Source organism: Setaria viridis, chromosome 9, assembly GCF_005286985.2.
Source record: "Setaria viridis chromosome 9, Setaria_viridis_v4.0, whole genome shotgun sequence".
NCBI lineage: Eukaryota > Viridiplantae > Streptophyta > Magnoliopsida > Poales > Poaceae > Setaria > Setaria viridis.
The window spans coordinates 41,550,372-41,613,259 of NC_048271.2; the positions used below are offsets into that span (position 1 = coordinate 41,550,372).

General features: G+C 46.4%; 4 protein-coding genes across 4 annotated transcripts; 2 read left to right on the forward strand and 2 right to left on the reverse strand.

Moving 5' to 3' along the window:
- The first annotated feature begins 25,579 nt into the window (after nt 1–25,579).
- On the forward strand, nt 25,580–27,582 carry LOC117835673 (uncharacterized). Its single transcript, XM_034715019.1, has 2 exons — nt 25,580–25,622; nt 26,735–27,582. The coding sequence occupies exons 1-2, from the start codon at nt 25,580–25,582 to the stop codon at nt 27,580–27,582; spliced, it is 891 nt and encodes a 296-aa protein (XP_034570910.1).
- Nucleotides 27,583–35,578: 7,996 nt separating this feature from the next.
- LOC117835674 (dirigent protein 21) lies at nt 35,579–36,512 on the forward strand. Its single transcript, XM_034715020.2, has one exon. The coding sequence runs from the start codon at nt 35,866–35,868 to the stop codon at nt 36,382–36,384; it is 519 nt and encodes a 172-aa protein (XP_034570911.1). The 5' UTR covers nt 35,579–35,865; the 3' UTR covers nt 36,385–36,512.
- A 10,908-nt stretch (nt 36,513–47,420) lies between these two features.
- LOC117839602 (uncharacterized) lies at nt 47,421–51,465 on the reverse strand. Its single transcript, XM_034719982.2, has 4 exons — nt 51,071–51,465; nt 50,443–50,601; nt 48,361–48,845; nt 47,421–47,822 (listed from the first exon to the last, which is right to left on the reverse strand). The coding sequence occupies exons 1-4, from the start codon at nt 51,390–51,392 to the stop codon at nt 47,451–47,453; spliced, it is 1,338 nt and encodes a 445-aa protein (XP_034575873.1). The 5' UTR covers nt 51,393–51,465; the 3' UTR covers nt 47,421–47,450.
- A 3,860-nt stretch (nt 51,466–55,325) lies between these two features.
- LOC117839603 (mannose/glucose-specific lectin) lies at nt 55,326–59,403 on the reverse strand. Its single transcript, XM_034719984.2, has 5 exons — nt 59,245–59,403; nt 58,705–59,154; nt 56,434–56,439; nt 56,124–56,327; nt 55,326–56,022 (listed from the first exon to the last, which is right to left on the reverse strand). Exons 1-5 carry the CDS (start codon nt 59,245–59,247, stop codon nt 55,768–55,770), a joined length of 918 nt encoding a protein of 305 aa, XP_034575875.2. The 5' UTR covers nt 59,248–59,403; the 3' UTR covers nt 55,326–55,767.
- Between the last annotated feature and the right edge of the window lie 3,485 nt (nt 59,404–62,888).

Consider the following 62,888-nt stretch of genomic DNA (forward strand, 5'->3'; position numbering starts at 1 on the left):
TTGTGTTAGCTTCTGTTGCCCACCACGGGCGACACGGATAGACGGACAGTTCTCCTCAAAAGTCAAAAGACCGTCGGATCTCCACAGCTTTTTTTTATACTTAACTAGCTAGCAAGATGCCCGTACATTGCTACGGTTAAATTGTATTTGTATTCACTTTTATTATTTTTTATTCTATACCCTAGTTTTTGTTACACTCAATGAATTCTTTACTCTTTTTTTAATAAAAATTTGAATTAACATGTTTCCTTCTATTTGAATACTCATTATGTTTCTATAATTATTCATTTAACCAAGAAGTTGCTATAGGCAAAAAAAATAGATATGACCGTATTGCACCACATAAGATAATCTAACACAGTTCAAACCGGTCAGCGGTCATAGACCTCCTTCCTGGGTAGTTGAAAGATTGAGTTGGAAATCCACCCGGGCTCCTCTTTTTTTAAGGATTTGTACTCGCTTTTTTTTTCCTTTCTGCGGGTGAGGATTTTTACTCACTTTTTTCCCGAGGGCGGTTCACAGGTGGGGTCGTGGTTTTCCTCTGGTTCAGGGGTAGTACAGCTAGGGGATGCGGTTATTCTTTCGATTCCGGGTTACAGAGGCTGATTTTTCCGGTTTTGCACTCCGTGATCTGGTTCACGTGGTGGGAGTCGATTTTTCTTCATTTTTTTACCAATTCTATGTGATGGACGAAAATTGGTGGCAAAATGCTTTAACATTAAATAGAGATATAGAAAAGAGGTGAAATATCAATATAGTAAAAAAGAAGCCCTTCTAGTCCTGCCATGTTTATGAAAAGAAAAATAAAAATCAGTTCGGAGGCCAATACTAACAAAACAATTCTCTCTAGAAAACACTCCTTAGCCTTTGGGGCGAGGCGGGCCATGAGAGCGGCAGCGGCATTGCCGGCATTGTTCTCCTCGATGAAACTGATAGTGGAGTTGATGATGAGCAGAGTGATGATCCCTACGAAGTCCGGCCAGTCCGGTGGCTTGCCCTGAAAAATCAGCAAAACACATCAAACCCTCTGAACCCACGGCTCCAACAAGACACCCGCTATGAGAATCATCACTTACTCCTCCGTTGGCGAGCGCGATGGCCATGATGGCGGCTGCCTCCATGACCCAGGACATCGGGTTCCACATGAAGCCCAGGAACTTGAGCACCTTGCTCTCTTACACAGGCACACGCACACAAATCCATCATGTAACTTCACATCACACCATTTGCCAGATCGAGTAACAGACCGAGTAACAGGAACAGAAAGGCATGGGGCAAAGGCCGTGGATTCACTCACTCACCTGCTTCTCCTCCAGCTTGTTGGGCCCGAAGATGGATCATAGTTGCAATCAAGTGCACGGCAAAGAGGTTTCACAAAGGCGGCAGTAGCACAAGCTATCGAACTGAAAATTGAACAATCTTGTAACATAAGCAACCGGTTAGCAAACCAAATGAGCCTTTGCACAAAACACAGTGTGTCCTTCGGAAGCCTTTAGTGTCTAGGCAACACATGATGGCAACACCAAGTACACCCAAGAGAAAACATGGTGGCAATCATATGAAGAAAGAATAGTGTACCTCAAGCTCATCCCATCAAGACTTTAGAGCAGCAGCATCATTCATCCATACCATTGTGCATGCATAATTTGGAAAGTTGCAGGCAAGATGGCCCGTGCGTCGGCTGCACCAGGGTGTTCTCATTCCCTGCAGCAGCCGCCCTCGCAGGCGAGTTCGACCTCAGCGTCGACAGAACTCAAGAAGTGGACTGATTCTTTCATCTGTTGGAGCTATCAGAACCGCAGTGCCGGCAACAGATGGAGCAAGGGGCTCTTAACACCACCAAGATAATAGGAACAATAAGACAGAGGTAAATGCAATTGGCACTAATAGAACTGTTTGTCTGCATCCAGTTGCATCCAAGCTCACACTCACTGCTACTTTCAGTATTCTGCGTTCCGCTGCACTAAGAGCGAACTAACGGTCTGTAACCAGGACCGGAATGGGAGCGGATCAAAGATGATAAATCAAGATAAATTGGGTGGGTGAATTTCGCTGCATCAAAGTTTTTTTTTAAAAAAAATTGGTCGAATTCGCATGGAGCTGGAATTGACCTCTAAACCAAGGCAGGGAACGGAGCGGAGGTGAAACTGATGAGGAAGATAGCAGGCAATACCTTGCGACGGGTGCGTGCTCGGAAGGACGCGACGGGGATGTCCTCGAAGCAGGAGTTGAGCTTCTCGGACGGCGAGAGCTGCGACTCCGCCACCTCCCACAGGTCCTCCACCCGGAGCCCGATGTCCGCCTCGGGGCTCCGCGGGCTCTCCATCTCCATCGATCCCCTACCCCACTCCCAGCTCCAAACGATGGTTGCTCCCTCCCCTGCTTCCTTGTCCCCTCTGGACTTCTTGGATGGATTCGTCCAAGAACTCTCTCTCTCTCTCTCTCTCTCTCTCTCTCTCTCTCTCTCTCAATTGCTGCTCCCGTATTCCACCTCCAACTTCTAGAGATACCGCTTCCGCTCCGGCGTCCGGCGGCGCGGGAGGGCGTGGACACTGCGGCCCCCTCCCTGCCCCAATTGCATTCGTCGGCGCCGCCCCCGCCCCTCCTCTCGTGTTCGAAGTCGTAGCTCTGCTTGGATCCGGCGTGCCTCCAGTGCCCGCAGCCATGCTCCCCTGACGGCGCCTTCCTAAACGCCGACGAGCTCCGGCTGAGGCCGCGCGCAGGGGCAGCACGGGGGAGCGTCGGGCGCCCTGCTCCGGCCGCCGCCCGCCAGTCCACTGTCGGGCGGCGCCGGGCCCGGAGCCGGACGGCCGGACGGAGTGCGGCGAATCTCGATCCCCCGAGGGAGGGGAGGGGAACGAGGGAGCTGAGCTCTTTCCACTTTAATCCCTCACTTTCCTATTTTTTTCCACTCGAGCCCCCCTATACTCAGAATTGGACTGCGGGTTCGTCAGGGTTTTTTTTGCAAAATGACCACAACGTACGAAAATTCGGGCAGAGACGTTACTTGCTTTAATAATAGATAAAGATAAAGATGACTCAATTATATTAATATAATAAAAACTGAGTGCCCATCCCAAATGAAGGTGTAGCTTCAAGCTACTACAAAGGAGTCAAACAGATGACTCAAGTAAAAGCACTTAATCACATGGCTACTTGATGGTCTAAAGAATCGAATTCTGCACTTCTGATGGAGCTAAGCATAGGTGATATCTCTAATGGAGTCGCTAGGCCGAGAGACGGCCACACCAGAGACATCAAGGGTCCTCTATATTGCACTCCGATAGTACAATCAACACTCCTTTTGGCTGTCTGACGGGCATGTGTCGTCGAGGATTTAGGATCTTGAGCCGTGGATATTGGTTGTGCTTCACCGGACTCAGGCAGGGCCGTACAGTCGCCGGTGCAAGGTGTGCGATGGTTCAGGGCCTCCAAAAATCAAGGGCCACCAAATCTTCAATTAGTACTAATTGATAAAGCTTAATTAAATAGAAAAAAGGCTGCCTATGCACGTATGAAAGTCCAGCAACTTCAAAGCCCAATACACATGCATGAATGCTCTTGAGGCCCAGACGCTAGCTGATTGATTTTGCCGGTTTGGCTTGGTTCGTTGCACACCATATCAATAGAGAAATGAGGCCAGTTATTTGTTGAAGTACTATCCTTACTGTTTTTGCATTAATATTTGATATGTTCCTAAGTATTGTAAGAAATACATTTTGTATATGTTTTATACATTTTGTATATGTTTTTGCATTAATATCTGATATGTTTTATACATTTTGTATATGTTCCTAGAGTCGGAGGTCAGCCCGAACGTCGAGAGGAGCATTGCCACTTCCATGTTTGCTGCCAAATAAAGTGCAGAGCCTGTAATATTTGTAGATTGTATCATTTCCCACCTTGAGGCTTTGTAGCTGCAGAGTGCTTGCGCTTGACTTGTGCAACTCACAGCAGAACGCGGGCCAGAGAATCTCGATGACCAACGGCCACCGCCCACCAGAAAAGATTTCAAGAAGTCTGCGCCGCATAACTTGACTTGGCCAGCGTACGCCCCTCATTAAGCGGGCACCAGTTCAGTCATCAGGAAAGGACCTTATATATTACATTCTGGATTTCCTGCAACAGATGCTACATGCAATACGAGTGCTACAGACAATATCTGAATCTCAACCTTCACTGCGCTGGATGCAATCAGGCGTTCCTAGCAACAGAGATAGTGATTCCAGCAACTGAGCGTGCAAAGACATCTGTTGGAACTACAAAGAAGATGAAGAAAACTATGGCTGAAGATGCTGCCGGTTCATCATCCTCCGCATAGCCACCCAAGACACATCGAGAGTTTGTTCGTTGCAGATGAAACATGTACAAGCTATTTTGTTAGAAAGGAAAGGTTGCTGCGGTAAGAAGGCTCAATGAGATAAAAGAAACATGTACGGGAACAACATGGGCTAGACCCAGCTTCGCTTTCCAAATAAGTTCTTCAGCAGGTCATAGAAACAACGGACTATAATCATGTGAATGCAAGTATTTTATTCCAGTATTAAACTTTTATGTGAATTTAAATGGATATGATGTAGTATGGTGTACTGTAGTTTCTCAGTGATAGCTTTTAATTAAAGTGTTTATTAGGGTTTTATCTCTCTCTCTCTCTCTCTCTCTCACACACACACACACACACACACACGCACGCACGCACGCACGCACACACACGCGCGCGCGCGCGCGCACACACACACACAGAGTTACCGCTTATCACCCTCTGAACAATTTTATGCAATCAGTGCTTCTTCAGGTTCTACCGAAAAGGTCTACAATTTTGCAGCTAATGCTTGGTGCTTCGGCTGTAGAATTAAGCAAGCAAATGGCAGGACCAGCAACATCTGGAGCCCAGCAGGTCCAGCCTCAGCCCACACACCTTAAGCTCCACTGTAAGTATGGAGCTCTCTGCATCCTTCACTTCATCCCGTTCTGCACTTCTCTCATGAATCTGAGATATATAGTTCTTTTTATGGTTTCAGCAAGTTCCAGGGAGCCCCCAAAAATCCCTGGATCTAGATCTCTCTCTCCGTCACCTCTGGTACACACCTTCTCTGATTCTTGCACTCTCAACTCTATACAACATCTCCTTTCTTTTACTTCGCACATATGGTAATAATATAATACATCGTCTTCTGTCTCTGCAGAGTATTCGCAAGTTGAGATTTGGGGCTTTCCCCATTGCCAGTCGTCACTGTTGCCTGCCACTTCGCTACCCTGACGAAGCACTTGGGTAAGCTCCATATCCTCAAGTTTAGTGATTGCCCTTTGGTTCTCTCTTTAGTTTTCCTTGCTGTTGTGTCTGCTGCGGCATCAAGCCGTCAATACCGCCGCCTGTGCCCATCACTTGCTACAAAACCATTGCACTAGAGCCCCGCTCAGCCTCTTGTTACATGATTCCACTCTTCCAAGCACTGCTGTCACTATTAGGGTTTCGTAGTTAGCAAGCGTATGCGGAGGTCCCCCAATTGTTGATCTCTGACAGCTCCTCAATTTTATTTGGAAGGCCTCATTTTCTAAGTTTTGTACAAAAATTTTCGAAAAGTGCTCCTGTAAGTTGACACTAATCTCAAATCAGGCACGTAATTAAGTTAAAACAGTTATTATTAGATTCAATTGTGTGAGCCCAGACCAGCCCAGCCCACCCTTCTAATTCCCGTTCCACGCCGACCCATCACACACTCGTGTCACCGGCACTTCATCAGCGAGAGCCTAGAGTTGGAGATGGCCGGCGACACGCTTCGCCATGAAGAGGGCACCGCCGACGGTGAGGTTTTCCAGGTGCCACACGTCACCGTCCGTGATAGCACTTGGCCGGGTAAGCTCCTGAAGCCCTCACCCGATCGATCCTCCTCTATGTGTAGAGCTTTCTGTTCAATCTTGTTCAGCCCTACCTTTGTGTCCGCTGCACCACAGCAACTTCCCCATCGACGGCCAGCCACAAAATTGCCACATCTATCAAAGGACTTCCTTGTTCCGTGATTCCACTTGCCCTATCAGCGCTGCCACGTTTGCTGCGAGCTTCCTTGGACACTCAGCAGGTGTTTGGTACCACGTGCTAAAGTATTAGCACCTGCTAAAGTTTAGCACCTATCACATCGGATGTTTAAATACTAATTAGGAGTATTAAACATAGGTTAATTATAAAACTAATTGCACAGATGGAGTCTAATTTGCGAGATGAATCTATTAAGCCTAATTAGTCCATGATTTGACAATGTGGTGCTACAGTAACCATTTGCTAATGATGGGTTAATTAGGCTTAATAGATTGGTCTCGCGAATTAGCTTGGGGTTCTGCAATTAGTTTTATAATTAGCTCATATTTAATCCTCCTAATTAGTATCTGAACATTTGATGTGACACTGCTAAAGTTTAGCACATAGTATCCAAACACCCCCTCATATCAATGACCGTCCGTTACTTCTCTGCACGCCCCAGGAAGAAGAAAGATACCCCCCTCTTTCTCTTGATTTGTGGACCCTGCTAAACAGATAATAGTTCTTTAATTACTATCTCCTTCGTCAAGCCCCTATGCGCAGGACACATGGGTCCCAACAGAGGATTGCACCATTAAAACGTTTTGGAATGCAAATATAACAATATATGGATTAAATTTCACCGTTTTAGGTTTTAAAATGGCATTGGTTTTGGGCTCAGGTGCAGTTGCACAAGTTCAAATTTTGTTTACAAGTAGGACTTAAATATTGTGGCCTACTTATCAGTGAGATATAGGCTAGGTCGTGTCAGGGGAACCTCACCGGTGAAGTTCAGAGATAGTTTTCTGTTTGATCTGACAATGTGATCTAACAATAAGGTGTACTATACCTTAAAAGTGTCAAACTTATGATTTTTTGTTCACTGCTTTAATTCTATGTGGTGTTTATTTGCGCTCATTTGTATTTCCACAGAAGATACGAAGTTAGAAAGCAACATCGCTTTACTCAAGGCCCCCAAAAATCAAACAAGGCAAGTGACTTCCCAGTTCCATCATACCGAGCCTACAATTTTCACACTGATCTTCTTTATATATGCACTATTACGCATGCCTTACTTGATAAGTGGTCTAGAGCCAGCTGCACGGGACACTATGAACTTGTGCTCCGGAACTTTAGATAGAATTGCATATTGGTTAAAATGTGGTTATTGAGAGGAACTTTTTTTTTCCTGATGGCTTATGCATACAAACTATGTTTCGGCACTGTATATTTCTTGGAGTCCAAAGTATATTAGGCACATATTTATCGTTGCATAATATGTGCTCTACAAATTCACGCTTATCAACTGTGTCATTGGCTAACTTTCAGTCAAAAAGCACTTAGTCCAGATAATTTGGGTCTAAGTTTGGTGGCATTTGGTTCTGTTGATTTTTCATCATGAAGTGAACTAACATTTTTTAATTAAGTTTAGGGTTTCACAAAAATCCTAATGATCTAGGTAAGACTTCACTAGAATAGATGTAATCCACACCTTACATCTTATATACTCACAAGGAACACGAAGACTATTTAAAGAAAATCATCGGAAAACACTTGGAGTAAATTGATGGAAGCGCTCGAATAGAGAATCCTAGAAACACTGCCACAACGGGGGGAGGGGGCTCCTATACCTCACCCTTTACTCTCTACACTGCCCTCAACTTCCCTAGAGCTGTCGTTCATTTCAGTGGTGACGCTCTCTGCCTCCTAGGTGACTCCTTGCCAGGGCGAAGCTAGGTAGAGTTTGCCTGATGCACATGCACCAGCGAAAGAAATTTTTACCACTAGCTAGACTAATATTTACCATGTATTGCCATATATTTTTGTACGCTCCTTGAGCGGTGCACCACCGTAAATTTAGAGCTAGCTTCGCCCTAACTCCTTGCTACATGCTTTTGTGAGGCTCCCTAGGTTTGGATCTTCCCCTCCTCAACCGTCTTTGGATGCACGTATCTTTCCCATCAATATGATAGGGAACAATGGTCATGGATGGAGACTTACAAGATACGGTTACATTGCTGCTTTGAGATTATTCATGTCAACTTTCAAAAAGGAGTACCGATGGAGCAGTTTGCAAATTTAGGGCACCTACAAAGGTATAATAAGTTTGCTCTCTACAAGAGAGTGCATGTCACCTATAGATCGCATAATAGATGATTCCATACAACGATCTAGCTATTGGTGTAGCTATTGGTGCACTGTACGAGGTTTGGTGGGGTCCACCACATTAGATTTTTTTTAATGTTTCTCTCTCCTCCCAATCCCCACGAACACACGTTCTTCTTTCCATGGGCCACGGACGCTGCAGCGGTGCCGCCATTCCGTGTCAGCTGCGCTCCACCCACAGCGTCGGCTGCGCCGCCGGCCCCGTCTCACCCGGCCTCGGATGCGCCGCTTCCGCGTCTTCGACCAAGTTCATCCCGACCACGGCGGCGCCGAGGCTTACCTGCGTCCTAGCCCACACACCATCAAACCAGATCCGCCCGTCTGCGGCCCTGCCCGCTCGCCGCCAGCTGATCTTCTCCCGCCTAGACTATACATATGTTGTAGTTCTTGAGCACGAAAGCAAGGTAAACATTTTTCTCATTTAGAGCATATTTAAATCATCACCTCCGATCTGACTTTCGAATACTAACCCCCTACTAGAGACCCTGTCACGATCCTACCATTCGGCGCAGGATGTTCTAAGAGCATGAAAACAAGGTACTCAACATACTACTCAATAAGGCATGCAATTATAGTCATCACGACCACAAGAACATCCTAAGCAACCTATCGTTGATCATAGATTGAATAAGAAAAACTGAGATAATATGAAAACATATAAGGAGGCACATGGATCGCTAAAGAATTAGAACTCCTGTATTACATCACCATGAAATATTGTTCATCACTAGATCAACACCAAGATCATACCTTCGATCTCTTGGTCCTATCTCCAGAACTCCAACGTGGTAACTTGTTGCAGGGTGACCACATCGGCTAGGGGTTAAGCCTTGGCTAACACAACTGCATGACTCACGGCTCTCTAGAACGATGTCCCTTAGTAGGCTCCTTTGCTTCTCTGTTGCAAATATGATCAATGAATGCCATGGCTGATGGACGATGTAGGTATTTATTCCCTAGAGAGGACGTGGCTAAAACAGGAAGTCGAGGGGGCATAGGAATAGCTAGGCTGATCAGCTTGTACTGACCCTTCCTTTGTTGTGACTTGCATGTGAACCTAACTCATCGATATCCTTGAATGGATCTGACGGGTTCCTGTACCAGGGGTACCCCCGAGAAAGGGATTTAAGATGACCGCACGTGAAAAGGCCAAAGGCCCAATCGTGAGAAGCATACTGAAGGCAGCCCGTGCGACGTCGCGACCCACCTCCCGACCTCCCTTGGTTAGGAGTTGAAGATAATGACTCGCCACACCAGCCGGCTTGGAGGGGCCCATAGCACCCTGCCTACCCCTTTGACTAAGGGTGACCCCCGGATCATTAAATGCAAGATGTGGCCCTCTTGACCGCCCCACACCGGAACGTGACACGACGGAGGGAGCCAACCTTTAGCCAGGGGGTCCAAGGGTGAGGCTACACCCTTCGAACTGCCCAGGACGACCTGCAGGATAAGGCCATGTGGTTTGTACTCGCTCACGCACCCCGAAGTCATCATCACCCACCCCGCCATAGTGATCCATCATGGTCAAGGCTAGACCACCATGCCAGATCTGGTACGGTCCCGCAGGCGAAGCAGGACCCGAGGTCAGGTGTCACGACATTGAGTGGCCGTGAGCATGTTGTAGAGGTTAGGGAAAGCCAGGGAAGGTGGCACGCCATGCCCCAGCTGATGACCTAAGGCTCACCTACTCACCCTAGATACAGACGTCAGCAACAACATCCATCCCATTCACTACCATGGGGTTGGCGGATGGGATGGAGGCCCATCATGGAAGTGTCCAGGCCATGCGTAGGCAACCCACGCCGCATAGGGGGGCTCGTACAAGGCGTGTGGGGCCTATGAAAAATGAAGGGGATCTGACAAGGAGGCCCTACCACGCTAAGGAAGGCTAGGCCGCCCCAACCCCAGAGGTCGGGGAACCCCCTCCTTTCTCCAAATGTTGTCTCCCGGTCCCTGGTCTATATAAAGGGAACCAAGTCTTCTTTCTCTGTCTCTCAAATCCACATTCACACACACACACGCATCGCACGAACGCTTGCTTGCAAGCACCCCGTTGTAAGCCCAGTGCACTCGATCCAAGCAACACGACTCCTGCTGAAACTGGACGTAGGGATCTTCCCGAACCAGTATAATTCCTTGTCTCTTGTGTGCTAGCCATCGAAAGTGAGGAGAACGCCGCATACAATCACTAATCGGCGTTACGAACCACCGATAGGATCTTTATAACCTTCCAAAGTGCTGCTCACTTCATCTTGATCCCATCATGATCAACTTGCCAAATCTTCTAAAACTTAGCTACCAAGTCTTCTAGAATGGATGTTCGTCGAAGCTGAGCATGAATAGGCGACGAAATGCCTTGAGCCAAATGGCTTTAGGTCATCGGGCTGATCGGCTCATGCCCTTTTTGGGTGCCCTGGTCATCATCTTTTCTGGGCTTGACGTTGGTTCTGGGTCTTGTCCATTTATGTTCCAAAAAAGTCAAATTTCCTTTGTAAATAGAGCGTTCTCCAAGACATAAGGTATAAGCAGATACGGCATGATTATATATTTGACATAATCAATAGTAATGATATTAATTTTATAGTATTATTTAAGACAAACATGTGTGAAAAGGTGTTGTTAACGAGGGTCAACAATCGGGCACGCTGCCCATAACTGAAAGAATAGCATTATTAATTTTAAATAAATTCTGGAAAATATGAGCACACATGTCGAGTCAAGAGCTTAAACTCGAATGAGCCTGTGCTGAACTTAATTGTAGCTCACTTTATTTGACAAAACAATTAGCGTGACTTAGAATTCATATGCTTGACTCCCTATCTACACAAAGGGCAAACATGAGAGATTTTCCATCAGAGATGAGACCATTTTTTCCTCATAGATAGTTAGCCATGATAGAAAAAAGCCACCTCCCAATCTTTATACATTATTGTGTATCACGTACCACACATTTTTTACTCAAAACATCCTCTCCTCTCATACAACCCCTACCGAGGTCGTACATAGCAATGTGGAGTTCTATTCAATTTTTACACTACGTAGTTGAATCTTTATGTGATTGTTTTAGGCTCTAAATAACTTCAATAACAAAAGTTAAGAACCGCAAAGTTGTAGATCCTGTCAAGAGCTACAGTTTTCTTATAAAAATCTTCATCCAAGGTAGTTTGAATTTCTTATGAACTTTCAAAACACTTGTTTTTATCATTTCATCGAGAACTATCTTAACCATACCGTATAATTAATGGAATGGAACATGTGCCTATGAACGTCTACTAGCTTAGCTAGGCCGGTTTGTACAAAGCTCTAGATGCTGGTTGTGATGCATAATGTGCGCGTTGATGGTACAAAATCACTCGCATCTACTATAACTATTTTAATACTAAAATATACCATAATTAAAGATTAAACCCTAGATTCTTCAATTTATAGAAATGTACCGCTAGATTCGTGGACAACACGATATCACTCGCTGCTACTATTGACAATAATCAATCAAATTTCCCTCCCTCCAACTTTTAAATTGGGTAAACCCCTATCCGTAACAGTCCAAGGCCCTAACCTCAATCGGCGATGCCTTCTATTTGTTGAGGTGATAATGCATTTTTTGGAATGTGCAACTACGTACCATTTGGATTTCCTTTTAGGGAATTGGAAGAAGAAAGTATATTAGTTTCATAGAATATATATGCATTGTGCTACTGCAATTAATATTTTGCTTTCATGGTTATTAGTATGTTGAACCAGATCCACCTTATAGTTTAATTTGGCATGCCCACATAGATGAAGAATTTGAATCTTTTCAAAATTTATGGTTGATAGAAAACCAGGACTTTTTAAAGCTTGCAACCCCCCTCACCCACAGTTTTGCACAGTAAACCAGGTGAAGCAGGCCTCTTCTATGCACGGCACCTATGGCATTTCGTCAGCGGTGATGCAGCCAAACAATAGTAGTCATGCATATTTGGCAATTGGCATATCCATGGTGTTTTCAACAATAAATGTTTGCTTGCATATTTGGCATATTAACATCTAATTTCAATAAAAGCTTCCTTGCATCCATTCAGATTTTGCATATCTTTTTAGAGGGAAGATTTTGCATATTTGGCTGATTTCTAAGCCTGGAGTCCAACTAGTAGTCTTTGGGAAGAATGGCACGTTAACCTTTTTTTTTTTGAACCTTCTGAAAAAAAAATGAACGACTGAAACATTCATCATTGTCTGTCCAAAATTTATTTTAAATGTTTAGCGCTGCTTCAAGCTGTCGTCCAACATTGCATCAACTGACATCCTACCACATTGAATGAGTAGAGCAATGTAGTAACGTATTGGCCAGAAAGATACGGCTCCAAGCTACGGTGGCCAACCCAATCGGCTGTCCGAGTTGTCGTCAAGCTCCCTCTCCATTGGCTGCAGGCGCATTGGGAGTGTAGCCTGAGGTCGCTTGGATTGGTAGGTGAAAAAAATCAGCAATGGTCATGATTGTTCACTCCATAAAAGAATAATACAGATACTCTTGCCCTTGCACCTAATGCACAGGCCTAGTGAGAGGTTGCATGCTGGATGGGGCATGGGTATCTAAAGAAGATTGCAAACACTATAGTAATATACACGAATGACATGTTTTTTACTCGAAATACTTCACTAGAAATGGCAGTGGCACGAGTAGTAACATGGAAGTGTTTTTTTCTAGTTTTACATACCCATGCCTTATCTTCGCTTGTACACGTTATTGAGTCACCGTATAAGATCCAGCTGTCATATACAGCAAACCAGGTGATGCAGGCCCCTCCTATGGGCGGCACCTTTGCCATTTCGTCAGCGATGACACAACAAAACGATAGTTGTCATGCATATTTGGCATATCCAGGCTGATCTCAATAATAAATATTTGCTTGCATATTTGGCATATTACATCTAAATTCAATAAAGGCTTTGTTGCTGCCAAAGTAAGCTACAACAGTTTTTGGCAAGTATTAACAACACGAGAAGATGCCTGGCCAATATCACATGCAAATCACACCGTCCAGCCCCACAGAGAGGCGGTAGTCTCACACTGCTGTTTTTCACACCTCCTCCATCTCCCTCTTCCAGTCGACTCTTCATTTGCAAGAGGCCGAACCAGGCTCGTCTCCCTCAGAGTCGTCGAGCACTCGTGAAGGCGTTGAGGAGAGGCTGCTGCCCCGGCTGACACTGTCGATCCGTCTCTACCGACGGCCGGTATGCCTTCCCTGAACCCTGATTCGTGTCTCCACCCTTCCTTTCCTTCCCTTCGCAACGGCGATTATTTTTTCTGATCTCTTCTCTCGCAGCAAGCCAAGAGCACAGCCGACGGTGAGGTTTTCCAGGTGCCGCACGTACGTCACCGTCCGTAAGAGCACTTGGCCGGGTAAGCTCCTGAAGCCCTCACCCGATCGATCCTCCTCTGTACTGTAGAGCTTTCTGTTCAATCTTTTTCAGCCCTACCTTTATGTGCCCGCACTTTCTGTGCTCGCTGCGTGCTCCTCCCGCCGCACTGGCTGCCGTGCCGCGCACCGCGCCCTGTTCTTCCACCTCGCGCTGTGCCATCTGCCGCTCGCTGTGTAGTCCGCCGGAGATGAGAGAAGCGACGAGGAAATCTCTAGATTTTTTTCCCTTGCATTATTTCTGTAAAGCCCTTTCCACACATATGTTTCAAATAAAGATCCTTTAGAAGGCAAAAAGGGTCTGAAGTAAAATAAAAAATTACAGTGCGGTCCTTCTCATAGTACTATAATGTACAATGCATTCCCTCAAACAAACCATAAAATAAGCTACAAAGATCAAATTATGTTTAATCACCATGATTTATGGGTCCATATATGAGTCTGCAGATAGCTTAACAAACGAGTCATTGTACAACTTGTCTGCGTCGCTGTTTTTAACTCATCTGCATTGCTGTTTTTGTGTCACGTGACGTTTTTTACAGACAACAGCAACTGTTGTACATGCCCTTAGAACAAAACAAGTGAATGAAGTTTTCGTCCCCAGGCCTAGCCCTAGGAGTCATCGATCGGTCTTGCGCCCACCGTTTGGCCCCACTCCGAACTCCTCCCTCCTCCTCCCGTCCGTACTTTTCATGTGAAAGAGGCCACGCCGGGCTCGTCGTCTCCCTCGAAATCGACGAGCAGCTGTGCGCGGCGCGCCCGATCTCCGCTGGACGCTGGTGGTGTCCAGCACTCCAGCTCCTCTCTAATTCGTTCACGTCACGCCAGCCCGCTCTTTTCTTGAGAAACTGACGCATCCCCTAGCCTGTCCGCGCGTTTCTCGTCCTGGCCGGTGAGGAGAGGCTGCTGCCCTGGCTGACACTGTCGATCGATCCGTCTCCACTGCCTGCCGGTATGCTTAGGCTATGCCTTCCCTGAACCCTGATTCATGTCTTCAACCCTTCCTTTCCTTCCCTTCAAAACGGCGGCGATTATCTTCTCTCTCTTCTCTCGCAGCAAGCCGAGAGCACCGCCGACGGTGAGGTTTTCCAGGTGCCACACACGTCACCGTCCGTGAGAGCACTTGCCGGGTAAGCTCCTGAAGCCCTCACCCGATCGATCCTCCTCTATGTGTAGAGCTTTCTGTTCCATTTCTGTCAGCCCTACGCCCCTACCTTTGTGTCCGCTGCATCGCAGCAACCTCCCTATCGACGGCCAGCCACAAAATTGCCACATCAAAGGACCTCCTTGTTCCGTGATTCCACTTGCCCTATCAGCGCGGCTACGTTTGCTGCAAGCTTCCTTACACTCATCAAAGGCCGTACGTTACTTCTCTTCTCTGCATGCCCCAGGAAGAAGAAAGACCCCCCCCCCTCTCTTGGCATGTGGGCCCTGCAAAAAAAATAGTTCTTTAATAGGGATTACTATATTACACTCGACTTGAAAATCAACTCATCCACACCTGAATTTTTCCTTATCCATCACCTCCCCTTCTCCTTCACCTTCGGCAAGGTCTGGCAAGCTTTTTAGGGTTCGGGGGTTTGGGTTACCTGGGTCTGGCGGTCCTAGAGGGAGGTCTGAGGTGGCAGGGAAGCGGGCGGTGGTGGCGGTCAAGACGGCGGCAAGGTAGGGTGGCGGCGGTGGATACCCGAAAGGGCGGTGGACGGGCAGGGGCGAGCACCGCTGCACCGGAATCGAGTTGTGTGAAGGGGTGGTTGAGATGGCGGCGGCAACCACTAGAGATGAGCAGGATGGTGACGACGGCGGGGGCGAACGGTGCTTCTGGAGAGAACGGCGAGGAGGGGGGAGGGAGGAGGGAGGAGGGAGGGGCGGTGGAGGAAGGCGGGCCACACCGGTGCCGGGGATGGTGCCGGTGAGGCGGAGGGCAGCGGCGGTGGGGTGGAGGGTCGGCGGGGGTCAGGAGGAGGACAATGGGCCGTGAGCATGCCGAGTGGATAAGGAAGGGGTCTTGGGGAGGTAAAAGGATTGTTGGTTGATCTGAGCCGTTCGTTTGAGATCTAAGGTCCAGAAATTCGAGTGTGAGAGAAGAAAAAATATGCTACACAGTAGACAACCCCTCTTTAATTGGAATCTCCTTCGTCGAACCCCTATGCGCAGGACAGATGGGTCCCAACAGAGAATTGCACCATTAAGAAAACGTTTTGGAATGCAAATATAATAATATATGGATTAAATTTCATCGTTTTAGGTTATAAAATGGCATTGGTTTTGGGCTCCGGTGCAGTTGCACAAGTTCAAATTTTGTTTACAAGTAGAACTTAATTAAGTATTGCCTACTTATCAGTGAGATATAGGCTAGGTCGTGTCAGGGGAGCCTCATCGGTGAACTTATTATGTTGTTTTTTGTTCACTGCTTTAATTCTATGTGGTGTTTATTTGTGCTCGTTTGTATTTCTGCAGAAGATACGCATTCTCAAGGAAGTTAGAAAGCAACTGCGCTTTACTCAAGGCCCCAAAAAATCAAGCAAGGCAAGTGACTTGAACTTGTGCTCCGGAACTTTAGATAGAATTGCATATTGCTTGGTTAAAATGTGGTTATTGAGGGACTTTTTTCTGATGGCTTATGCATACAAACTATGTTTCGGCAATGTATATTTCTTGAGTCCAAAGTATATTAGGCACTTATTTATCATTGCATAACGAGCTCTATACAAATTCATGCTTATCAACTGTGTCATTGTGTAACTTTCAGTCAAAAAGGAGTTAGTCCAGATAATTTGGGTCTAAGTTTTGCTGGCACTTGGTTCCGTTGATTTTTCATCAAGAAGTGAACTAACATTTTTTACTTAAGTTTAGGGTTTCACAAAAATCCTAATGATCTAGGTAGGACTTCACTAGAATATATGTAATCCACACCTTACATCTTCTATATTCACAAGGAACACGGAGACTATTTAAAGAAAATCATCGAAAAACACTTGGAGTATATTGATGGAAGCGCTCGAATAGGAAATCCTAGAAACACCGCCACAATGGGAGGCGGGGGCTCCTATACCTCACCCTTTCCTCTCTACACTGCCTTCAACTTCCCTAGAGCCGTCATTCATTTCAGTGGTGACGCTCTCTGCCTCCTAGGTCACTCCTTGCTACATGCTTTTGTGAGGCTCCCAAGCTTCATGATCTCCCCCTCCTCAACCGTCTTTGGATGCACATATCTTTCCCATCAATATAATGGGGAACAATGGTCATGGAAGGAGACTTACAAGATAAGGTTACCCCTATCAAGGCCAACAGCTCCATTGCCTCTAGCTTTGGCATGGGCATCCCTAGTAATGGCTCTCTAGAACTAATCTTCACCCTAATAATGCCACTCTCCTTCCATTCTATTCCAATCCTCCCTCTCTCTCCCCCTCCTATCCTAGATCTAGACCCAGGTGGCCATGGGATACTGGACTCTTTGCCAGCTCTGGTCATGTGGTCGCTGAGGAGGTGGCTGCACTCGGTTCGGGGTGGGATTCCAAGGTATGTGGCCTTGGCATGGCGTCATATGGTGGCATGTGCTCTCTGCTCCTCGTCACGGCTCCTAGTGCTGGTGGCCACATGGTAGGCGGTGGGCTACCTAGGCCATGGCTTCCCATGGGTGGGGACTACATTCCCCACGCCAGTGACCAGCATCTCACCGTTGGTGCCTTTGCCGGTCCAGTGGCTCCTCACCATGGGAGGCTGATATGCTTGGAGGCTCCCCTCCCTATCGTGATGAGCAACTCCACTCGAAAGTGGCCGACTTCTCTATCTTTAGTGGATGGCGCATTCACAAGTAGGAATCACCACTTGTTTGAGTTGCATGAACTGCATGAGCTGCATGAATCTTACTTGTTTAAGCTGCATGAGCTGCAAAGGCTCCTTTGACACCAACATCATCATCAGGACTTGGTATCCACCAATCATTCATGGTCCACCACCAGCTCGTCGACATCGGTGATAGATGGTGGGTGGCTGCTTCAATCCCCACATGAGCATTATGTTGGTGAACAAGGTACGTGGATGCATCTCTAACATGCCAAGTTGAAGGAAGCCCCAAATGAAGGTGAATAGGGTTGCTTAGCTTGTGAGCTATTCTAGGGCCATGAAAGCATCTATGCCGAAAGAGGATCGATGCCTCAATAGTCATTGTTTAGATTTTATTGAGTTTGAGGTTGTTACCTATTGTTGTAATAGGATCATAAAGTTTCATGTGCCTCTTGAAGCAATCTAGAATGGCATATATTTGTATCTGTTGTAACAAACTTAATGTCTTTCTGAATGAAATTTGTGCATTATCTGTTCTTGAAAAAAGGAAAGTTCCCCACTCACCAAAGTTACATAATTCAATGTATCATCAGGTGAGATGGATTTAGAGGGTGAAACTCGTTCCTAGGGACTTGATCACGTGCAAGATTTTTTTTTTACCATGTTTAGGCCCTCGGATCGTGTACCATCTCTAAATCCTAGCTGAGCTTGGAGCTCATGGCTCCTTCTTTCTTCTTGGAGAAGGAAAAGTTGGAACCCTTTAGAGCAACTCCAGCAATGGCCCCTACTTCAGAGTCCCTACTCTTTGAGTAGGGGCTGTTCCAACTTTCTGGGGATTTAGTTTTTGTGCTCAACTCTAGCAACAACCCCTACATCTTGGCCCCTACTTTTATTATGACATGTGGGGTTCACCCGTCGGTGTCCCATATTTCTTTTTATCTTTTATGACATGTGGGTCCTGCTATTCAGTGGCTCAAGCTCTCCTCTCTCTCAGCTCGAGCTCTCTTCACCGGCGTGCCCCTAGCAGTGCATGTCGAAGTGCCCCTGGCAAGCACAAGCGGTAGATCTCCCGGACGTCAGACATGCAGGTTGCAAGCTTCAATTTTGCTTGCTTCTTTGCTTTCGTACCTCTTGCAGGACAGGACCAGGAGTACATGGCGGTCATTCCCTCCCGTGCAGCACGTTGAGGCAGTGAATCACATCTGTAGCAGCAGCAACTCCATTAATGTGAATCGCTCGTGCAGATGGGCTTCGGCGCTCGATCTAGACCTGCAGCACAATGGAGCCAACCTCAGTGCGCCGATTTGACTAGCGGTGGTGGGAATCAAGTCGGGAATTGAGCTAGGGGCGGCATCGGCAAATCCGCCCGAGCTTGGATGCCGGCGGGGCTTCGGGTGGTGGGGTTGGGGGAGGTGGCCGGGCCTCAGTGCGGCATTGATTCAAGCAGTAGTATCCCATCTGCCTGGTTTGTCTGTCTCTCTTTCCTCAATATGGACCACATTCTACTCGATTTGCTGATGGCCGGGTGTGGTGCGTTGGAGGCAGCAGGTTGGCACGACGCTCGAGCCCGTGAAGGAAGAGGAGAACGGGGAGGCGCGCACAGTCCAACAAACTAACCGTCGAGTAAGGGCCTCCCTAGAGACCCGTAGGGGAAGGGGCTTGAAGGGGGAAAGTAGGGGCCTCCCTAGAGTAAGGACCCGAGTAGGGACCCTGCTGGAGTCCATTTGTTTCTCTCGGTCCCTACTTTTTGAGTAGGGGCTTGAGTAGGGACCTTGCTGGAGTTGCTCTTACATGGACCTAGAGCTGGCCTTTTATACCCAAGATCGAGTTCTTGCTCAGCCAACCAGACACTCACACGCTATAGTTTTTCTATAGTAATGTGTCCCCAATGCCATCACATTACTTCTGTCAATGCTACTATGTGCTACCAGCGATAGTAGCAACTGACCCATGCTACATGTAATGGCATGGGTCATCCAAGTCTACTTCTCCCTAACACACTTTGCACATGTGCTGATACACCGTACCTTAGAAGACAGGCAGCGTTAGAATGGGTTATATAGCAATGTGCATATGGATTCCACAACGCAGCCACATTACTTCTGTCAATGCTACTATGTGCTGCCAGCGATAGTAGCAGTTGTCCCATGTTGCATGCAATTGCGCGGGTCATCCAAGTCCGCTTCTCCCTAACGCATACTTCACGGGTGCCGATACACCTTAGGATGAATAGCAGAATGGGGGTAGTTAATGTTGGTGACGTGCTTGCCATGAGGTGTTCCTTCTCCGTCCATTTGCATTTAGGGCTTGTTTGCTTCGAATCTTGAGAAAGCTGCCTACACCAAGAAGAATCCTCAGGCATTGGATTTTGCTTGCCTGAGGCCTAATGCTACTGCCTAGTCCATGCAGGTTTCCTAAGGCAGCAACCAAACATGCCCATAATGCACATGACCACGCCTCATGAGCTAGGCGGGCGGTATGCAGCTATGGGCTTGGCCTCAGCTTGTAAAGCGAAGTCAAGGAATGACGAGTGGCTATAGACAACGCCCTAGGACCCATGTCATGATTAACCATTGGCTCGGCCAAGCAACTCTAGCCGGTGCTCTGGGTATGGTCTACACGGCTGAGAAGCACTGCTCGGCACTCTAGGCCCACAACGCGCTCACCCATGGACGAGAGCAAGCAGCATAGGCCAATGCCCTAGGGACCACATGTTCCCACCCATGGACACGTATGAGCAGTGTTGGTTGGTGCTCTAGGCCCTCATTGAGTTCGTCCATAGACACAAACCAGAAGCCCCGCTCGGTGCCTTGGGCCTACACATCATTTTGGCTACCCGCCACCGGCCTCGTGTCAAGTACACAATCCATGCTTTCGTTCCCTGGCCCAATCTATCATATGGGCAAAGGAGAACCAATGGCCACGTGTCCTAAAAAACCCGCAGGAGTTTAAGGAATGCCATAGGGAATCCCTAGACCTAATTAATGAATTCGTGCACCATGCTTGGACACCACCTCTTCACTACAAAGATCAACACCATTACTACGCTTGAACATTACTTTTTTTTCGTTTACTACTACTCATTTCCACACCAAGGTGAAAAACTCACAATGAAAAGAGTGGTAGAATTGGATCATATCACTCTCCGTGCTTTCGTTGAACTCATGGTATTCACCTAATGCTTTCCTATCATACACGTCACAACAAAATGGTAAGGAATAGTGCATTCTACATACTATAGACAATATTATGCGTTTTCTCAAGATCTAAGATGGCTCACTTCAAGTACTACACTGCAGCGGTTTGGGTTGCTACCCATCATCGCTTAATGTGTATTTTCCTAGAAAAGTATTCCATAACAACACACACCAACAAGTGTTGTTTGTCATACTTCCAACCTACAATGACCTATTGGACTTGGATGCAAATGATATGCAAATCTACCCTCCATCAAACCAAACATTCTCCTTGATCCATGACACAATTTATTCTTGATGTTGTTTGTAGGATATCCTACAAACCCCCATGGCTTCGATACGTTGACACAATTTATTCTTGATGGTGCTTCCATTTTGTCAAAGCTTATCGTTCATCCTTATGCTCCTACACATTCCTTAAAATGAGTCGAGCATTGTTAATTTTTTATCCAAAAAGCTAACATAACCCTTACTGCTCATCAATGTTGTGACACCTGCCTCTTCTATGATGCTCGCACCTTTGCCTTGTTCATCTCTAGCATAAGGCAACACACTTCATTTGGAACAACTATATCATTGTGCTCGCGCTACTTGTTGGATAGTCAATGCTCACTACAACATGGAGTGCACCAACAACACCATATGCATCAACTATTGTAACATCTTTCTGTGATACAGTTGTCCTAGTGTCCCTACCACTCTTGTTAGATCTCTCTATGATGTCTTGGTTAGCTGTGTTTGTCACACCTCCACAGCACTACCACCAATGCTAACAGCCTACTATGTCTACTCAGGTGATGCCCTTGCTATGGCCACTCATAGCACTAAGAGCCTATGTATTTCTCCATAAGTGTCCTTGACCTCATTATCTCCAGCATCTATGCCCTATCCAAAACATTCTGGTGAACCCGGAATGAGTAGGATTTATTTGGTGAAAACATTGTGACTATTAAATGGTTTTATACCACAACAAATACCACTTATATGGTTCTTTCTCTTGTTACAAAGCTCTCTCTAGGTGTTTGTGCTTTACTAGGATCGTGCCCGTGCGTTGCTACAGGTAAAAAAAATGCTATCGTGAGCATAGATAGTTTAGAATGGTACATAATGCACACAATAAAAATCAGTTTAGAATGGTACATAATGTCACACAACAGTTTACAATTGGATTTTTCTAAATGGAGTTTTCATGCTACACATAAGTCAAGCTACACATAAGTCAAGAACTACAATGATATTTTCAATAGGTTAACAGTTCTCGAGTATCTCAACCGTATAGTCTTCCAGGCAGTATCATGGTTCACCACTAAAGTAACCTAAAATTCAACTAAAGTCCTGACTTTGCCAGTACCCATGCCATACATGGAGCTGCAAAACAGAGGATCATCTAAAAATTAGAGACATGTATATTTCCTTGAGATCTCATCTTTTTAGTCTAATGGAGATTAAGCTTAGTCTGATGGTCTGAAACTTAATACTTAAAAGGGTTTCACATGACGGAAAGCGTAGATTAAAAATGCAAAACACTAAGCTTCAAAGTCCATGATTGCCAAGAGCTGAAACACACTACATTGTGTTTACCATGTAACTTTCCCGTGTGCATCCATTGGATTACTACAAAGAAAGTTTGAAAAATGGTATGTTAAGCAATGAACAAATCTTGATTGCAGCTATTATAACACTATGTCCATTGAGGAAACAATGTTGTAATATTCAGCTGTTGAAATTTGTATGCATTGATTAGAAGGGAATGAATGAAATGGACATGATTAAGAAATGAAAATAAGAAGATAAAAACCTTGACTTACCTCTACCAGTGCAACAATAGTAATGTCTGAATGAGTGAAACAAGCAGTTGGGTTGCTTAATGAATCTAGGATGTGGTCCCTTCCAGAGATTTGCTCAGCAACTATATTTGAACAGTCAACTGAAAAATAAGCACAAACTAGAGACAGATAGATGCAACACTAGCTAACCAAACTTGCTTTGCTACGGGCTGAGATCGTAGTCAAATAAAATAACATCAACTGGATATTCAAACAATTATGAAGTTAACCTATAGTGAGAGAAATCATAACATTAAACATATGTTCCTATTGTGAACCTCCATATTGAATATTGATACTATCATCTGGTAAGTAACTGTACTCATACTTACCGAACCAACATGAGCAACAAGACTCTTAATTAGACCTCTTTGAAAAAATTACATGCCCCTAGTAAGCACTCAGCAAGGTTTATCATAGTGGTGAGTGTTCCTGTCTCAACAGGTCCTGACCTCCTGGGTTCAATTACAGCTCTTGTGCTCCATTTTTAGTATTTCTCGGTCAATGACAGATAGATGCAGGAAGTTGCTAATAGGTAAACAACAGTCCCCTTTACCATGCACGCGCAGCTGCAGACGCTTTCTAGGAGTGCATATTTAGTCATTCCAAGGAATCTGTTAGGAGGAGTACGATGGCATGGGCAAGCAACAAGGTTAACATGGATAAGATGCAGAACGATGAAATTCCTGCTACTTTGAGATGACCTGCATAACCCTGCAGAAAGGTGAAGGACAAAAGGCAATGTAAAAGTCATTCTTTGTTGGGCATCTCTATTTTCTTAGAAAAAGAGAAAGAGGGAAAGCCGAGGTCACCAACAGCAACAATGGTGCTGGCACATTGGTGTCCCCATCCATCTATTGATCAGGAACCTCCCCGCATCAGCAGAAAAAACAAATGAATAATGGACTGGGCATTGCTCGACAACATGAACCAATAACGTGCACTAGCCTATTTTCGAACCAATAACATGGACTGGGCTTCACAATATATACTCACTCATGAACACTGAAGAGGAATGCGTTTCTCGATTAATCAACAAAGATCGAAGGGAACAAGAATGTAGCAAAATTAATTAGCTTTTCACTATGATACGGACCTCTATTTTCAGATGGGAATCGCTCTTCCCTGCCACGCCCGATGGGAGCGCGTTGATGGCAGTGACCTCCGTGACACAACCCGTCGAGCACTGTCTCGCTCGTGCCGCCCCGGAGCGTGTCAATGGTGGTGACCCGGCCACGGCTGTCGAGAAAATAATTGAAGGTGAGGCCGTTCCTATAATAGTGCTTGGTGGTTGGCGTCAGCGGGCGGAGTGAAATAAAGCTTCAGTATGTATTAGATCGAACTGGAAACCTGGAGTAGATACACAAAGGAGCATGAACTTATTTCTGTTGATGCAAGGCAGAATGGGATCTTACCTTAAAGGTCAGAACGGTCTATAACTTCTTGCTTTTCCTAAAAGCTGCTACTAATACAAACAGCAAACAAGTTAATCATCATATTAAGTAATATACTTGTGCAAATCTAGCAGAGTTACTGATAACCTACTCTTGATAAGCTCAGTACTCTGGGGTAGTTGCCTGAAATACAATCAACCACTGAGAGCCTTAGACAAAGGAAAACAATATGAATTAAAGATAATATGAAACAGCATAACTGGCACAAACCTGCTTAAGTGCAACAGCCAAGCCACTAATGGTATGGTTATGAGGCCCACCTTGCAGACCTAGAAAGACGACAGTGTTGATCTTATCCTCAAAATCATACATAACTTGCATAGTGATATACCTTAGTCCTTGCTTTTTCTTATGTACTACAACCATAAAGATTAAACCATCTGCAAGGCTAGCAAGGAAAACAAGCAACAAAGGACACATTCATGCTTGTATGCTACCTCTAAATAAAAACAGTAAGGAGATAAAAGTAAAATCCGGATCCATGTACCTGGTAACCATGAGAAAGATGTCCACCGTGAGGAAGATCCAAAGCCATGATCCTTTCATGTGGCTTCAATAGGGCGGTGTATACCTCAAAGTTGGTAGGTGAACCCGATAGAGGTTGCACATTCACTGTAGAGGTAAACATTGGTTATTAAGAGCTGACCAAGCGGAAAGCCTCCAAAGCCCATTTCTGACCCAAGGATTCGGCCATATCAATGTATCTGCAACCAAGAAAAACCATAACAACAACCAATTCAGGTTAGTTATCCATGGATTCACGCAAATGGCAATTTGATTTCTCTTGCAAACATGTGTGTTTCCACTGAAACAATCCCAACAATGACAACTGATAGAACATGGCCTTACTCATTCCCATCGTAGTATGTTGCGCCGGTGTACCCCTCGCTGTACTTGTTGGTCATGACAGAACCCACCGCCGGCATCACTGACACCAACGTGAAATTCTCCGACGGGATGAGCTCCAGCCCCTGCATCAAACATTTTGACATAGACACAATTCAATGAGAACAAAGAATATAATATAATCCAACATTGCAACAACTTCATATGACTGAAGAAGTAGGTCTAGAAAAGATGACTGAAGGAAACATAGACCACGGCGGATAACCCTCACTGGGATAGCAGCTTCGCCCATGGCACCGCAGGCTTCTGTTGCTCTAGCTCCTTCCTCCTCTTCGAACTCTCGGCCGCCACAGCAGCTGGCTTATCCGATCCTTGATCTGCACCAAAGCATCAAAACCCCATGAGCTTGATTCCAAACCCATCGCACCAAACCCTAGCACCCGAAACGCCCGCAAAGACCACCCCTTTCTGTGCTGCTACCCCCGCCGAACCGGCGCTCCTCGTCAGGGCCGCAGCCGTAGAATCCTCCTCGGCCCTCCTGGGCCCGGACGCCGTCGGCAACGCCGGGTCCTCCGCCTGGTTAGGGTCACGGTTCAGATCGGTTAGCCGGCGGGTCAAATCGAGAGGCGGCGACGTGGGATTCTTCAATCCACAGTGGGCTGGCATGCTCACCTTGGGCCTCTTCGGGGGAGGCACGGATGAGGAGGATGGCGATAGGGACGGGCGCTTCTCGGCGGCCGCGGTGGCAGAGCTTCGGCGAGTCTCCACCATGGTGTGCGTCGGAGGCGAGGGTTTCCTCTGCCGCGGCGCGCCGGCGCGAAGGCGTAGCCTCGCATGAGGAGGGAGAGCGGCGGGCCTGATGTGGAGGATGGCAAGCGACTCCATGGATGGAGCGGAGATGAATGTGGAGAGGATGGAGGACAAAGGTGCGAGCGGTGTACATCGGGGAGGAGGAGGACCCACATTAGGGTTTGGGTGGAGAAGGGGAGGCGGCAGGGGTGGGGCTGCGGGGGTGGTGGGGAAGGAGAGGCGGCAGGAGCCGAGGGATCGCAGGAGGAGGAAGCGGACAATGGAGGGCAGGAGGAGGGATCGGAGGGCTTGCGATCTATTTTCTTCGGAAGAAACCGCATAGGGGCGGACGGTGGAGGAGGGATCCGTGGAGCGGACGGCGCAAATCGTCTGGAGCGAGGGCCACGGAGCGGAGTGGAAGGAGACGTATGAAAAAAAATCCCCTTTTCACTTGTTTTAAGTAGTAGAGATATGCCATGTCATCTGTGAGTACTAACATAACATATGTGTCAAATATTAATGCTGGGTTTATGTATCGTCAATATATACATTTTTCTCTATGGGGGTTGCATGATGTTTGTTTCAATTGTCAATGAAGTTAAGCCGTCCAGATGCTAGGTGCTTAGCTGTTAATGTGTTGTGTTGTATTTTCTCTACAGTTATCATTGCATGCATGGGTGGCTTTTTTTTAACTAGGATTCTGTATATATCTGTAAAATTTATTGAACCCTTCATACATTGGAAAGTAGATTATTTAATTATTTAGTGTTTTAAACGGCTATATCAGTTCTTCGTGATGCTAAGTCTCCCTGTTGCACGTTAGATTTGTGTGAGAATGCTTTGGGATGGTTGTATTTAGAACAAAAGTCTGTTTATTTGCACTTTGATGCATGTGGCATGCATGCTAACAGCCAGGGATGGTAACTACAGTTCCCATGCATGTTGGGCACGCTTGTATTTCTAACGGATTCCTAACTATTCCATTATAATTTGATGGAGTGGTCCAGAATGCGATAATAACTAGTGCTGTGTTTGATGCCAGTGCATTATTATATATTTATACCTGTGAATCTTGTATTTTTTAACAAGCTTTTGTTTCTGCAATTGGTTGTAAACTTCAGAATTTGGTCAGGTAACCTATGGGATTACTGGTTTGTTTAAGTTCATACTGTTATATTTCCTTCTATATTCTGAATAACGATTAGTAAGTTTTTGAATCTGACATTGGCAGTGCTTTTTATGATTTCAGGTATTTATTTCTTTGGGTTGGACATGGAATGCAACAAGGATGAGGCTGTCAGAGCAAAGGATATTGCTGAAAAGAAGTATGCATCAATGGACTTTGAAGGGGCCAAGAGATTTGCCCTCAAGGCTCAGGCTCTCTTTCCCACACTTGAAGGCATTACTCAGATGATCACTACCTTCAGTATATACCTTGCTTCGATGGTGAAGATTGCTGGTGAGAAGGATTGGTATTCTATCCTATCTGTGCCAATGTCCGTGGATGATCAGGCGCTGAAAAAACAGTATAGGGAGATGCTTCTTCAGACCCACCCGGATAAGAACAAGTCAGTTGGTGCTGATGGTGCTTTCCATTTGGTCCAAGAGGCCTATAAAGTGCTATCTGACAAACAAAGAAGAGCACAGTATGACCAAAAGATATTGCCACACCTGACGCCCCAGCCAAGAAAAACTAGTGCTTCTCCAGGTGTTGCCAGAAAGTTCTACAATTTTGCAGCCAATAATGCTGCTGCTTCTACTGCAGGATCAACCAACCAAATGGCAGGAGCAGCAGCATGTACAGTCCGGCAGGTTCAGCCTCAGCCCACACACCATAAGCGGGCGCCAGTTCAATCACCAGGAAAGGACCTTGTTACATTCTGGACTTCCTGCAACAGATGCTACATGCAATACGAGTACTACAGGCAATATCTGAATCTCAACCTCCGCTGCGCTGGATGCAATCAGGCGTTCCTAGCAACAGAGATAGTGATTCCAGCAACTGAGCGTGCAAAGACGACATCTGTTGGAACTACTAAGAAGATGAAGAAAACTATGGCTGAAGATCCTGCAGTTGGTTCATCATCCTCCGCATAACCACCCAAGACACGTAGAGAGTTTGTTCGATGCAGATGAAACAGGTACAAGCTATTTTGTTAGAGAAAGGAAAGATTGCTGTGGTAAGAAGGCTCAATGAGATAAGAAACATGTACGGGAACAACATGGGCTAGACCCAGCTTCGCTTTCCAAAGTTCTTCAGCAGGTTATAGAAACATCGGACTATAATCATGCATGTGAACGCGTGTATTTTATTCCAGTATTAAACTTTTATGTGACTTTAAATGGATATATGATGCAATATGCTGTACTGTAGTTTCTCAGCGATAGCTTTTAATTAAAGTGTTCATTAGGATCTGCGTTAATTTGATATCTGTTTTCATCTCAGTAGACTTAAAACTTAATTGCCTCCGAGATAATGGAACTGCTAATCTATGTTGAGAATTCCCTCCTATTTTTTTCACGTGTGTATTTTAACGTTTGCAATATAACTAAATACGACACAACACCTGCTCATTAATAAGTGCCGAAGAAATATAGGAACGGTTACTATGCTATTTTTCTTAGGCCCGGTTTGTTTTAGCTTGTGGATTGTCGTAGCAACTTGCGAGCTAATAAATAGAGCCTAATCACAATACCTAGCTTTGTTGTCCGCTCCTGTCCTGACTCCTGAAGGCTTTAACCAGAGAGGTGATATATATGTGGTGTGGAAGGCATGCAGTAATCAAAGTGCAGTTAACTTTGAGTCAGTAACTTGAGCCGTCAGGCCTAACTGTTAGTGACTAACCTAGTCTTTCGCCTGTGCATGGCTCCCCTGTGCCACTTGCCGCCCGCCCGCGCTGGCCCGAGCTCGCCCACCCGCACGCCGCACACTAGGGCCTTTTTGGCCGCTGCCTACATGCGCCCGCCCCAACAGCTAGCGGCGGCGCTTATGGTGCGGCGGACGAAACGTTCGCCCCACTTTCGGCGTGCTGCGCCCAAATTGAACTAGCCAGCCATGGCGTTCATGCTGTGCGCCTAAGCTGCGCGGAGCGCCAGCCAGAGGACACTGCAGCACGTCGTATTTGCGGCGCGGCAAGTTGTGGCACGCGTTGGTTACCAACCAAACGCGCCTATAGTGCGCTGCCCAACGGAGCTCGCTCTCAGCGTCTGCCGCTTTCCGCTGGCTGTTGTCGGATACGTGTGGCCATAGAGAGAGGGGGCAGCCACAAATTTCGGTTGTCCCTAGCGCCATATATTGATGGAAATATCTATTTAAATGTTGATAGATGTTTAGAATAAAATATGTCAAACTTTATAGTGTTGCGGATGTTGTTCTGTGATGTTGCAGGTGTTATATCCTCCATTGCATGTTTCATATGGCTGGAACATGAAGTATTATGTAACATGCAAGAATAGTGTTTGAAACATCATAAATTAGCATTTGGAATATAAGAAAAAATTTATATTCCCTCCTATAAAGTTAGGAAACAATTTTAAACATAACATAATAATGTTTACGACATTATCTGCAACATAAAAAATTTAACAAATTTCTCTTAAAAATCAGTCAACATATAAATAGCAAATCTGTATATTGAAATGATATGTGCTGGCTGGTAGTTTGTGCGGGAGACCTTAACCACTCATCAGCACAAATAATTTTCATCTTTTATTAAATATCAAATACTTGAGTGTAATTAGTAAATTTCTTCGAAAATTCTTGAAACTCCTACACGATAATACACACACATAGTCTATTACATGTAAAAATTATATTGGGATATATAAGATAAATGTTTTTGGCAAGTTACTTCACAAGCTTCAAAATTTGCCTTTAGTTATATCAAAACACTAATGTATCCATTTGTAAACAATATATAGTCTAATTCTTCTGAAATGTATTAAAATTATTACATTAAGTTTTTGTGCTCATAAAATGATTCCATGCTAGTTTATAGAATTTTTAGAACATTTTTTTACATAATATTAAATTTTGTTTTCACCAAAAGTTTTAATAAAGTGATAATTATACCTAATAAACATGTGAATCTTTTATGTACTTTCATGATTTGAGGTAAAATGGAACATGGTTCCTTAGCGTCATTTTTCTACAAAATTTGAAGCTTATCTGCGCTGGTGGTATGGTAATAAAAGGACCAGACCCCGGAGTCTTGTGCTGCTGGGCAGCAAGAGGCCTGCTAGTTCTAAAAAAGCCAAGTGCCAAGTATAAATCATTTTTGGCATAGTGGAGGGACTCACGCTCAACAACCAACTCCACCAAATTGATTAGAGAGAGGCTGAATACCGGAACCTCAATCAAGTGGCATGACAATCACCTAGGACAGCATCAAGGCCCTCGCCCACAGCTTGTGCAACGTCAGTTTCCCTACCAACGAGTTCAGCCATGTACTAAACCTGTCCTGCAGCTTCAGTCTCAACTAGTCAAAATTGCAGGTCGTTTTGGCTTTTCTAGTTCATAAATATTATTATACATCTAGACCTACACTATATGTTTAGGTGCATAACAAAAACTATGGACTTAGAAAAGTCAAAATGACCTACAATTTGGGACGGAGGGACTATATTTTACTCTCCTCAGCTCCAAGAGCCACCAGGACGAGCAGCACGCTGGGAATGATGTCGCTCATGCCATGGTCAGCAAGGGCATTTCCTATCATCTGGTAGTTGAGATTCATGCATAATATCCCAATTTTTATGCTCATTTAAAAGTCCACTAGAAATTTGAATCTTTTCAAACTTCCAACAAAACCCAAGCTATTGAAAAAAATAAACAATAAGCATGAAATCTCACATGTGTTGCATATATCTTCTCTACACCGGCCATAGATCTAACTAAATCCTTTTTTAAGGAATTACGGCGGGCAAAAAGCCAACCTGAACAATTATATAATACACAAGGTTTTTGCTATAAGATAAACAGCGGCAAGTGCAGCACAACAAAGACTATGACACAAGAGGGCGACCAGAAACCCAAACAAACGGCGCAGAAGAAAAGAACAGCAAGAGGGAGATCATGATAAACAAGACTCCATCCTGAAGAAGCGAGCCTACTTGCAACCATTTTGCCAAACAGCTGACGATTGCTTCTGAGCCATCCCCTCCCCCCCCCACCCCACACACACACTCTGAGAAGCTTAGGCCAATGCATTTCCAATCATCCATCATCCATGTGCCGCACTGTTGTCACCCTTCCAACATCTAACGAGGGGAGGAATCTACAAAGGATGAAGGGACCGCCCAAGGAGGGGGACCAGAGGTTGCTGGAAATAATGATGATCTCCCTTGAAGCTGAAGGCAACACCGTTCACAGCGCATCCGGGCTCCACTTGCCACCATCTGACGCCCTTCAAGGGGAGGAACCCAAGAAGGGGGAATGTTGACAATCATGGAGAGAGAGAGAGAGAGAGAGAGAGAGTCATCCCGGCATTTGATTTGATGACACCATCAACAAGGAGCACGACAACAAAGCAGAGGCACCAGCAGTGGTCTCACCAGACCACAGAAGCTGCCAACAACAGGAAAACAAGTTGTCAACCTGCAGGAACAAGAGCACGAAGAAGACACCCAAATCTCCCAATAACATGGAGATCGCGAGTGAGGCTGGATGCAGATGATGATGAACACCATGATGATCGTGCGAAGGTGAGATGCCTCCCACGCGCCGAGCACAGAGCTTTCGTTGCACAGAATAGGGGCTGCGTTTGAGGCGAGCCATGCGAAGGCTGGTCACCCCACGCAACGAGCATGGACCTTTCGCTACACAGGAGCTGTTGCTGCATCCAAGTCGCCACTAAAAAGCGCCATAGAGAACGCAATAGCCATGGCAACCATTGCACCTCCACCGACTACTTGAGCTCAAATTGACTCCATGAGTGATTGGGAGTCTCGCCCATCCTAGAGGCAGTGGTGCACCGAACTGCACCCGCGAAAGGCACACGCGCCAATGGTCACTGCACCGGCCACATTAGGCACCATGCAGCACTCCAAGCGCAAGCTGCTCAGCAAGAAAGAGGCCGGAGCTGGGCCACATGTGGTCGGATCTGACAATGGTTGGTAGGATAGAGTTGAGTAGACACCAATTCCATGAATGGACACCCAGATCTAAGAGAGGAGGAAGAAAGGGTTGGCACAAATGGTCACAGTGCACCCCAGCCCAGCCATGCCACCACTAAGAAGATCCATACATGGGAACCCCGGATTTGGCGACCCGAGGACGAGCGTCATCGGACAGCCACTGGCATGGCCGTTCCCATAGCTGTGCACCGGGAGCATAAAGGAGGAAGAGGAAACGGAAGGGAGGGAAAGGGCGAACGTCCACCGGCCAGCGGTGGCGGCTGTCGATTTGCATGGGCGGGATGTGGTTTGGTGGCTGGTGTGGAGCCCCTCCCGTTGCCTCGAGGGAGACGATGAGGGGGTTACGTGGAGCTCTCCCCCACTCCCTGTTTTGTGTTTGTGTAGAATCCTTTTTTAATTTGAATATAATAATCCTTGCCTCAGCTTCCGCAGAATCCCACCTAGGAGCAACCTCTCTCATTGGGCAGCGGGTAGGGCACCATAGCCTTGTCCACACGTCCCTATGACCAGCCTCTCTCATTGGACAGTGGGCACCATAGCCTTGTCCACGCATCTGTTGTCTCAAGGCGATGGGCTTCTGCCCCGGTGGGCAATGGGCACCGGTTCCGCTTTCTAAATTCTAACTCGTTCAAATAAGTTTTGAACAAATAGATCACCTTATTTTTATATAAAAGTTTAAAATATATAATCTAATACACACAAATAAGTTATCCTAAAAATACTTTGTTGGGAAATATGAGAAAAAAGGAAAAGGGGAAGGAAAATATTTGGCTGGTTCGGACCATGCCTAGTTATTATTAATCAAAAGTGGGGCTTGCTAACCAGCGCACGCCAGGGAGCCATCTAGCCATCGATTTCATTTTTGGAAAATTTTAATTCCTGCAATTTTCTATTTTTGAAAAGTTATAACTTGTACACATAACTTCGATGCATAATTTTTTACTATCAATTTTTTTTGAGATTTTAGCACAACTTTGATGCATGCAAAACTTATGCATACAATTTCTAAAAGGGTAACTTTGCATTTTTATTTTTAGAAAGTTGTAACTTATACACCCGATTCATGCGCATAATCTTTTCCTAATAACAACTTCCGTGATAAAATTTGAAACACACATGATATACACAATTTATACATGTAATGTTAGTCGTCATAACTTTTACATGAATCTTGTCAAGCAACTTATGCATATAATTTATATGCATAATGATATTTACTTGAGTACAAATAGTATTAAATAAATAATTGAAAGCGACAAAATGAGAAAGAGAAAGAAAAAATATAGGATACAGGCGGGTGAGCATAGCGCTGTAGTCTGCACGGGGCACCAGTAGTCGCTCGTGGGCGTGGACACCCCCTTCCCCCCCCCCCACCCCCCCACCCACACACACACACCCCAGCCGCTCGCTGCTACTGTCACGCGCCAGGAAGCACATTGGCGCGCGGGGACAAATCATCTTTGCCATCGGAAGTGGGGCATGTGCACAATAAGGTTCTATGTAAGGAAGCTTATTGGAAGGAGCACCCGCATCGAGCGTTGGAGGCTCGAGTACTCCAAGCACAAAATCGGAATTCTAGTCCATCTCCCTGCACTAGACCTGAGCATTTTTCTGGCCGGGCCGGTCCAAAAAAATCATGGTTCATTTCGGGCCAAAATTTTTTGCCCACAACCGTCCATGGACGTCACCGGGCCAATTTTTCAAGCCGGTCTCGAGCTGGACACAGGTTTCCCATTCTTTTTTAATTGAAAATTTGAAAAATAAATTAAATAAATTGTCTGGATGGGCTCGTACTAGCACGAAATTTTTTCGGGCTTAATTTTCACTGCCCAAGGCCGGTCCCATAGCAACCGTGTGGGCGGACCAAATCCCAGCAAGCCAAAAAGTCTCAGGTCTACCCTGCACCCACAGCTTCTATGCCTGGGCTCGGCAACTCACCACTGGTCTCCGAGCTCCAAGGCTCGCTCATGCTCTTACAGTCGCGCGGTGGATGCCTAGAGGGAAAGGGAGGGGTGGTGGCTAGTGAAGGTGGGGATGGAGTGGTGGGCGACAAGCGGCGGCCGGCAACTACTGGGGTAGGCCGGAGGGTGAAAATGAGGGGCAGCTAGGGTTGGGAGAAGCCGACTAGACATGTTTTATATGCGGAGTTAGGATGCCGGGACAGGCCGATGGGGTTTAGCGGACTGGCATTGGGATGAACGTTGTTTAACGTGCCGGTATAAGCATGGCACGTGCTACCAAGCCGTGCTGTGCTTATGTGGGTCACATGCTTTCCAAACATGTATACCTGTATTGATATCACTAAAGATTTACTATGCACAAATAAATGTCTTTCTTTAAATATGTAAGGTAGTATAAGAGTCCATATCTGCCAACAAGCATTAATTAACTGCCAATTTTCTAATGTGGGCTCAGTGCAGTTGCACAAGTTCAAGTTTCGATTTACAAGTAGAACTTAAATATTGTTGCCGACTTGCCAGTGAGATAAGCTAGGTCATGTCTGGGGAGTCTCATCGGTGAAAGTTCAGGGACAGTATTCTGTTTGATCTGAAAATGTGATCCAACAATAAGATCGATGTGCCTTAAAATTGTCAAATTGATGATTGTTTTTTGTTCACTGCTCTAATTCTATGTGGTGTTTACTTGTGCTTGTTTGTATTTGTGCAGAAGATATGAATTCTCAAGGAAGTTAGAAAGCTACTGCTTTACTCAAGCCCCAATCAAAAAACAATAGGGGAAAGCAAGGCAAGTGACTCCCCAGTTCAACCATACCGAGCCTACAATTTTTTTTTTACATATGCGCTATTACGCATGCCTTACTCACACACACACACACACACACACACACACACTATGATATTGTGGACGCAGCCATCCAGATTAGCTACGTTATTTAATGGTGCTTTCTAGATGATCCAAAAGGCCTGGACGGTGCTATATATATATCCAACAAACAAAGAAGTGCATTATATGACCAAAGGATATTGCAACATGAGATACCTGAACCAAGCAAATGCAATCAGTGGTTCCCCAACTTTGTTAAGCAAGCAAATGCAAGGATCAGCAGCATCTACAGTTTAACAGAGCCAACCTCTCCGCTCACACCCCTTTACCGCCTAGCTGGGTCTCCAATTCAATCAACAGAGGATGATGCATTTTCAAATGCTACGTGCAGTATGAATTCTACAGAGAATATTCAAATTTCAATCTTCTCTGCGCTGGATAGTTTCAGCCGTTTATAGCAACAGAAACAAAACTCAAGCAATTAAGCATGTGGATGCATGTGGTTGGTGATTTGAACATTGGTGGTGGAAATCCTCTAAAAAGAAATGCAAATAAATATGTTGAGCAATATTGTGTTGTTGGAACTTGAAACATCTAGTATAGAGGCCATCCTCCACATCATATTTGGAATCAACCCACTTAAGAGACCTGCGCATAAGGATAAAGAGTTCCTTTGATCTAGATTATATGCGGGCTATTTTGTTGGAAAAGCTAGAGGTTGCTGTGAGGAAAAGGCTTAATGAGATAAGACACGTGAACATGAATAGCATGGTTTAAGGATGACAGTGGTGAGAAAATAGAATTCAGGCACCAGATGGTTCTACTACACACAAAGATGTTCATGTTAATCCGAAGGAATGAGCTAGAGGCTAGAGCCATCTTCTCTTTCCAAATAAGTTCTTGAGCAGGTCCGAGAAACAGTCGAGTGAAATGCAACCTGTCGATGCAAATCTCGGGGCAACAAATGCTGAACTTTTGATGATTTGCTTGCTTCAAACTGATCATCAAGTGTTTAATAATCTTATGAATGCCTGGATTTTATTTCCATTATTAACATTTATGTAAATTTAAGAGCGAGCCAACGACAGAATACAATAGTTTTTCAGCTCAGCACACACGGTACCTTTGTCGGATGCAGTAGGTGCAGCAGCAGGTGTGCGTAGGACCACAAGACCTAGCTAGATAGTGGTGGCAGTTGTTGACCTCGCACGGTTGGTAAAGATGACAAAAATATTCTCCAACGACTAACAATCAGTTTCTAGCACTTCCTGTCGCACACAAAATCCCATCGCCAAGCCAAACCTGCTCCTCTACTGACTTTCTGGTACCTTGCAACTCCATGGCTATCCTTTGTGTCGCTCTCTAGTGTTCTAGTGTCTGTCCAAGTGTCCATATAGAACCTCGCTTGACCCTATGATTCTATGAACAGTTTGCAATCCAACAAATTTTCTGATACACGCCATGTCCACGGCAACACCGAGGACCCTCCATTTCCTGGCCTTGCTCGCCACGGCCATCACAGTCGTGGTCGTGGCGGCCGCGGACGATGGCATGACCCACCTCCACCTCTACATCCACGAGACCGTCGCGGGCTCCCCGCCGCTCGTGGGCAGCAACTCCTCCTCGTTCGGCAGCATCGGCGCGATCGACGACGAGCTCCGCGACGGGCCGGAGCCGGCGTCGCAGTACCTCGGCCGCGCGCAGGGGTTCCTCGTGCAGGCCGACCTGGGAAACCCCGCGGCGTCGTGCACCATCCTGAGCCTCGCGTTCACGGAAGGGGACTACGGCGGCAGCACGCTGGTGGTGGACGGCCGCGTCGACCTCGGTGCCGACGGCAAGGCCGTGGTGGAGCGCGGCGTGGTGGGCGGCACGGGGAGGTTCCGGCGGGCGAGGGGGTACAGCCTCATGACTAAGTTCGGGAACCCGACGCCCGGCACCGTCGTCTTCGAGATGGATCTCTACGTCAAGATCAGTGGATGAATTAGCTCTAGCTAGCTACCTTCAATGCGTTCCCGACTTGATAGCAATGTTTTTTAAAAAAAATATCGGGGAATGTAGTATTGTAAATAACAGTTGAGACTTGAGAGTGTGAATTAATTAATTTCTGACGTGATCACAAGTACACTACCTACCTACGGCACGGCCAGCAGTCCACTACCGAATTGCCGGTCCAAAGCGGAAAAAGTCCATTTACCTCCCTCAATCGTCACAAAAGTCTATTTTTCTCCCTCGAATCTAAAATCAGATACCAAGCCACCTTAAACTCGGTAAAACCGGTGTTTTTAGCCTCATTATGATGAGGTCGCATTGACGTGGCAATTGTGCATGGAGATGGTTTGGACACATGGAAATGGGTACTTGTTGACAGCTGTTAGCACGCCAATTGCGAACCGCAAGCATACATATTAGCTCGGAGTATTCTCCCAAGGTTTATTAATCCGTGGAACTTATAACACAAGATCTATTTCAACTAGCATTGTTAGTATTAACTTGGTGTTTATGAGAGATTCAGATCCAATCTACTAAGCATATACAGACAGATATCTGATAGAGTAGAGGTAACCAATCTAAAGCAACCTAGACTATGCATATGTTGTAATTCTGAGCATGGATAACAAAGCAACACAGATATGATCCTATGACGATCACCTCTATCAGCGAGCAGGTTAAGAGCACGATCAAGAGAACGTGCCAAACTCATCGGTAGATCAGGCATGCAAATCTGATCATCACGACCACAAGAACACCCTAAGCAATCTATCATCGATTCATAGATTGAAAAGCAAGTAAACTCGATAAAGCATAAAACCATCAAAGGAAATACTTAGATCGCTAAAAACATGAACAAATATATTACTTCACCATGAATGATTGTACATCACAAGATCACCACCGGGATCCTACCTTGATCGTGATGACTCCTAGCTCCAGAACTCCAGCGTGACCTTCCTCGCAGGGTGATCACACCGGCAGAGGTTCAACTACGTGGATTTTCGGCATATTTATAGTTCAAAGAGCGCGTGGAAAAAATTAGAAGGGGAGGGGGCAAAGGAAACCCCTAGGCCGATCAGCCTGGGCCTTCTTTTTGGCCCCTCGCTTCCTGCTTCGTCTCCAAGTCTCCCTCGATGCTCTGGAGTCTTCTTTTCACTTGTATGTGGGCCTATCATGTCGATAGTATCGAGATGAGATTGATCTTCAATAACTTTCCAAATCTTCACTTGATCTTCTCTGATTCCTCTTTGATCCTGAAGTGATCCTTACCATATCTTCACAAACTTAGTCCCTAAGTCTTCTTGGAGGATTACTTGCCAAAAACGAGCTTGAGGTGGGACCAAGGAGCCCCAGTCCGATCGGCCTGAGCCCCTATCGGCTAATCGGCCTGGGCCCTTTCTGGGCCCACTGGTCTTCGTCTTCGTCTAGTTCATTGCTCATTCAAGGCTTTATCTAAAAATATGCTTTTAGGTCCAATTTCTTGCAAAAATAGAATATCCTCCGAAATACAAAGCACAAGTGAAAATGACTCGTTTATTAGATGTGATCAATAGTTTAGGTATTAAATTCATGTCATTATTGAATATAAATAGGGGTAAAAGTATGTCAATAATGAGCGTCAACAATCCTCACAATGCAGGCACTCTTTCATCTTTCTGAACCTCTCCCAAACCGGCAACCACCCCCACCTTCATGCCTTGCTCTGCGCCAGCGAACCTTTCCTCTTCCCGTGCTGGTGGACCTATGGGCCCGCCTTGCAAATGGTAGCCTAGCGCGCCCTACTCCTCCCCGCTACCACACATGGAGGCCCAACAGCCATGGCCTTGCCTCAGCACTGGCATCCCTGCCTCGTCCAGTGCGCACCGTCCAGCTTCCACCATGCATGGTGGCTCAACAAGCGCGGTTCCACCGTCCAAACTCTGCCACACCCCGCCTGGCCTCACCCCGTGTCAGCAGCCCACAATCGTGCCCCCCCTCAACACTGGCTATGGCCAAATATCGTCCCGCCAGACCTCTGCCCCTTGGCAACGGCCTCACCCGCGACAATGACCACACGCGGGCGGGGGTTGTACTCCGTCTTACCATCGCTGCAATGCAATGTAGTCTCGCAATATCAGAATTGAGCTACAAAAACTACTGGTAAGATTATGTGTGATACTAAGTGCTCAAATGCTTATGTCACCGCTTCGAGCCATGCAGCACGTGCTGTGTGCATGCGTGGGCGCGCGCGCGTGTGTGTGATGCTAAATGTTTATTGCTCAACTGCTCATGTGTTTGTGTGTGATTTTATTGTGGTGTGTGACTAAATGTTAATGTGTGCTATCATCTTGCATGTGGTACTACTATGTGTTGCTCAATCAGAGAAGGCGTACTAGAGAAAGTGGGGAATAAGATCTCAATCTTGGGAAGTCATGGTGTCAATAAATGCCAAGAAACTTGCTGGAGCCACAAAATGAACTGTGTTAGATTCATGAGTACAAAAAGCTTGGAACAGGCTGACACGAATAATTCAGAGTGTGTTTCATACCAACAGCAAAGATCGGTTAGGTGCGCGCTTGTCAGCTGCTCGTCGATTCTGAGGGAGACAAGCCTGGCTAGCCTCTCTCAAATGAATAGTGTACGCATGGGAGGAGGGGAGATAAGGAGGGGGAACGGTGGAGTGTGAGAATGCTGACCTTGGCTAGGGCAGTTCGATGTGAGTTGTGATGCAAGCTTCTTTTGCATTAGTCGTGCCGGCCAAAATTGTCGATACATTTTAGTAGTCCTCACTTATATGGTGAAGTGTTGCATTGGCAAGAAGACTGGGATCCAAGTAGACCTGAGCAAAATGCGGGCCAGGCCGGCAAAAAGACCGGAATATTTCGGGGAAAAAAACATGACCAAGCCCGCCCACGAACAACTTTCGGGTCAGCCTTTTCGGGCTTTTTGGACTGGGCTGGGCCACCCGGTCTTTTTTAGTTGGAAAATAAATAAATAAATAAATAATCGGGCCGGTCTTGGCTCACCAGATTTTTTTCATGCCAGCAAAATACGCGCCACGCCCAGCCCAATAAAGGCCACAGGCCGGGCCGCATTTGCTCAGGTCTAGATCCAAGTAGGATGCCCTTTAAAATATTGGCAGTAAGTTAAATGCTTGCCATATATATATGGATCCTGATATGCCTCTCTTAAACGAAATCCACTTATTATATTTGCACTTGCTAGTTTTTGTGTATAGCAAATTTTGATGGAAAATCCTTTGCCAAAGATACGCATGGAGTAGTTTCCTTGAGGCAGTTGCTATGTATGTAACACATGTTGCATGTAATCAAGGCTACTGCTGGGTGTGGGGGGATCCCACCCATCACCATTACTCCTTATCTCTTTCTGAACAATTTTATATATGCAATTAGGCTCCCTCATGCTATGATATAGCGAGCCCAGCCACCCAACTAGCTACATTGTAATATAGGCTCAGTATTGCAGTGTTCATTATAAACTAATTTGTATGTCATGTCATCTGCGAGTGCTAACATATGTGCCCAATATTTATTCTAGGTTTATGTATCTTCAATCAGTTATATCCTTTTTTATCTCTTGGGTTTGTTTCAATTATCAATGAAGCGCGCTGTCCTCTCAATGCTAGGGGTTATGTTGTATTTTCTCTGCAGTTACCATTCCAATCATATGCATGGGTGGCTTTACTTCTTTTACTAGGAATGTATATCTGCAAATCGCTGAACCCTTCATATGTTAGAAAGTTGATTATTTAGTGTAGTGTGTTAAGGGGCTATGTGAGTTGTCGGTGAAGTATCCCTATTGCACGCTAGGGATTTGTGTGACAATGCTTGGGATGGTTGTATACTTGTATTTAGAACAAAAGTCTGTTTATGTGCACTTGGATGCATGTGGCGTGCTAACTGCTAGGGATGTTATGAACCTGGTAAACAAGCTTTTAATGTTGCAATTTGTTGTACGCTCACAATTTGGTGAGATAGCCTATGGCACTACTGGTGTACGTTTGAGTTCTCAAAGTAATATTTCTTACTATATCCTGGATATGGTTAAGTTTTTTTATCTGACATTGGCAGTGCTGTTCATGATTTCAGGTTTTATTTTCTTTTGGGTTGTATATGGGGCGCAACAAGGATGATGCCATATCAAGGAAAAGGACGTTGCAGAGAAGATCAAAGCATGCACCGAAGGACTTAAAGGGGCCAAGAGATTCGCCTCAAGGCTCAGGCTCTCTTTCCCTCACTTGAAGGCATTGCTGATCTGATCATCACTACCTTTAGCATCTATCTTGCTTCATCGATGAAGAGTATATTGCTGGTGAGAACGACTTGCATTATCATATTTTATGCCAATGTCGATGGACGATGAGATGCTGAAAAAACAGTATACAAGCTGACTCGTCAGATTCGCCCCGATAAGAACAAGACGGTGCTTTCCAGATGATCCAAAAGGACTAGGCAGTGCTCTCCGGCAAGCAAAGAAGGGCACTAGTGCTTCCGAGGCGGGATTAAGCAGGCAAATTATAGGATCAGCAGCATCTGCAGATCGACATATCAAACCTACGCCCAGATTGGTCTTCAGTTAAATCAACAAAGGGGCCTAGGCTGGGGGGGCTCCAGCCCGGGTCCAGCCCAAAACGTCCCTTTAGGGCAGCTACATTTTGTGACATCTCCAGTTAAGAAAAGAAGGCCCCGCAGGCCATATCAGCCCAGTTCGTCCACAGATCACAACTCACACACTGTTTCACTGGACCCATCCAATTTCTGGGTCCGCCCCACAAGATCTTATATTTTGGACTTCATGCAACAAATGCTACATGCAGATCTCAATCTTCGCTGCCATGGATGTTTTCAGCCGTTCATAGCAACAGAGACACAAACTCCAGCAACTAAGCATGTGGATGTGGTAGGTGATTTGAACGTCAGTGGCGCAAACACTCTAAAAAGGCATGCAAATACATCGGGCAATATTGTTGTTGGAACATCTAGTATTGCATCTCTGCAAGAAGATGAGAACTGTAAAGTAAAGCGTTTGCGCATCATCGTCCACACCAGGTTTGGAACCAAGACACCCGAGTCGCATGAAGTTAAATATTTTCTTCGATCCAAATGATATGCAACCTATTTTGAGGAAAAAGCAAAGGTTTCTATGAGGAGCAAGCTAAGTGAGATAGGGTAAAATTCTGGATGTTTACACAGCTAGAGAAGTCCCCGTAGCGGTGCTCAATCCCGTTTTAGTACCAGTTTCGCAACCGGTACTACTAAAGTAAATGGGTCCTTTAGTCAAATAATCGGTACTAGGTCCATATTAGCACCGGGTGATGTTATAACCTGGTACTAAAGGTGCTTCAGGAATCCCCAAATTTGGACCCGGTACTAATGCTAATATTAGTACCTGGTTAAAAAGTGATCGGTACAAAGGTATGGGATGAAAGGTCGTTTCTCTAGTAGTGTTTCTAGTAGTGTTAGGTGAATTGTAAACACTTGTGGCAAACACACAAATAGCAAGTTTGGGGGGCACACACAAGCAAAGCAGTGGACTACATGACACGCGCATGAATTTCCTTATATGGTGTTTTTTCATGATTTCTTAGTTGAGAGATATATGTATTTTTTTCGTTGTATGACCAATTAATGCTTATTATTCATGACAATAGAAATGCTATCTAAGTATTTGTTATTGTAATGTGTCGATTCGATCTACTACTCCAAAAGTGCACATATATATTTTGACAAAAAAAATGTGAGCAAATTAATAACATTAGTATCCTTGTCTAACTGCTACACAAGGGGTTATCACACACGTTAGAGATCAGATCACTTTTCTGCCATTAGCCATGATAGAAATTTGAAAAATTTACCAAAATATACCACCTGGGCTTCATAAAATTATCAAAAATTGAATTTCTTGCCACGTGCAGAGCTACATGGCTATGAGTCACAAGTCATGGTTTTTTTTTTTGCTCGAAATATGCAAACATCTGGTTTTCATGATTCGAACCATGACTCACCCTCGCACAATCCCTCCTAACTATCTCACATACAAATGGGGAATTTTATTCTTTTTTGGCACATAGGTGAACCTTCATGTGAATATTTGAGAATGTAACTGACTTACAATTAAGAGATATAGAGTTGTAGATCTTGTCAAGGATTACAATTTTCATATAAAAGTTTCTTCATCCCACATGGTTTTATTTTTATGAACTTTTAATATCTCACAACAAACTCACACATAAACACTTCTTTTCGTGACTTTCCCTAACTAGCGTTTCCTAGGAGAGTTATAGAATTTTGCAACCAACTATTGTTTCCACGGTGGGATTAGATTAACCACTGCTGCTTCCGTCCGCGCCCGCCCGCCAATCCATCGGTGCGAACTTCTCGCGCGCGAGTGCGGGGGCTTCCCTGCGCCTATAGGCAAGCGTCAGTGTTGCTGGGAGAGATGAAAGAGAGAGATGAGAGGATAGAGGGAGAAGAAATATAAGGGAGAGAGGGGAAAGAGATAAGAGAAAGATAGGGAAGAGAGGTGGACCACACACTTAGGGGGTTGCTCGCATATAGGGGCTAAAAGAGGTGCTATGCATATGCGGGTCCATTCCACGTGAGGAGATAGGCCGTAAGCACATTTTGGAGCGGGGTGTTACACCCAGCTAGCCTCCCACGATGCAAGGATGTGGTGATTGGTTTCCTGGCCTCGGTAGCTGGCCTAGCCCATCAGGTGCAAAAGGGAGCCTGACTCTCGAGATACGCAGGAAAGGCTTGTTGTTGACGGTAGTTAACACGTCGAGTTGTAAACCGCCAGTGCACGAATCATCGTATCTTTTCCCTTAAAGTATTCCATTCAAGATTTATCAATCCGTGGATCGGCAGCGAACTAACTAGCCAATCCTAACATGAAGCATCGATTGCATATAAAGGTAAACATAATAGATATGAATGATCGATTATAGATTGATCACATCCACAAATTCATATGAGATAGCATAACCATGGGTAACAAGGACCCATCATCTTCTAGTTGTAAATCTAGCTAATAAGCAAGCAAATCATGCATCTCATCCAAAACAATCTTTAAACTACTACCTCCGATCAACCTCCCGAAAATCCCCACCTTACACAAGCCAGATCCTATCACGATCCTCTCTATCAGCGCAGGCAGTTTAAGGGCACGAACTCAGGTGAACATTTCTAGCTATCATGAAGGATCAACATACTAGATCTAATCACCATGATTACACCAAGCATGTTAGATACTCTAATCAGGAATTAGACCAAGGAACAAGTATATCCACGATAGATAGAAAGCATAAAAGGGGCATTGAGTCGCTAACAGATCGGATGACATGAAGAACATTGCTCACATAATAGATGTATTTAGATCATCGCCTCCGAGTATATACCATCGATGCTCTACTCCTGCTCATGATCTCCACCATGGCATAACCACGCAGGGAGGCCAATGTGGTTAGGTCTGGCCTAAGCCATCTCCTAGACAACTCCGAAGACTTGCGGTGGTTGTCAGCTCCCTTTGGTGAATGCCCTTGCCCTACGTTTCGTAGAGTTCTGGCGGATGGATCTGCATGCTCGATGAAATATCGGAGTATTATAGTCTGGAGGTGCCGTGGGACGAAGGGCATGTCGATTGGGGACAGAAACAGGTCAGGTCGATCGGCCTAGGAGAGTTTGCTATCTCCCCGGCCTCAAACGCCAAAACTTTCTATACAAAAATTGTAGATCTTTTCGAGCCATACAATTTAGGCACCAAATTCGTCCCAATCGGGGACCGGACAAGGGAGATATGCCTCATGCAAGATCTACTGCTTTTGCGGACCTTCTGACCTTCCAATCTTGATTTTCCCTTAGCTTGATCATGAACTTATCTTGCCATATCTTTGCAAACTTAGTCTTTAAATAATCTTGGAGAAGTGTTTACCAAAAATGAGCATCAGAGGAGCCCAGAGGACCTCCATAGGCCGATCGGCCTAGGCCATTTTTGGGTCTGTTAGCCTTCGTCTTTCTTGGTTCGTCGCTTGTTCTGGGCTTTATCCAATTATGCTCCATTTAGTCTAATTTCCTGCAAAAACACAATATGCTCCAAAATACATTGCATATGCAAAAATAAGGTTATTTCAGGTGCCAAGTAGTGGGTTAGCATAAGAATAAAAACACCACTTAAATGGTACTAAAAGTGTGACAATAACAAGCGTTAACACTTGTTTCCTCATAGCAAGGCTTTGGCAGTGCAGCAACAATTTCTCAGCTGAGCAGGTAACCAATCATATTCTCCAGCTAGCCTAGCTCCATACAAATGCCAACCAATCAAAGGTTTGTGGCTGGAACGAGCTAGGCTTGCCTGGCCCTCAAACCAATCACGCCCTTACATGCTCCATGGTGTGTTTGCCTTTTCATTACCGTGCCTTCTAATACAAACCTGGTGTTAGAAATCCGCTAGAAAATCGCGAGGATTTCTAGGGCATTCCTCCTCGCAAACCGCTCCTGAAAATCAATTTGCATGAATCAATTTGCAAGAGCGATTTGTTAGAGGTAATGCCCCTGGAAATTGTTCTATTTCCAGGGATAGTTGGCAAGATGGCCCCACCTCTAGAAATGGTGATTTTTAGGGCGTTCCATATTACCTCTAGAAATGGTGATTTCTAGGACGTTCCATATACATGGGCTGCCCCTGGAAGCTCGTGAGGAGCGCCCATGAAAGAAGAACTAGGTGCTCCTACAAATTGTTTTTATAACAGTGAGGCTGGGATATTATTACTGTTTCCGACTATCAATTATTTTTTGTTTAGATTTCTATCAACCTGATGTCCATATCTATCCCAAGGAGTCGTCAATCAGTATATTCATATATGCATATTAGGTTGGCCAAATCCTGGTGACGGCTGTGCCTGCACCAATACGAATTTCAAGATAATTTGACTTTTCCTAGCTATGAAATAAAGCAAAACAGTAGGGGCGGCATCACATTCTCGTTTCACAAAGTCGAGCTCGCAGCATCCTCCATCATGATAAATATCGAGAGCGCGTTCAGTTGGGCTTGGTCCAGTTGTGCATACAACCAGGTAATACCCACACAAATATATTATTATTCTCTCCATATCACTGGTAGAAAACTCGCCTTCAGTCCCGATTGGTAGGGAGCAAATCTTCCAAAAACCAATCGAGACAAAAGGGGGTCGAACCCACAACCTCAAGCCTCACGCGGAGCTTCCTTGCCATCCCACCTACACAACACATCTGACTATATAGGGGATGCAATCCTTTTGAAACATCAACCGGGATAAAAGGGCCAACTGGGATAAAAGATCCCCTTTTATCCCAGTTGGTATTACAAACCGGGATAAAAGGGTTCGAGGGATTTCAAGGGATTTAGTCTTTTTTTAGCCATCCGTGGGGACCCTTATATCCCGGTTGGAAACACCAACGGGGATAAAAGACTCCATTTTATCCCGGTTGGTATTACAAACCGGGATAAAAGGCCCTTAACCCTTTTATCTCGGTTGGTAACACCAACTGGGATAAAAGGGGGGTCTTTTATCCCGGTTGGTGTTTCAAACCAGGATAAAAGACCTCTCATGGCCTTTTTTTTTCCACTAGCCTTTGCAACCGGGATAAAAGGTCCCAGTTGGTGAGCCTCCCACCAGTGACTGAGCTTTAGTCTCGGTTCATCAACCTTTTGTCCCGGGCTAACTTTAAACCGGGACAAAAGGGTGCGTACGGAAGGTGAGTTCTCTACTTTACTATACTTTTGAACATGTGTGTAGTGCCACTTGGAATATATGATTTCCATATGAATTTTGTAGACTTTCTATCACATGAAACGCCTAATATCCGCAAGAATCAATACATGTGCAGCAGCATATCTGTATTACATAAGATCGATGTCCAGCTAAAACGAGAGGCACGAGTGCTCAATCGAGGTTCACGTTTTTGTGCTAAAGAAAAAGGAAAAAGGTAGCCACACACATTCAAGCGATCGGCATGTTAGGCATAGAGGTACCCATCCAGAAATTAGGCCAAGAATAACCAAGTTCCCCCTGTCCAAAGCTTTTGCAAGATTCGTCCTCCTCCTATATTCCGTGTGCCGCTTCTTCGATCGGCCATCTTAAAATGCACATCTTCGACGCCCACCTTGGCTCACACCACAACCAAAGCAAACCGAAAAATCAAGCTCCATATCTTTCTTTTCTTGCTAGATATCCCTCCTGTATAGCTGTGCGACCAACAATGTCGAATATAAGCAGCGTCCTGTCCGGCCTCATCAAGTAATTACATTGAATCAGCTCTTCATCATTATCCTATATATTTACCCAGCGCAGTGAAGTTTTTCGCTCTTCTACTACATATTCTATCATTCTTAACTTTAATTGTGTCTAACAAGTAACAACACCGTATACGTTCTAAGTTGGGTGTTGTGTATACGCATTATTTGACTTTTTGGCGTGCGTGTGCATGTATGGCAGCCGGCGAAGCTACGGCGTCTACGCGAGAGCGGTGAACGTCCACGTCTCCGCCACCGCCGCCGTGGGGAGGACGGCGGACGGCGCGGCGGATGGCGGCGGCAGGGCGACGAGCAACAAGGACGTGTTCTGGATGAGGGACCCCAAGACGGGATGCTGGATCCCGGAGAACCGGTTCCAGGAGGTGGACGCCGTCGAGCTCCGCAACCGGCTGCTCCACCACAATGAACACTTAACTCCAGGCGCATGATGACAATGAACGTGACCAGCGTATATATGGCCGTACGTATTCGCCAAATAAACCATCGCCCATACATGTGTATATGTTGCATAATTTCGAGGCATATACACGCAGTATCCATTCGGACCTGTAGCATCGGATTCCTTGGGTTATGGTAGAGGTTTCAAGAAAGAACTCGAATGACAGCCATTTTAGTGGGAGTATCTATTCCATGATCTTTCCGAAAGCTGCTTTTAAGCAGTATATCCACACCTGTCACCTATCGTTCCCAGGGATATCACAGGAGCATAAAATGTTTGCATCAAACACTCAACATTACTTCGGTAATGGGCATTGTATTATATATCATTCGAAAACGGATATTTCACCGCTCCAGCTGCATGAAGCAATCACATTCGGCATTACAGGGTGGTACACAACATCAGTGCATGCTTCTTTGAAGGCTTCTATTTTCCTTAAAAGCCTCGCAGATTTGTAATCATAAAAGTAAATGGAACCATCGGATGAACCAGATGCGAGTTCTCTTCCGCTTGGAGAGAAATTGCACTTTACCGGGAAACCCCACACCCCATGTCCTTCGAACCGCAGATACTTGTTCAGCTTGAAGGGTGGCCTTGCTGAAAAAATCGCAATGTAGTTCCCGTTGGATTGTGCAACAAAAGAAGCTTCGTGCGGGTGGTATCTTACACATGGACACGTGAATGCTTCAGTATAAACCTGCCATATACAATGGTGATTTCGGTCAATTTCAATTCGCTGGTAGGATACCAATTCCTATTATTAAACAATATATTCCATGGACTAACAATCGGTTCACTATCTGATTTGAGATTAGTCATTATGGGCCTGTACTTTTTTTGGTTCACAATGAAAATTGTACCTTCATTATGTCTCAAATCATTGTATTTGAGTATCTAACACAAACCCAAGTACCCATTCATGTTACCAGAATATGTTATGCCCATTCTTCAGTACCATTAGTGTTGCACCATGCCAGAATATGGTAAATCTCTATATTCAACCTCTACGTGTTAAACAGAGATATTCAAGTGAAAATTTCCTTATAATCACTATTCTCTAATCTATAATAGAAAAAAAAACTAACTGCCTTTTTGAATTAACTATTTTATACCTTTTTTTACATGCTGTAAACACATGCTGATGCAGGCAGATAGATGTGACACGATCATAAGGTATGAACAAAGATGAGATGCGAGTCACATCCACCTGAGTAATATAGTTACAAACCTATTACCTGATTAGATAAAGGAACTTGTCGCAGGACATCCCAGACAATTATAGTGTTCTCACTAATATTGCTTCTGGTTGTGTCCGTTGAAGAGATAAACTGTCTCCCATCAGCACTGAATTCAATGTCAAGGATGGTTCCAAGGCTTCTATGAAATACTTTTGTGACCACGCCACTTCGAATATCCCATAGCCTAAGAGAACCCTTGGACCCACCAGAGAGGAAGAGATTGGGGTTACTTGGATTGAACTTGATAACCTCCACAGCTTGATCCTCCTTGAATACTTTTATTACTTTTCCCTCCACAACATCAACTAGCTGTAAGGAACAATCAAGCCCTCCAGAAAGTAAAGAGAGCCCACGAGGGGACCACCTCACATCCTTTACAGCAGCAGTGTGATGTTTCAAAACACGAGCAGTAGTATTCCCTTTGTCCCATACGTTCCATACATGGACTGTATGATCCATTCCAGCAGAAGTGAGTAGATGTGCTGCAATAATTTTTTTTCTTAATGAGCATCTCCTGAATTGGTCAAATTTATTATCAATTAAACTATGCGAAACCATCCTGGGAATGCTGTATGTCCAAAAGCGATATCTCAATTAACCAACCAACAAAATTTGAAGCTGGTCATTTTACCCTCAACTTACTATCAGATCGTTGCATGCGCCACATTGTTAGTAGTATTAGTTGACAGTGGAGCATAAAGACATAAAAAGGAACTGAACTTATATATTTTGAGTTAAGCAACAAGGTATCAAGATATTTATGTCGAAAAGACAAGCTTGTTTATGGTTCCTGTTATTAACTCACCAACGATTATTGCAGTTTATGTGGGTTCTGTGGTCGTGGATATGAGCTCTTTTATTGATGCTCTACCACATTTATAATCTTCTTTCCTTGTTCTTTTCTTGGCTCTAACAACACTTTCTTTCTTCAAGGAAACATCAAGGTTACATAAGAATGTATATATCAACACAGCTTAACATTTCAGAAGAAGTCAGATTTACTACAAATTTTTTATTCAACACAGATATGTCCCACACTCATGTCAAACTGATTCAAATAATTTCTCCTGTTTGTTGCTCAAGACTACTAGACTAGGCAAAGTTATGCAGTAAGATCTCCATCAGAACCTATTACCACTATGCAGAAGCAAACGAATCAGTAAGGTTTTTCTCTAGGACTAGGATGGTGGTATGTCACAAAAGTATGAATGAAAGAAGCGAGGGTATATTTTCATCGAGGTATTTCTTATGTTATAAGATGAGTCTGTTTGGATTCTTTTTCTAATTCCATAGAGATATTGTCAAATATGATACCCATAAGCATCCCCATTCACTATTAAATTAGCAAGGGGCATGAATTGTAGGCACCTCCACAACAGTAAAAATCAAATATGAAGAGCAAGTGGTTAGTAGAGGTGACATATCTTGGCTCACACAGGATTAGAATTGCAGAATGGTCATTTAATCCTAATAGCCTTCTTAGTGAAAAACATTACCGTGTACCAATGCATTTCATAGCATCATTATCCGTAATCTGTATCATGAGTTTACTTGGATCAATGCTAATCTATTAGCCAGATTGTATTGTAGGGAACAATGAGAATGCCACCCAAAAACTTGTCAAATATGTTAGTCAAGCAAGTACATGGTTATTTGGTGAAAGACCCTGCACTGCTGTTCTCTTGTAGCATTTTAAAAATAAAAAGTGTCATGGCTGAAATTTATAGATAATATTTTGCCAGTTTCATATCATTAATGTTGGTAGCAAAAGCACCTGCTTCGTTTCCTAGTAATTGTAAGAGATCTCCCCATGTTGTTTACCCACATTTGCTAGACTATAACCACCTTATTGTATCCCTGTTTGCATACCCCAATTCCCAGTGGCTAAAGTTTCCTTACCAAAAAAAAAAAAAAGAAAAAAAAAGTGGCTAAAGTTTCCATTGAACTATGTCTTTGGAGAGAGAATCCTGCATTTTCCTGATATCCTAATGCACAACCCTAGGTCCAATACCACACTTATATTGAAATTATAAGTCAAACAAAATAGCAAAGCAGTATCATGTAAGAATAATTACTGACCATGAGTTGGCGACCAATCTACACAATTGATTGCCTTAGTGTGACCCTTTAGGGAAACCGAGAGCTTTGATGGCAAAGTTTTGCTTGATCCAGGCTTTGGTTGGCATTGCAAGGAATGCAAAATGTCACCTCGTAGATTTGAATCAATGACGGAGCCAACTGCAACAAAAGATGTTACAGTGAAGATACAAAAAGGGCTGTTCAAGCAACATAATAAAGAAAAAACTAGCCCCACAAGAAATCATCATGATAACAAAAAACTGGACTCTTGAGACAAATCATTTTGGCTTTCACACACAGGCACAGCAATGGGTAATGCAAGCTTTCTAATATCCTTTATCCAAGATCTGAACAGTGTTCTCCAAACAGTTCAAACCATTTTGAGACATCTAATCATGCAAGACTAAATTCATTCTGGAATCTAATACAATGTTATCAAATCAATTTATCTGCACAAAAATATTCTAAACTCAGCAAGAGGTTTGGTGAAGCTGCACAGTGCACACATTGTGTCTTCCCATGTGAGCATTAGAAACCCAGGACGAATTTTATACTAGGTAAATCAGTATAGACGCATGGAGAGAAATTTCCGCTTCCAACCAGCTGCAAAGTGGGGCCAAAAGCTCACCAGAGGAATCAACCGCTGCTGTTGCCTGCGAAGGAAGGAGCGATGCGGAGTCCACGGGTGCTCGGGATGCAGCTAGGATGGCACGCTCCCTCTTGGAGACGTACCTGCCGCTGGCCGGAGATGCCAGCGGCGGCGCTGCGTCGGGCCGGGGCGGCTGAGGGGAGGACTGAGGTGGAGGGAGGTACGGTTGATATTCCCACCGCGGCCGCTTCAGGGGAGGTGGTGCGAAGGAGGCAGGCCCGGTGGCGACTGGCAGGGAGGAGGGCGGTTCGCCGTCGTCGTCGTCGGAGGTAGCGCCGTACGCGGCGGAGAGGAGATCCATCGGCGGTCGCCGGTTTCAGTTTTCTTCTTTCTTTCACCTTTTTGGACCGGATTAGATGGACTGGGGAATTGGGGGAATACGCTGTTGGGCCTGCGGTTGTGGGCAATGTCATGAAAGTTTAGTTGCCCAATACATTCACTATAGCCTGCTGGCCCAATTTCTCCCTCCCTCGTTTGTATGTTGGATCCATCCAAGTCACAAACCACATTTAGTTCTCGAAAATATTAACAAATCTCTGCCCATTAAAATCTGACTGAAGACATGACATGATTTTATCCGAATACAATATATAAATTCTGATGGATTAAGTTCTTTTATATACCCTTATTAATCCCCAAGAACTACGGCGGCCAAGATGTCATCCTGAACTTGTCATTAAAAAGTGTGGCAAACCACAAATTACATCAGCAACTGCTAGCGCAGTTCGACACAAGTAAGAGTACAAAGGGTTATATCCTAAGTTGCGAGCATAACGTAACGAAATAAAGAAGAAGACAATAAAAGGAGGAGAAAGCACAACCCCAACCTAAGGACAAAGACCATAATCTGCACAAGCCAAAAATAATCCAGCATTCTCCACATAGCACCGAGACCAAGCAACATACTTGCTAGATTCACAAAGTCAATGTGCTACCTACCACCCCTTGTGACTACGCCTTGCCTCGCCGCCGCCGCCCTCCAACCATGTCCAACAAGGGAGGAAGCCTTGAGGAATGAGGAACCGCCACAATAGCAAGGGGACTAAAAGCAGAAGGAGAACACCGACCAAAGCTTTGCTAGAAACACCGACCTCCCCTCAAGCTAGTGGCAGCACCTCACATCCAAGGCTCCACCTACTGCATCCAACGCCCAACAAGGGGAGGAAACCTCGAAGGAGGGAAGGTCGGCTACAATGAACGCACCCGGTATTTGATTTGATGACACCACCAACAAGGAGTGCAATGAAGAAGTAGAGACGCCAGAAGCAGACATGTATCGAATCATGGATGAAACCAGCAACCATGTAAATCAAGGCCATGACCAAAGAAAGAAGATGATGATGTGGCTTAGGGAGAACCCACAAGCTTCCTTAGCGATGGACCGTGCGGAGGTCAGCGACCTCCCCGCACACCGGGCACGACGCTTTCGCTGCAGGACCACCGACAAAGCAAAATGCTGCAAGGCAACAAGCGGAGCCATGGACACCTGGAGATTTAGCACACTTGCAAGTAGAGGTAGGGCACCTCCCAAAGCAGAGATAGGACAACTCCCACACACCAGGCATGGTACTTTCATCGCACAGCAAGAAATGGTGAATCTCCATCAAATGGCCACCAATAGGGAAGTCGAAGTTGTTGGAGGTATGCCCTAGAGGCAATCATAGAGATGATGATATTCCATTTGTATCCATGATTTGTATATTGTGTTCATTGAATATCCATTAAAGGCTACTTGAATTGATTTGCAATTATGTGAATTGTATGTGAAACTCTTTACTTGTATGGTTATTCTAAAGTTGTCCCTAGTCGGAGTTCATGTGAGGACACACATGAATATTAGACTAGCACATGTATTAGTTGATGACTATGTTTCACAAGTCGTGGACATGGAGATGTTGAACTAATAATGTGGACACATGTGGAGACATGTGCTAGGACTGACCCAACACGAGAAGTAGTTCTCTCTTTAAACAACATATACGCTTTGTCCTTAGACCTGAGATTGTCGCATGTATTCTAGATGTGGATCGACCTACTTAGGGGCTATCAAACGCTACGCCGTAACAGGGTAGTTATAAAGGTAGCTTTCGGGTTTGTCAAGAAGCATGCTATGAGACATGGTCAATCAAGATGGGATTTGCCCCTCTCTGATTGAGAGTGATATCTCTGGGCCCCTCGAGTGATCGGATCCGAAAATGCATGGCCATGCTACGTACGGTTAAGAGTTAACCTACAAAGGGATTCCGAATCACAGGATCGAGAAAGAGCGGTCGGCTTGAAGCTAGACCAAATATCGTGAGGCAAAGGGAATAGCATATATATTATGTTGTGATGGTTCATCTGATATGATCTTCGTGTACGTATAGGAGTTGGCACATCTTGCTAGAGGCTGCTACCGACTATTGGGCCGAGTAGGAGTACTCGGGCCATGTCTATACGTATCCGAACCCATAGGGTCACACACTTAAGGGGCTGGAAGCCCAATTCGGATCTGATCCGAGTTGGATTAGGTTTAGAAGTACTAATGGGCCTCGGACCCAAAGGCCCGTCAGGAACCTCTATAAATAGAGGGGTGGGGGCGCCCTAGGGTTGACACCTTTTGGCGAAACACACCTGCCGCGCCTCCCACGCCCTCGCCTGTTGCAACTCGCGGATCTAGCAGTCCGGCTTGCGACGCTTCCTCCCTGCATGTGTGGATACCTTGGAGGTGTTGCGCCTGCAGCACTTGGACGAGCCATCGACGAGCCGCCGACGAGCCACGACGAGCCACCGACGAGCCACGACGAGCCGACGACGAGCCGCGGCACCGGAGGCGATCTTGCTGCACGTGGACGATCTGCTGAGGAGCTGCTGGACGTGACGTGATCGACTACGTACGACTACGTTGATCGACTACGTACGACTACGTGATCGTCTTCACTGCATCGACGCATATCTACATCTTCCGCACCAGTAGTGCGTCGAGTGGTAATCCCGTGATCCTTATACGGCAGTTCTTCCTGGTTATACGCGGTAGAAATTTTGATTTGCGCTAGTGTAGCCTACCTCGTATCCCAACAGAAGTACCTCCAAAGAAAATGAAAATACCCATGCCGCCACCACGGTCGTCCACAATGATGGTCGGTGATGGAACTGGGGAATCCCGACCAGGGCTGAAGGCATCCGCGGAACGCCGTAGACTCACGCAACACTGCTGCTATCAGCACCGGATCCATAGGGCCCTGGCTCCCTATGCCACCAGGTGACCATGGGCTACTCACCCCGTGGACCACTACGAGATGACACAGGGAAGCAGCAGGGCCTCACCGGCGTGGTGGAAGCTCAACCTGGTGAGCCGACGAAGAAGCAGCAGGTAGCAGCCTAGTGAAGTTTGAGCCCGCCGAGGTGAGCTCCGGTCCCCATGACGCCCTCCCATGGATCTATCAGGGGAGGCCCCAATGGGTTGGGTGGCACCAGATCCAGGCTTGCCAGAGCTGGATCTACGCACCACCGGCCTAGGGGTGATGGCAGCCACCGGCACCTTCCGCAACAGCAACGGGAAAGGATTGGGGTGGGGAAAGATGTGGAGGGAGAGGAGGGGGCTTCGGGGGGGGGGGGGAGATGAGCCCACCGCGGCCCTCATCGTGGCCGGACGAACTTCCGTGGGCAAGCTCCGGCGGCGGCAAGGTGGGAGGCGGCGCCACCCGCGTCGCTCCTGGGGTGACGCGAGGGCCGACGCGGGTTTCTTTTCGCTCCTATCGTCTGATTTCCTCCTCGGTGTCTATTACCACAATTGAAAGCAAGAAGTTGAGCGATTCAATCAATCCTCGGCTCTCTAACCTTTGTTCGGTCTTGTCTTTAGGACACGTGTTTTGTTGCAACAAACTCAGACCGCTGGTACACACTACTTCCTCTGTTTAAAATTGCGGGTCGTTTTGCATAGCAAAATCTATCTTGAAAAACTAAAACAACTTATAATTTAAAATGAAAGGGTAGTATTTATTACCTTGTACACACAAGACACATCAGTGATTAAAGCACGACAATTAAGCCTGGATACATCGAGGTCGCCCGCCGTCGAATCGAGCCTGGTCGCTGTCGAATCGAGCACCGGGGCCGTGGAATCGAGCACCCATGCCCCGTGCGCCGCTCCTCGCCTGACTGCACGCCTCTCGTTGCTCCACCCGGTGCGCCTGACCCCACGCACCGCTCACGCGCTTGGCCCCACGCATTGTGCGCCAGCCGGTCTCCGAGCGTTGCCAGGCCCCAAGCCTCGCCCGTCGCCGGCCCCGAGCGCTGCCCTCTTCGTGCGTGCGGGAGAGAGAGAGCAGAGGAAGAGAGGAAGATTAGGAAGGGATTTGGGGAAAAAAGAGAGAGAGGAGATCAACAGGTGGGTCCCACATATCGTATTAGTAGGGGCTGTTGTTGGAGTTGAGGTTGAAAAATGTAGTCCTAGAAAGTTGGAAGAGCTCCTACTCAAAAAAAAAGTAAGAACCTAGAGGCTATTGCTGAAGTTCCTCTTATCCCCCCACACGATGGGCATAAAGAGCAGATGAGACAGACAATATCGTGAACTGGCAGCTCTGGCTGCACAACGGAGCAGCAATAAGATGTAGGCAGAGGCTCGTTTGGGATTTGGATACAGAGGAGAGAGACAACTGGGTAGCTGGTATGGGTGGATCTCGGGCCTCCACGCGTTACGATCCAGCTGAGGCACGGACGTAGACCCCAATTGCGTCGATGTAATCCCAGCCGCGTCCAAACAGAGCGCCAATCCTGCCGCCGTCGCGCACCGGGACGCTGAAGGGGGTCCCGTCCACATCCCCGAAAGGGCCATGCTTCCTGAGGTTGGTGACGAAGGTGAGCGACGTCACGGCGTCCGTCGGCTGTGTGCCGATGTAGGCGAACGTCCCCGAGACCTCCGTCAGAAACTCGGAAGGCTCAAGAGCAATCTGTGGTGCACCCAGACGAACAGGTTATCAGCCTCAAGGTTGAAATTCGTTAGAGAACTTTGAAGGTAACAGGTTGAGATCATTGATCGATCTGCACTCACGACGTACGGGTCGCCGTCGTTCCCGCCCCACGGGCCGGCGTCGTGCTTCACGCCCTGCGCGTCCCAGTAGCGGAAGGAGATGGCGTCGACGACCGCGAGGCTGCTGCAGACGGTGATGCTATCCAGGCGCAGCGGCGTCGCCGTCGCCGGGATGTCCCAGTGGAGCCCTCCTTCGCCGCCCCACGGCCCAATCTTGACGACACCCTGCAGTAGGGATAGCATGGAGGAGAGTATATCTTTAATTTTTATCGAATCGGAGCACTTGTACCACTAGCAAAATACAAGGAAGCGTACGTACGTACGTACGTACCATTTCCTGTGTAGCAGTAGCACAGCACCAACCAGTTAAAGCGATCGCGCGCAGCTAATAGAGGATCGTGTGTTTTTCTTTGCATATGAAATCTACGATGAGAGCAGGCTATTTATATAGAGAGCTTTTGGTAATGGCATCACAAGTTGACAGCTCGTTGTTTTCTCAATCTTTCTCTGTGCACATATTGTGTAGGCAAGGTGATCAGTGTCCAACGACCAGACAACAAAAACACGTATAAACTAGTGCCGTTTTCTTAACTGTGTGATCCGCTCAGGCCGCGTCCAGATCTCGAGGGAGATAATGCTCCACGTGAATTAGATGACGCGGAGGCGCAGATGTTGACCATCCACAACAGTCAACGCCTTGCAACACCATAGACAATCTTGACGATTATTGCACGAACTTGACGGGCCCGAAAAGTTTCGTACAGCACCAGTAGGTACGACCGGTCAGTGCAGCTCTACTGTTGAGTTTTTTAGGGTGCCAAGAGAAAGAATTTGATAACGGAGAGTTAACAAGATCCCATTACCACTGTTTGTTTTAGCCTTCTCGTAATCGAGTCCCACCGTGAACAGATACCGCCCTTCCCAAAACTGATACCGCTCCAAAACTCCGTCATCGCCTCCGGGTCTTCGCTCGACACTGGCTCGGCCGACGCAGCAGGGGAGCAACTCCGCCCGTCAGCAGGGACCCGGTTGGTTCCCCACCAATTGCCTCCTCCCCCTCCTGTCTCTACAAAACAAAATCATCTTCCACCTCGCTGGATCTGAGGAAGAAGGGCATTCCAAGGTCTGATGAATAATAGCACAAAGCATGATGAAGAAAGAGCATGACGGCGCCATGGGCAGGAAGCCAGGAACAGCAACACCCTCGTGGTCGGAGTGATGCTTTGCCCTGATTTGTTGTAGCTTTGTTTCCTCTATCTAGCTTCAGATTGAAGTTTTTGGGGCACACAGATTTGGGATTTTTTTTTTTCGTTTGTGCGTTTGATTATGCATGCACAGACTAGTTTCCTTCCCAATTATCAGTGAATTTCTCCAAAATTGGATCGCTGATTCTTTTCAATTCTGTCTCTTCTTCTTGTTCAGCGGGAATGCCTGTATTTCAATCAAATCTGACGATACGTGGTATTCGAACGACGTTACAGAGGTCAACCAAACAAAATGCGTAATCGCCGTCATGTAATCTGATTCTTAGTTAAGAGTGCAATTGATTGAACAGGTGCTCTTCTATTCATCTATTGAATGGGTTCTAGCAGAGCACCGCTGGGAGCCCAAATAGGCGCCAACAGGCAACAGCTAAGGAATAAAGACAATGAGCAGAAAACATCATGGAGAGAGAACTTTATGTAGAACGAAGACGACATCTCTCTCCTTTTCAACTGATTGATACACCCGTTTCCACCGTTGGATCGAAATCCAACATCTTTGTGCGTAGATAAGCTGCAAACGCTTGTCAGCCCCATGAATCTTTACCCCGGCCGGCAGCGTCGATTTCAACCGGTTGACAAGGACCAAATCTTTAATAATATCGGCGGCGTCGGGAGCCAAATATACGCCGCACCCTCGCGCTCCCGATCCACCGTGGCAGAGAGAAAAACGGAGGCGCAAAGGAAGGACGGTGCATCCTGCACTCGGGTCCCGCGCATATCTCGCAAGACCGTCACCTCCATTGGCGGCAGTACGTGCTTGGATGTCATCCATGGCCTCCCATGCTCCTCTCGCTTTGATGCCCTAATGTCATTGAGAACCACCAAGAAGGATTCCTCGTCATATCATCTCTCTTCCGGTGCTCTCCCCCATCATGATTGGTGGCCGGAGGCCGGCCTGCAGCCCTCATGCCGGTGAAGCTCCACCGCGGCGCAACGAGATGCATCCGGCGAGGAGCCGGCATTCTGTTTCCACGTGAAAAAAAAGTGCCGGCCCATAATGAGATGATTAGGCAGTAATTATATTTTTTGGAATCTAATTTTTGGGCCCATAATAAGTTGGTATATTGGTAGTGGACCTGCGCGTTCCATGCGTCCACGTCATCCTATTAATGTAGCTGCACGCAAGGTTTACGAGGATTTTGTGTTCATTTGGTCCACAGAAAATTTGGTGAAGATTTGGAGCTTATCTAGCGTCCACATGGTGGTAGTTGCCGTAAAACAGCGTCAAGAGACATTTTTATTCCAACTCAGGTGGTTAACAGAACAACAGTTGACAACGGGACAACATGCAGTGCAGCAGCATTCTTCAAATCATGATCGGCGGCTTGGATTCATCAGAGCGGGAGGACGTAGAAGCCGATGGCGTCGAGGTAGTCCCCCGCGCGGGCGAACATGGCGACGACGCTGGCGTTGTCGAGCGGGACGTTGAATGGCGTCCCGGCGCCGCGGCCGAAGGGCCCGTAGGTGGCGCGGTTGGTGACGAACTTGAGCGAGGAGATGGTGTGGGGCGCGTCCCCGATGGGGCCGATCGTCCCGGCGACCTCCGTCACGTACTCCGACGCGTCCAGGGTGATGTTCTCGTCGCCCTCGCCCTGGCCTTTCGCGGCGCCGCCCCAGGGCCCGGCGGTGTGCAGGTTGCCGTCGCCGTCCCGGTAGGTGAAGGAGATCCAGTCGATGACCTTGCCCCACCGGAGGGAGATGCTCTCCAGCCGCCGCGGCGCCGCCGTGATGTCCACCGGGCTCCCGCGGTCGCCGCCCCACGTCCCGACCTTCACCGCCGACGAGCTCTGAATGATGCAAACCAACACACGGATCAGCTGTTGTAACAATGCGGAGTGAGTAGTGTGGTCGAGGAGAGCAGAGCAGAGGAAGGAAACCATGTCGTCCGTCGTGGACTCGCAGTGCCGGCCGCGGAACGAGCTCAGCAGAGGGCTATGCAAAAAAATAAGAATGCGATGCGAGAACAGGCTCGTTTGGAATTCAGATATAGAAATGGACGGAGGGTGGTAGTTGAAAGGGACGGAGGGCGGGTCAGTTCCGATGTGCAGTGACGGGCTGGGTAGTTGGTATGGACGGGATGTGCGCCCTCCACGTCGTCCACAATGGCTACAGGTACCACTGGATGACTGGACGAAAGCTCCTCCGCCACTACCAGCTACCTAGTAGCTGCACCTGCATCTCGTCATACGCATGGCTCAATGCGAGCGTCAGTCACTTGTGCTTGTGCCAGCAAAGATCTAACTGAATCTTTCTGTTTTTTCTTTCATTGTTTATCTCTTTTTTAGTGAATCGAAGTTTGTCCCATGATGAATGTTTTTTCTTTCACTTGTGCTTGAGGAGTAATCACCTATTAATGTGTATATATTGTACATTTATTTTTATTTTCAGCTCTGGCCTAGACCTTGTTTAACTCCCTCTCTATTAATTAATACAAACCTGACAAACTTTGCCGGTTTTACTTTTCAAAAAAAATCAAGGCCCACTAGAATGAAATGCGCTCATGGGCCTAGCAAGAAAGAAAGAAATTGTGGGCCAAATCTCGTTAGCCAACTTTGGAACCAAAGATCTGATTGGCAAGACATGGCCAGGAAAAAACAAAATCAGCCCACATAACAGAGAGGTAGGTTGGATACTTGAATGCTACTCTCCTGGAAGCAAAAAGGAAAAGGTCCTTTTGACGTCCCTCATTCTACGCTAGGTCCCATAATAGGCCCCACGTGTCTGGCGGTGGGTCTCATATGCCAGGTGGATTTCCCACTCTTCCTCCTTCCCCACTTCGCACTCCACCCCACCCACCTCCGACCACCGGCCGCCATGTACCACCGCTATACCCTCACCTTTGCGTGCCGCCGGCGCCACTGGCTCCTCTAGGCTGGCACCCTGTACGGGCCGTCGGATCCACATCTGCGACCTAGCGCTCCTCGATGCCTCGGCCCGTCATGGCGAGGAGCTCGCCGAGTTCCTCACGCGGGACCAGTCGCGGATCCTGTCGCACCTCCAGGGGCACGACAAGGAGTCCCACATGTGGTCGTGGCAAGAGCACATGCGGGACTCCTTGCCACCTGGCTCGCCCACGCGCACCGGTCGCGCCGTGTCATGCTGATGCACTTCGCTAGCGGTACATGGTGGTCGGTGGTCGGAGATGGATGGGGTGAAGTGCGGAAAGGGTAAGGAGGAAGAGAGGGGAGGAAGAAAGCCACCTGGCATGTGGGACCCACCACCAGACATGTAGGATCTAGCGCCACGTCATGCGAAACTACTCTCAAAACAGCAGAGGGACTAAAAATAAATGAATTTTAAAGTTGAGGGATGGCCAATACCCGATTTTGCACATGAGGGACGAAACTCATACTATGGCGATAGATGAGGAATGTCAAAAAGTCCAAGAAAAACGAGGACCGAGAAAGGAAAACAGCAAGAGTACAGGACGGGTCAGGCGATCGGGTCAAGGTCTCCCCGGCGCGCACGAATATGCCGACAATGCTGCAGTTGTTGAGCACGCGGGGAGGAGATGAAGGATGACAGGGCGTCCCTTTGTCCTCTAACCACTCGAAAATTCCGTGCTCCTAGACTAGTAATTACTTCTTCTGTCCAAAATTGTAGGTCGTTTTAATATTTTTAGTAATATGCAACTAGATATAATTTATATCTAGATGCATAATAATACTTATGAACCTAGAAAAGCTAAAACGATCCGGGAGAAACAGCCAATCATCGCAAACTGAAAAACATGGTTTTATACATGAATGTGCAGACCGTACCATGCGTGCACGAAGCTGAACTCTGTGCGTCCAAGGAAAGTGGTTAAGAAAGAAAAAAAAAAAAGCAGCTAGCCCCAATGAAATTAAACTACGGCATTATAATTTGCCCAGTAGTCTGCTGATCGATACTGCATGCGCATGCATGCCCTTGTGATTAGTAGTTAGTAGTTCTCGGACTACTCTTTCTTAAAAGGGGGGGTCGTTTAATTTGCAAGCTCGCTACTGTATACACTTTGATTTGTTACCAGCAGCGATGAGTGAGCTAGATTACTGGCATAGGACTCTTTTCTTGAAATGGGGGTCGTTTAATTTGCAAGCTTTGCTACTGTATTACTCCTGTATATACTTTGATCTGTTACCAGCAGCAGCGATGAGTGAGCTACCTTATCGGTACTCTTGAAAGGTGGTTCGCGCAACAGTTGGTTACTGCTCTAGTTGCATGGCTTTGTGATAGCCGTTAAGGCGTTAACGGCCGTGGAGCACGAAAAATGAGCTCTGATTACGGCAGGGCAGGCACCCTGTTTAGCTAAAAAAAGCTCCCGCGAGCTTTAACAGCCTTCGATGCAAGGCGAGAACATGCTCGAAATATAATGAAGCCGATCGAAAACTCACTCTTGTGAGAAGTATGCTGCTTAATTGTTGGCAACTAACCACGCATGCATTTACCTTTGCTCTCTTTTCGCCGTTACCAAGGAGGAAAGGAAAGAGCAAGAGAAGCTGGATGCCATCTTTGTCTCACTCTCACGTGTGCGTGCATGCAGCAGGGCCAGCAGTGTGCTTTGCTTGCAAATGCAGCATGAATGATGAATGAATGGGCCGTGTGTGCATGGTGGACGGTATCGGAGGCCGGCAGGGCCGCGACACGGCCGCTGTGGCGGGGCGTACGGCGTGATGGGCGGCGGCTGTCCCGGTCGCCGGCCGTTGCCGGTGAGGACCGAGGATGGAAGGGCATGCGGCATGCCAGTGGACAGCGCAGCACGGTGAGGACCCCCATCGTTTGGAGAAGAGAGGAAGGGAACGAAGGGAAAGGGATGGAGGTCGCGATTGACGGAGCGACCGCATGCGATCTCCGCGGGGCGCTTTAGTTGCATTGCATCATTGCGTGATGGTCTAGGCAGCAGACTGGCGCATGCGACGGCCGCGTGACCCAGCAGCTTCATTAGCGCGTGCGCTTGGGCCAATAATCGCCGGCCTGATTGGATCGAGCAGAAGATGATTTGGCCGCTGGTCTCACATGAGTTTCTTCGGCCCATGCATCTCCACTCTCCATCTCTCACGCACTCTGCGAATCAGCATCTCTATTCTCTCCCCGGCCGGGCGGCATGCGGTTGCCCTTGCCCATGCATGATATCATTGCGCCACGGCACGCAACAGAGCAAGATGCCCCTCCCTGAGCAAGATGTACCATCAGGCGAGGCGGCCATGCTCAATTGCTCTTGCTCATGCATGCAACCGAGCAGGCTGCAACATATATATGAGCTCTGAGGATTCGCACACAGCACCGTACGTACTCGTAGCTGCTGTAAAAACTTGCTGCTAGTGCCAGCTTGGGAGGCAGATCAGAAGCAGCTGCCGCCAGCCGCCAGCCACGCCCGTCACCTCCGCCAGCGGCTTTGACGGCGAGCTTATCAAGCAAGAAGAAGCAACCGTTGCACAAGTTCATTCGACCTGACCGACACTACTCCATCCGCAGGTAGTGTAGCGGTGTGCCATCTCGCGTTGCAGTATGCAGCACAGCCCTAATACCAGAGTTCCGTACC

What these genes read in the sequence shown, in the direction of transcription:
- LOC117835673 (XM_034715019.1), top strand. Translation starts at nt 25,580, where the DNA reads ATGGATGGAGCGGAGATGAATGTGGAGAGGATGGAGGACAAAG. An exon ending in GGAGAGGATGGAGGACAAAG is followed by an intron (nt 25,623 to 26,734) that starts GTGCGAGCGGTG and finishes TTATGATTTCAG; the next exon opens with GTATTTATTTCTTTGGGTTG.
- LOC117835674 (XM_034715020.2), top strand. Translation starts at nt 35,866, where the DNA reads ATGTCCACGGCAACACCGAGGACCCTCCATTTCCTGGCCTTGCTCGCC.
- LOC117839602 (XM_034719982.2), bottom strand. Translation starts at nt 51,392, where the DNA reads ATGGATCTCCTCTCCGCCGCGTACGGCGCTACCTCCGACGACGACGAC. An exon ending in AGATTGGTCGCCAACTCATG is followed by an intron (nt 48,846 to 50,442) that starts GTCAGTAATTAT and finishes AAATTATTGCAG; the next exon opens with CACATCTACTCACTTCTGCT. An exon ending in AAGTTCCTTTATCTAATCAG is followed by an intron (nt 47,823 to 48,360) that starts GTAATAGGTTTG and finishes TGTATATGGCAG; the next exon opens with GTTTATACTGAAGCATTCAC.
- LOC117839603 (XM_034719984.2), bottom strand. An exon ending in ACGACGGCGACCCGTACGTC is followed by an intron (nt 56,023 to 56,123) that starts GTGAGTGCAGAT and finishes GGTGCACCACAG; the next exon opens with ATTGCTCTTGAGCCTTCCGA.